General features: G+C 33.5%; 4 protein-coding genes across 6 annotated transcripts; 2 read left to right on the plus strand and 2 right to left on the minus strand.

Annotated features, from left to right (window-relative positions):
- Window positions 1–3,311: 3,311 nt before the first annotated feature.
- Window positions 3,312–4,998, minus strand: LOC123659609. Of its 2 annotated transcripts, none has more exons than XM_045594813.1 (2): window positions 4,830–4,998; window positions 3,312–4,732 (listed from the first exon to the last, which is right to left on the minus strand). In XM_045594813.1, the coding sequence occupies exon 2, from the start codon at window positions 4,299–4,301 to the stop codon at window positions 3,474–3,476; it is 828 nt and encodes a 275-aa protein (XP_045450769.1). In that variant the 5' UTR covers window positions 4,302–4,732; window positions 4,830–4,998; the 3' UTR covers window positions 3,312–3,473. Both variants share the same exon structure in this region, with proteins under 2 accessions (XP_045450769.1, XP_045450770.1).
- Window positions 4,999–17,179: 12,181 nt separating this feature from the next.
- Window positions 17,180–17,692, plus strand: LOC123659687 (pre-mRNA-splicing factor ATP-dependent RNA helicase PRP16-like). The gene has a single exon (XM_045594877.1). The coding sequence runs from the start codon at window positions 17,356–17,358 to the stop codon at window positions 17,689–17,691; it is 336 nt and encodes a 111-aa protein (XP_045450833.1). The 5' UTR covers window positions 17,180–17,355; the 3' UTR covers window position 17,692.
- Window positions 17,693–19,069: 1,377 nt separating this feature from the next.
- Window positions 19,070–29,491, plus strand: LOC123659816 (pre-mRNA-splicing factor ATP-dependent RNA helicase PRP16-like). Its single transcript, XM_045594987.1, has 11 exons — window positions 19,070–19,557; window positions 19,770–19,970; window positions 20,542–20,636; window positions 20,894–21,096; window positions 21,401–21,499; window positions 22,191–22,320; window positions 22,569–22,658; window positions 23,667–23,804; window positions 27,530–27,682; window positions 28,472–28,665; window positions 29,432–29,491. The coding sequence occupies exons 1-11, from the start codon at window positions 19,070–19,072 to the stop codon at window positions 29,489–29,491; spliced, it is 1,851 nt and encodes a 616-aa protein (XP_045450943.1).
- Window positions 29,492–31,269: 1,778 nt separating this feature from the next.
- Window positions 31,270–36,605, minus strand: LOC123659686. 2 transcript variants are annotated; one of them, XR_006744062.1, is made up of 5 exons: window positions 36,067–36,605; window positions 35,373–35,548; window positions 34,805–34,912; window positions 34,240–34,336; window positions 32,165–32,210 (listed from the first exon to the last, which is right to left on the minus strand). XR_006744062.1 is itself a non-coding variant. In XM_045594876.1 (4 exons), exons 1-4 carry the CDS (start codon window positions 36,401–36,403, stop codon window positions 32,118–32,120), a joined length of 714 nt encoding a protein of 237 aa, XP_045450832.1. In that variant the 5' UTR covers window positions 36,404–36,605; the 3' UTR covers window positions 31,270–32,117. The 2 variants fall into 2 exon arrangements, 1 of the variants encoding a protein (XP_045450832.1); XM_045594876.1 differs by lacking the exon at window positions 34,240–34,336 and having other exon boundaries at window positions 31,270–32,210.
- Window positions 36,606–72,089: the final 35,484 nt, after the last annotated feature.

Raw genomic sequence — 72,089 nt, forward strand, 5'->3', positions numbered from 1 at the left:
TAGATATAAGATACATTGCAAAACCGTTGGCTGGAAAATTTCTGGCCAGGCTATATTATATTCGACAACCATCATTCAAACCAAATTTTTAGCAAACAACCCTATGTCATCATATTCACAATGAAACCCTATACCATTGGCACAGTTTGTAGTGGCCCTGCTTTTTGCTTCGTGGGTTGCGGGTTCGAGTCCCACCTAAGTATGGATATAATATTTGTATTTATATATTAATAATTATATTAATGTGTCTTTTTATCAAAAAAAAAGTAGCTATAACAGTCGGTTATTGCCTATAACACAAGCATTAAGTTGCTTACTATAGGAACAGACGAACGTGTTTGTATGTTCGATTCGTTTCGATTCAGCCTGTAATATTCCACTACTGGGCATAGGCCACTTTCTCCATTTAGGACAAAGATCAAATCTTAATCCACCACCCTGCTCCACTGCGGGTTGGTGGTTATGTTCCCTACTATGAGTAACGATCGCTATCAAATATTTATGATACCGGAACCGACGCCTTAACGTTCTCTCCGGGGTACGGTGGGGAGACCCACATGAACAGACATCCTAACCGGAAAGAAATATTCAAATACAAACATCCATCAAGAGCGGGAGTCAAACCCGCAAATCGTCGGTGTTTTAGGCGACTAGACGCACTACTACATCAGAGCGGTTGTTAATATGTTTTAAGATATTTATTTAATTATAATACACATTAATATACCTTTTGATACCTTTTTTTTCGTTCGTTTGAAGTGACAGCTGACAGTCGTACTTATGTTAATTAACTTTGTAAAAATTATATATCGATTCTTTAATCATTAAAACAGTATTTAATTCTAAAATAACACTAAAACTATATGCATAAATATTATTGGAGTGATATGTGCAGTGAATAGTGTGATATTGTTCAATTAAGAAAACAGCTGACGACTACCTGTTTTGCTAATATACCCTCAATATAAAGTGTAAAGTGAACAAAGGATTTAAGTCGTTTACGTTTTGAGGACTCGTAGGGTAGAGTAACGTTAAGAACTCTGGGGTGGTAAAGTATTTCTAGAAATTGAATAAGAATAATAATAGCATTCATCACTGCTAAGTTTTAAAATATTGTTTTCTAATTTGATTCCTTAGCGCCACCTAGAAGTGGATTCTGGCAACAACATAATCATGACCGATAAGTTTTCTAGCTGCGGTAAATTCGTTGCATCACAGTACATCATAAACAATGCGTGAATGTAAGTCCGAATTCAAAGGTCGGTCCGAAATGGCATTGTAAGACTTGTAAACGCAAGCCTACTTATGCTGATAACGGCGAAACGTCTGGAGATGTCCCTCGGCTGGCAGAACCATCATCCCTTTCGGAAGAACTTCTTCAGTCAGAGATTAACTCTTTGCGCAGAGTCATAATGTCCGTAATTTCAACTACGAATACTGAACTTCAGAACAGGCTGGAAGTCATAGAAGGGAGATTGTCCAAGTTGGAGAACCAGCACCCCCTAGAAAACCCGACACAAAGCGTTGATATTAATAAAACTATAGAACGACTCCAAATACGCTTAAATGAGTCTGAGCAGGAAAATCTTCTGAACGATGTTGAAATCACCTGTGTGATGTGTGATGAACAACAGGGAGAGAATGGTACTCATACAGCTATGGCGCTAATAAAGAAAATAGGTATTACCATCGAGGAGCGTGATATTGTTAGTGCACAGCGAACTGGAGTACAGCAACAACATCCTGGTAGTCGCGAAAGTGAGGGTGGGACCAGTTACTCCCGTCCACGTCCATTGGTGGTACGGTTGACTCGCAGGCATCTTCGGGACGAAATAATAAGCGCGGCGCGCGTACGCCGTGGCGCGGACACGGATGGCGTGACCACTAAGCCGTCTCGTTTTTATGTTAATGAGCGTTCATCACGGGAAAACCGACAAATTTTCTATCTGTCACGGCAAATGGGTAGCAATGAAAATTGGCGTTACATATGGACACGAGGAGCACAGGTGTACGTGCGGCGTGAACAGGGTTCAAGAGCCCATGCTATTCGCACTGAAAGTGATCTACCGAAGATTTTTGGGAACGATCATGTTTGAACTGCAGCAAATTATGTATTAAGCTGACCCCGACAACGACCCAAGATTCGTCTTTCAAGTTTCACATGGTTGTTGCTTACCTACTTACGAAGTGTCTGTATAAAGTGTTATTTAAACATATAGGCTATATAATCGGCAAGAGAGACAAGTATGTGAATATAATATTTAAGTTAACTCTTTATTACCTACCGTCTCGTTCTTATAATATAATATATTATATTTTATTTGTAATTTTAGTATTAAGTTATGTAACGCATTTCACAGAGAGGTGTGCGTACTCCTTGTATATAGTATTTTTGCGCAGAAATTGTTACGCAACCGAATGTCAGGATTACTGTGACTCAATTACCTTAGTTATTTCTGGTACTTTAATTTATGTAATAATTACTAAAAGTCACACTACAACTCAGAAATCCTTGTTTGTATTTCAGTTAGTATTACTCTTAAAATTCGTAATAAGGATATTATTATATTTTTGTTATGTTGTGAAACGGTGTCATAATAACCTACTATCATGCTGTGAAAATTTGACAAATAGTATTAATTATTTTATGAAGATATGTATTGGTTTTGAACATTGTGTATTATATTTTATGAAGCATTCGAATAACAATATATCAATAGGATTTTACTGTAAATTACTTTATAAACTGGCCAAAAATAACACATTATATAGATTTTGCTATTGTGTTTTTTTGTGGTGTAACTATTCATTTTCAAATGTTTTGTCTCAATGTATCTAATCGAATGAATGCTCGGGTCTATCGAAAGACTCAGAATAATATTATTTTATATCATACCGACATAATACTCTGTTAGAGTTCGTCTAAGCCGAAATGACGCGCCCCACTACTTATTTATTTGATTTAAATGTGTGAGTGCAAATATTAATGATAAACACTTCTATGTATGGCGGCGTCAACCGTTCCGTAAACTTTGATTTTTACGCCGATAAATCGGTGGACTGGTCGAGTGATAAATCCGAAAATGGACTATGTATGGAGCCGCACTAGCACGTTGTATGAAACTAGACGTCCGCTCTCTCGCATGATTAGACAATTTATGATTAGTTGAACAACAAATTGTACAACTTACACTTTTAGCAAGTACGGTCTACAAAAAAATTAATTTGAAATATTTAATTTTGGTATTTTTAATTAATAATTTAGTAGTTTTTTTTTTAATCTAGGCTATTAAACTATTAAGTGGTTTATGTTTTAAGTAGGTATATCTATAGAAAGAACTGACATTTTTTTTTAATATGTATTTATTTTACAGTTAAATATATTTTATATTACAATTAAAAATAGTATATTTAGTATATGATCGTACTCAAAAATTAAGTGGGATTGAATTATGTAAATAATCACTATTCACTCATTTCGATATAGTCGCTTTCATCTGTATGCGAGTCGTATGAATAATGAATTCATTATCCGTGTCAAAATATTGTAAATATTGTTTTTCTGTTTCTTCAACATGCCGACATGTATTTGCCCACATGGTACGATCAATTGTTTCGAGTCGTTCATTTATGGACGCCATAATCGAGGTTAAATTTTGTGTCACGTTTTTACTAGCCACGTAATTTTTTAATATCCCCCATATCTTTTCAATCGGATTAAGTTCAGGATGGTAAGGTGGGAGTCTCAGAATTTCAAATCCTTTTGATCGAATCAGTTCGTCGATAACGAACCTTTTGTGTATATCTTTATGTCTTAAAATTAGATCGTAAAGTTCTATTTTTTTCATAGTCTCGGCAAACGGAATATTTTTTCCAGCAAGCCATGTTTGCATAGCATGTTTATTGGAGTTGGAGTTAGGAGCTTTTTCCAATAAAGCATTGTGGTAAGAAGCGTTATTCATAATTATGACAGCGTTTTCCGGTAGATTTGGCAGTAATTGTGTGGAGAGCCATTTTTTATAATTATCGAGATTCATATTGTCATGATAATCTCCACTTGTTGAATTTGCTTTGAATGTTAAATTAGCATTTGGGACAAATCCTTCACATCCACCGGCATGAATAACTATGATCCGCATACCCTTAGATAATTTTTTTTGCAATGGCGATACTCCTGGCACTTGTTTCCAGCACATGTTTTGAACATGTGTTGTATGAATATAAGTTTCATCAGTGAATACAATATGTCGACCCTCGTCGCGATATTTTTTTAACTGTTTCAAATATTGAAAGCGCAACATTTGTATATCGTGTTTTTCGACTAAAGCCTTACGGTAATATAACCCGATTCCTTCAAAATGGTTCGCAGAGTTTCTATACAGCCATTAAAACCAATTTTATCATTCAATACTTGTTTTAATTTTCTTAATGTTGGTAATTCATTATGTTCTGTATGAAACGTCGCTATCGTTCTTCGAAGTACACCCATATCAAAATCATCCAGCCTTGACTTAGTACGAACCCTTTTTGGTTTAGATGGCGATTTAAAAAGTTTCTGTGACGTATTCCTTGATATGCTTGCTTGTTTTGCTTCTCGTAAAATTCGCGTTATCGTGGATTCACTAACACCAACAGCTTGGGCAGTTCGCCATCTAGCATCAGTTAATTTTTCTACTCCATGTTCCGCTTCATATTTCATTCGGTGGTAAACTTTTGCAATAATTTCTTTTTCCTGTTAAATAAAGAAAATAAAATAATATAAATTAAATCATCAGAAATAACACAGTGATAAAGGTTTATTTTGGAATATTAAATAATATTTTATTTACCTTACTCCGAAGATGCTTTTTAGTTGACATGCTAACGGTACTTTTGCGATCTAATGATGCGTGCTCCTACGTTTGTGACTAATTAGCGACTGAATGACCAATAACAGTTGCATTTTTGTATGTATTGCGTACATATTTTACATTTTCTAGTGTGTGTAAATACGGTAGTAGGGCGCGTCATTTCAGTTTAGACGATCTATACACTCATTTATTTCTCTGTGTGGGTGTATGTTATTTGCTGGCCTATTATAGTATTATATACTTATTGGTTATTCAGGTTGTTGTATATATCTGTGATATAATATATAATTTAAAAACAAGAAAAACAAGTTAAAAGTTGGTCTTTTAAACCCGGGATCGTTAGGTACTACTAGACATGACGAGTTTCTGGTTGCCATGGATAGACATAGGGTCGATATAATGGCGATTAATGAAACGTGGCTTCGGGATGGAGAAGAAGGCAGGGCACCCCACGTACCCGGATACCACTTACGGCACATACCGCGTCCACTTGCGGTTCGTTCAAGGGGAGGTGGTGTTGGTTTCTATATAAGGGACGGTCTTACTGTTCGGGCACTTGCGCATCCAGAAAATGAGTTAGTAGAACAAATGTGGGTTAATATTATGACACGAGGAAAAACTATTGTGATAGGTACAGCTTATCGACCACCTTGGCTTACAGTAGATCTATTTTTCGGTGCTCTTACGGAATCGGTAACATCTTTCTTATGGAGTGACAATATATTTTTGACGGGCGATTTTAATATTGATTTTCTTAATAAAAGCCACACTAATTATAGGAAGTTGTGTGATTTCTTAACCACCACCAATTTAAGTCAGCTGGTTGTCACACCTACACATTTCACAGATACCAGTGAGACCCTACTTGACCTTGTATGTACGAACACTACCGTGTTAAACGTTAACGTGGACTACATATCCACCCTGAGTACCCACGCGTTTGTGTCATGTGTACTAGATATCGGAAAGGACAAGCCAACGCCTAAATGTATTGTTTACAGACCACTGAAGGATATAAATATTCAAGATTTTAATGAGTCTTTCACTTTGTTAGATTGGGATATTATTTTTTCTTTGCAAAACGTAGATGAGATTGTGGCTGTCTTTTCTAGTTATGTCCTGGCACTCTTTGATAAACACGCTTCTAAAAAAGTTATTCACATAAAGAGCAAACAGCCACCGTGGATAACATACAATATCAAATTAATGATGAGGCGTCGTGACGAGGCACAAAGAAGATCTAGAAAGACAAAGCAACCCGGGCATATAATTTTCTACACAGATTTGAAAAAATATGTTAACTCGGCTTTAACTCGCGAAAACAAGCATTTTTTGAGACTTTCATTAATTCTAATATTAAAAACCCTCGTACACTATGGAGGCATGTAAAGGAATTGGTGAAGGTTAAGTCATACAAAAATTGCATAATTCCTTCTCATCTCTGTGATGTAAACCAATTAAATGCACACTTCCTTGATGTGCCAGGACAAGAAATAGCACCACTTTCAAATCTCACATTTTATGAATTCCATAGGCTTGGTGATGTAACCTTTGAGCTTGAGACTGTTGCCATTGGGGAGGTCGCGAACGTTTTAAATAGTCTGAAGTCGCAAGCGTTGGGTGTTGATGACATCTCACTGGATATGCTTAAAATGGTTGCGTCAGAAGCATTACCCCATCTCACTCATATTATTAACAGGTCTATTGAGACAAATACCTTTCCTGTGATCTGGCAACAGGCTTTGGTAAAGCCTATCCCGATAAACGGGAATCCTCTAGAAGTCAAGGATCTCCGGCCTATATGTATACTTCCATGTATGTCAAAAATCCTTGAAAAAATCGTTCATATGCAAGTATTAAAGTATCTGGAGGTTAACAAGATTCTACCTGAAATGCAATCGGGTTTTAGAAGACACAGGTCTACTGTTGGTGGATTGATTGATGTAGTCGACAACATCATAACTTCACAGGATAGGGGGATGGGTACAGTACTTGCATTGCTCGACTATTCACGTGCATTTGATTCCATCAATATCCCCCTATTGCTCTCAAAATTGTCCTATTATGGTTTTAGTAGATCAATAATTTCATGGTTCGACAGCTACTTAAAAAATAGATCTCAAATAGTAGTAGTTACAAAAGAGGATGGTTCTCAGTGTTTCTCTGCTGTTGGCCGAGGTGTTCCTCAAGGTTCTATTGTGGGACCTTTTCTTTTTATCCTGTATAGCGCCGATGTCGTCGACTGCATTAATTACAGCAATTATCACCTATATGCTGATGATATTCAAGTTTATATATCTTTTCGCCCTTCTGAGACACAGCAAGCAATTGCGAAACTCAACAGTGACTTGGAATGCGTTTCTTCTTGGTCTGATAAGAACACACTGGTCTTGAATCCTTCCAAATCAAAGTATATGATACTTGGGTCCACTAGTCAGGTCAAAAGAATAGAACATAATATTCCTTTAGTACGTATAAAGGACAAACCTATCGAACGCGTTACAGAGGCACGTAATCTAGGGGTCATTTTCGATGAAAGCCTTCGTTTCGAAAAACATGTTAACACTACTATCGCTAATTGCTTTTACCGTTTAAGGCTGCTCTATCGTATCCGTCCATACCTTAGTACACAGTTGCGTGTTAGGTTATGCGAATTATTGGTGCTGTCTAAATTAAATTACGCGGATGTAGTTTATGGCCCTAGGTTGTTAAAGCGTTCCAAATTGGCTGTTCAACGAGTACAAAATGCCTGTGTTAGATATTGCTGGGACGTACCACCTCGTAGTCATATCACACCATATCTTGTTAAGGAGCGCATACTAAATATGGAAAATCGTAGGCGTCTGCACCTTACTTGCTTATTATTCGATGTGATCAAGTATAAGTATCCGTTATAACTCTTCAACAAACTATCGTGGATGGGAGAGGGAAACACATAACATAGAACCAGGTCACACCTACGTAAGCTCTGTCTGCCTAGATTTCACACCGCTGCTTTTAGGGGGAGTTTCAAGTACAGCGCAAGTAAGTGCTGGAATAACCTACCTCCTCCATTACTAGAAGCGTTAACGGTCACTAGTTTTAAGATGAAATATATTTTACTGTTAGTAACAGAGTTTTGCAGCCAGTCTTAGATCTTTAGATAATAATAATAATAATAATAAATACTCTTTATTGTACACTACAAAGAAATGTTACAAAAAGGGATACATACGAAGAAAGATGTACAAAGGCGGTCTTATCGCTAAGAGCGATTTCTTCCAGACAACCTTAGGGTATAGGACAGGGCATATAAAATGAGAAGCGGTAGGGAAGTGTACAAATAGTTGATAAAGAATTGGCAAGGAGTTTACAAGCTATATAATATAAAAATAAGTAAATATACTACATATAATACATATATATACACATATAATACACATATATATATATATATATATATATATATATATACACATAATTATACATTTATATAAACACTACATATACATAACTTCATACATACACCATATATACTACATACACAAATACTACATAATATATTGCGAAGATGATATTTAACAATTATTTAGGGACAAAAAATGAGCCTTTAGATCTTTGGTTTTAGTTAAATTTTAATTTGTCTTGTTTATTCTTCTCCATCCTCGCCGCGGAATATAGCAATATGATAAATACTGTAATAATATGATAGATTCTGTCAAATTATTCGTTAAGTGTATGTATATGCATATGTGTGTGTATGTGTATATGTGTGTGTGTATATGTATGTGTATATGTATGTGTATGCTATGTATATATATTGTCAGTGTGAATGTGCTGCTCTCTTTTTGTGGGTGTAGGTGGTGTGTGGCCGTTGCGGATGTTTATGTTTTTCTGATATGTGCAGTGTACTTGTGGTGTATGTTGGTGTCGGTTAAGTGGGTGGTTTAAGGGAGCTATAATTGTGTGAGTGTGTTATTTGTTGAGTGCTGTCAGTGATGTCGCTCCAAGCGAGTGACAATGAGGAGTCACTGTAAATCAGCGTCTCACCATTGTTTGCAATGGTGTGACAAATGCTGAGTGGCTGCCTGTATTGTTCGTAATAATTATCTATGAAACTGTATTTGTATTTTTTTTTTTTTGATCTTTTTATTGTGAACAATAAAATATTTTTCTTTCTTTCTTAATACCCTTTTTTAACGTTGGAAAATGCCATCACGCACGTGTGGGGTATCCGCCGCAGTCAGAACAGAACGCGCCAGAATACCCACAAAAAACAGCGGTGCCCTCTTCGTCGTAGTGGGACACATCGTGATGCCCTGACGAATGACCGCATGTGTTGTGCGGCCGCCTTCACTTCTAGAGCGTTCACGGGCACCGAGAGCGCTCTATAGCATAGGGAAGTTGGAGATGAGGATACGATAATATCACAGCAGTCTCCTCCGCAGCTTTACGACTTTGCTAGAGACACACCCCACCGTCCACTGGACCTTAGGGGGATGACCATCCCGCCCACTCATTGTGTATGACGCCGGTTTTCCAGCGCTAGTGCACACGGGGCAGCAAGGAGCCTCGGTGCAGCTGCGGTCAATGTGCCCCTTCTTAGCTCACCGATAACACAGACCGCTCTTATCCACCGCTAAGGGATAGGTCGGCTGAATGTGCTTAATGCCCATACATTTGTAGCAGCGCACACTGCGCTGTATGGGCATTTGTATGTATGACTATCTGGTGGAGTGGAGCTACCAGAACTCCTGCCCGCACTGACCGACGGCGGGGTGAGTGTACGCTGGACCCATCCATCCCCCGTGGTGACAGACAAGGTGACGGAAAATTCGCCCTTGTCGACAATTTACAATCAGAGCGCGAGAGCGCATTCCCCACGAGTCGGTCGTTAGCCGCGACGTGCTCGTCCGCAACTATGATACTGCTGCCCGTCCCGTTACCCGCGATTCACCACGAGGAGGTCACCGACAATTGGTACCCTATACCCGTTAATACCTGCCAACCTAACATTTCTGCCGAGAAAATAACAGGCAACCCAACGTTTGCATTTTGTACAGGTATCATTCTGTCGATGAGTATTAAATTTATTATTTAAGCTTATAGGTGTATTTTTAAATAAAAATTATTATTTTTTAATTTTCAAATTAAATATAGCCAACCCAAACAATTTTTCAGCCAATCCTTTCGTGATTGTTGACTGAAATCAATTTTAAATAATTTTCATCCATTAAACTGATGGGTGAATTCGTCTCTAGTTCGGTTCTCCCACTAGTAGAAAAACTTTAAAGGCATATAACAGTTTTCAGACACGATATAAAATAGAAGTTACTACACGAAACTTAAAAAAATATTATAATTGTCAAATGAAAAGTATGATAAAAATATATGCGCTATTAAATTATTATTTTTTATTCATCAGTGTGGTCTGAACTTGATTTCGCTGCTCAAGCGGTATCGTTTCATGCAGACGGTTATAACACGGTAGTCACTGCGCTATCGTTTGCACTGCACGAACTCGCGCTTCAACCACAAATTCAGGATAGACTGGCGCAGGAGATCAAGTTTCATCATCAAAGAAATAGGGGCAATGTGACGTTCCAATCTATTAAAAACATGAAGTACATGGATATGGTCGTATCTGGTAAGAGAGAAATGATAAACTTTTAAATAAGATAAAAACAGGACTTAGGTACGTCTTATACAAAAAAAAAAGAAATTTATACACGGATTATTTATAAACTTAGTCTTACGGTCTGTTGCCACCGGGTAATGCTACAAATATTGAGACAATATATTGAGTGCATTGCATAAATGATTTAAAGATAGGTGGATTTAGTGACTCAGTGTTTCATGCAAGATAGGATCACCAAATTTTCATTAAAACAAAAACAAACTGTGTTTTTTTTAAAGAGTAACTATGGAGTTTCTTGTCAGTTCTTTTCTGCGGAATCTACATTCCGAATCGGCGGTAGCTTCACTAAATATCAATAAAATTTTAAGTTGTAAGATGTCGATTGGAAGGTGTTTTAAAAGCCTATTTATATTAATATATTTTGATTTTGATTAAACTAAACTAATAACAGTCGAAAGGTATTAAAATTTTACAATTAAAGCCTAGATAAACACCCGAGCACTTCATACTTTAAAATGTTTAAATATATGTGGCATTGATAATTTTGTATTTACAGAAACGCTTCGCCTGTGGCCACCGATTACAAATCTAGAAAGAGTCTGCGTTAAGGATTGGTTAATGGGAAAACCTAATCCTAGGGCACCTAAAGAGTTCATGGTATGTATTTTTTATTTCTCTAAATACGAACTAAAATGGTCATTCGCTTAATAATCTTTTTCTTTGAATCATGTGAAAACATTGTAAAGTTGGTTTACACTTTTTTTACTATTTTATAATAGATAAAATGTGGTACGCGCGTTTGGATCCCCATTTGGGCTATTCATCGCGATCCTGATTTTTTCCCAAATCCTGATATCTTCGACCCTGAACGTTTCTCCGAACAGAACATAGCTAATATTAATCCTATGGCTTATATGCCCTTCGGTAGTGGCCCTAGAAACTGTATAGGTAAGATTGTCATTAGACAAATAAATTTCAAATTACTATTTAATATTTTCTTAAACGTCAAAATGCCGTCTCTTTTACACAAATGGATCGGCAAAAAAACGTACGGGACACCTGACGGTAGGCGGTTACCGTATCCTTTAGACGCCCGCAACACCAGAAACATTACAAGCTCGTTGCCAACCCTACACGCAATCTTCCCCAGCTCCTGGTCACCTTACTCACCACAGAAACACAACATTACGTGAGAGCAGTATTATTTAGCCGTGATCTTCTTTAAGGTTGAGATACTTCCTCAGTCGGACTGCTCCAGATTTTGAGGTGGATATTTCCTGCTGTGCCTCAATAAAGTACTATTATTAACATATCATATCAAAGTATTATTATAGGCGATCATATTTAGATATGTGTTAATACTAAGCTTTTCTCTTTAATATTATTTATTTTAATGGCAATTATTTAAAATAACTGACTTTTGTCCTCGTAACAATCAAATGCTTTTTTCCAGGTTCGAAATTTGCTCTTTGCGAGCTGAAGATTTGTCTATACTATATCATATTACGTACCGAAGTATATCCATCAAAGAATACTTGTATTCCATCAAAATTGTGTCCGAAAGTGTGCGACATTAGACTTAAAGACGGCCATATGTTAAATTTTAAAGCTCGTTCTATTATTTGAGGATGAACTTTCTTAAGATATATTTAACATACGTTTACGACAATTACTTTTATTTTGTATTTGACTCGCTTCTTTTTTATAAATATGTATGACTGTTTTTTATTTTTATAGTTAGAGAAATTATACTTTTTACATTTAAAAACCAGTGATTTGTAAATTGTTAAGCGCAACAAAAAATATTTCATCCAAAATGTAGGCGCAGTTTATATGTATGTGTTACGCTCAAAGATCGAAAACGCTCATTGAGCGGAAAAATAGCTCACAACGCGATGTGGTCACAGTAAAACATCCACATAGCGAAATTCGTGTTATGGCTCTAATGAAAACGCGCACGACGCGTTGTGGCAATCAAAGAAAGACCAAATAGCGAAATTCGTGTCGTGGCTTATATGCTATTCGATCTCAACGCGTTGTGGCAATGAAGAAAAGCCATGACGCGTATGGAATACTATTTGATTACAACGCACACTACTTTACGATATAGATCCTACTAGGCCTAGGCTGGAAACGTTTTGGTAGATGTCCTTAAGAAATATTTTTCATTTTATAAAATCACGGCATAACGTGTTTCTCATTATCAAATATATTAAGTATATAATTATATAAATTAAAATGAAACGATATTTATTATTTATTGAGATTACTTTATATTTAAAAAATAAATGTATTAAGTAATAAATCACTGAACACAAAATATTCATATCATTTGTAAATTACTCATAATTCACATAAAATAATAAGGGTTTTAATTTTTTCATGACAATTAAAATTCTTTCAAGAAATAAAAATATTTAACACAAATGTTTATTGATCACCAATAAACAACAACAATGTACCTATATTAGAAATAACTATAATTGTGAAAAATAAGTATTTGATTGCTATTTATTTTTACATGAACGATTACTGTGGCATTTTGAGTTGCATTTTATATTCTTGGAGCGACACTTGCACTTTTTATCAATACAGTATCTTTTGCAGTGGCACATTATAAACCCTTGCTTACTTCCAGACGATAACATAGATGCCGAGCGAAGTGTTAACGATGAAGTTGAGGGCACATCACAAATGTTAATAAAGTTGGTTTCAGAAAGTGTAAATTCATTACGTGCATAAAGTCTATCGAGTGTACCTTCCTTGTTTCCTAACTGGTAGAGACCTGATGGATTAATGCTCATAACAACACACATAACATTCCTGGGTGCTGCACGTCCTCTATCACTTCAGGAACTCTAACTAAAACGTTAGTACCAATTTCAACACAGGGAAATTTCAAATTAGACAATGAAACCATTTTGTTTGCCTGTTCCTGTAGACCTAATTTAGCACATTCTCTTTCAACGTTTATGCTATTCTTTCTGAAACAGAGCTTACAAGTTACATTTACTCTCTTTACTTTTTCTGTAGTCATAATAAAACTGCGATCAGTGCTTGTTTCCACAAACTCACGTGATTTATCGTAAAACAATTCTTTTTTATTCGTCATAATTAACGCTGACATTAAAATTCACTCTCATAAACAGAAAATAAATGAATAAAACTGATGTTTCAATGCGTCTTTGCACCCGAGCCGACACCGACAAGTTACAACCTGTCCGTCGTGATATGGTTAACACAATGAATGCTCAGAACGCGTCATGGCTTTTCTTCATTGCCACAACGCGTTGAGATCGAATAGCATGTAAACCACGACACGAATTTCGCTATTTGGTCTTTCTTTGATTGCCACAACGCGTCGTGCACGTTTTCATTAGAGCCATAACACGAATTTCGCTATGTGGATGTTTTACTGTGACCACATCGCGTTTTGAGCTATTTTTCCGCTCAATAAGCGTTTTCGATCTTTGAGCGTAACATATGTATATATCAGCGCTCGATGCTTTCGAATTCGCAAATTCTCATTTCAACATATTGACGTAGTGTTACAGTGTTATTAATTCTAGAATAACGAGGAACCAAAACTATCAAGATGATATGTTTAACCTTGGTTGAAGTTTGTGTCTCATTCCTAAATTTAAGAACAGGACTATTTAGTGTTCTTTTAATCATTTGACATATTTTAATCATTTTGTTTATAAAGTTAGCATGTATTTTATGAAATTATGTAATACAAAGATATAAATCTAATAATATTATATTCTTATACGATCTTAACTAACATGCGATTGGCATGTAGTTGCAAATCATTTTCAATCAAAATGTAAGTGACATTCTTTAGTCTGGCGCACAAACTACTTAAATTTTAGCATACTTAGGTCAGTACGATGACAAAATATCGTCATTGTGCTAAAGTATTGCCTAGACTATGGCTTTAAACTATCACGATATAGTACCTATCTATATTGAACCCAAGACTATAAGAATGTCACTGATTGAAAATTGAGACTAATTTCAAGATTTTGTTTTACGATTTTAATATAGTTTTTTTTTATCTGACCACGTTTTAATTACGATTAAAACAGTAATTATTTTTGTTGGTTAACTTATAATTTTTACTACACAAATAAGTGTGTTTTCTTATATACCTACTGAAATAAACTTAAAATAATTTTCATCCATTAAGCTGATAAACCAGTGATTTGTAAATTGTTAAGCGCAACAAAAAATATTTCATCCAAAATGTAGGTGCAGTTTATATGTATGTATATATCAGCGCTCGATGCTTTCGAATTCGCAAATTCTCATTTCAACATATTGACGTAGTATTACAGTGTTATTAATTCTAGAATAACGAGGAACCAAAACTATCAAGATGATATGTTTAACCTTGATTGAAGTTTGTGTCTCATTCCTAAATTTAAGAACAGGACTTTTTAGTGTTCTTTTAATCATTTGACATATTTTAATCATTTTGTATATAAAGTTAGCATGTATTTTATGAAATTATGTAATACAAAGATATAAATCTAATAATATTATATTTTTATACGATCTTAACTAACATGCGATTGACATATAGTTGCTTATCATTTTCAATTAAAATGTAAGTGACATTCTTTAGTCTGGCGCACAAACTATTTAAATTTTAGCATACTTAGGTCAGTACGATGACAACATATCGTCATAGTGCTAAAGTACTGGCTGGGCTATGGCTTTAAACTATCACGATATAGTATCTATATTGAACCCAGGACTATAAGAATGTCAGTGATTGAAAATTGAGACTAATTTCAAGATTTTGTTTTACGATTTTAATATAGTTTTTTTTTTTTATCTGACCACGTTTTAATTACGATTAAAACAGTAATTATTTTTTGTTGGTTAACATATAATTTTTACTACACAAATAAGTGTTAGGTACCCTGTGATATAGGTATTTTACTGAAATAATGTATCGATCAATACTCAAATCAATATAATAGTGTTTTAACTACTTTTTGTAAATGAAAATTATTTAAGTTTGTTAATTATGTATATTTTTTATGACAAATTTAGTTTGAGTTTTACAAAACGGCGCGCATATACGCAAGTAAATAGATGACAATGCAGTACCTATTTATAATGTTATACTTATCTGACGATGAAAGAAGAACAGAAGGTGGATAGCCTTGGCCTATAAACTACAAAATGATAAATTATAATGTATTTGATTTTATTTTAAAAATAAATTTGTCAAATTGAAATCGCCGCCATTATTAAATTTTACTTAAAAATTCAATACACATCTTTTTAAGTATTTTTATAATGAATGAATTAGTTTTTCAAGATAACTCATCATTTATTTGCGTTGTTTAGTTTCATAAATTTAATATAAAAGAGTCACACACTAAAACGCACGAAATTTAGGACGCTCCTCACTGTTGTGAACTTCTATTGAGGTAGACACAGCCAGGGGCGAATATCTATTCTCTCTACATCTCTTCTATTGAATATAAATTATAATTATATTGTTATTTTTTTAAGGTCTCTAATGCCACAATACCTAATAAAGATTATGGATGCAAACGTCCTGTGTTTTGTTGCAAATACAAATATAAACTGTATGCAAGAAGTAATAAATAAATAAATAAATAAATAAATAAACTGATAACGAATGCAACAAATTTGACTTGAAAATTTGTACAAAAAAGTTGTATAAATATAATTAAAGACGTCTTTTAATTTATTTAATTAAAAGAGCTTAATTACATCAAAGTCTGGCCTAAATACTGAAACAATCAGCAAAGAAAGAGCTGCTGAGTGCTATGGACTGCGTTTCGATGGCATTAACTATGGGCATTAAATAAAACTTACCATATAAAACTTAAACAACATACACGTCATTAGTGTTACCAAGCCTCCAATATTCTTTTGAAATATGGATCCTATATTTTTCTATTACGACGACCGGAACGTTCTAAGTCCATTGAGAACCTTCTGAAAACGGTTTCACGATCCAAGGTGAATGTCATCAGAACTTGATGAACTTTCCGAGCCATTATCTCTCATTAAATTCACGGGAATACATGTTGAATTTAATTTTTCTCCAATTTACGAGAAATATTTACTCACAAACCCCACAGCTGCATGTTTTCACTTATCATGCTGCCATATTGCGAGCACATAGCGCTCAAATATACGTTCCAACTATAAAATTTGCCTACAACGCCCGCGCCGTTTTGAAACGGCAATTTCAGTGCTCGTGGCTTTATGTGGAATGTAGCCATTGTCATAGTAAACGAAAGCCGCGTTTCACTAAGAATCCGCAACGCCCCGCTGCGCAAATTCTACCGTTCTACCTAAGGCCCGCGGTCGTCGTGAGCGATCGCTCGACGTCATATATAATGTCACTGTTCGCGACCACATCGCACCTAAATCACCCATAAAATATATGTAGGTCAAAGTTTCTGCACAAACGCAACGATAAACTGCCGGTAATTCATGTTGAATTAAGGTTTACTCCAATCCATTCGTAATATTCACTCACAGCCCTCATAGGTGCATGTTTTCACTATGCTAACGCTTGACAGTGCCGAAATATTCGTTCCACTTATAAAATTCGTCCACAACGCCCGCGGCGTTTTTTACGTCAGTGGAACGGCAATTTCAGCGTTCGTGGTCGAGAGTACGTTCTGGGCCTTAGGTGGAACGCACCTCAGATGTTCCTTACTAATTGTGCCAATGTCAGTCAAACTCCAGAATTGTCACTTCTGTCACATGTATTGTTTTGCAACTTGGTTTTTGTGTTTATTTAAAATTTATTTCAAAAGTTGCCTATTAAACTAATTTGGGATAATTTATTTATTTTATTGCATCAACCACCGTTATTTTAAACTTAATGTGATGTCGGATAACGAAGAAAATGTACATCGTTTGGAGGGAACCTCATCAGATGCTCCTTGTGGTTTAATCATAAAAAAGAAGGATAAGCCGCCTGATTTTCAATTCGCTAAACCTTCTTTACTAGGTTTAGATAAGTTAGCTGCTGCAAAGCGTAAACAAAATCGTCTTATCTCGTTTCAAAACGATGAAAACGATAGTGATGATTCAGAGGATAAGGATGAAGCCTCAGGTCCTAAAGATCGCAAATACAGACGACATAATGAGGAAACTCCAACGTATACTGGTGGCCTATCTGAGCAGGCCAGGGAACGGATGCTAGAACGGTTGCAAAAGTAAGTTTAAATTAATATTATTTGTACTTTTACCTATATTGTAGCACTTTTGATTTAAGATTTATAATTAATGACTTCCATATATTATATGTTATTATTAACGACAAAATCAAAAGCAAATATTTAAATTGATATATTACATTCAATTATGAAAAGATTGTAACTGTTAATTTACTTTCTAACCTAAAGATGCTCTTAATTTTGCCTTTATTTTTATGTTTCTAGTTTCTTACATTCTTCGCTGATAATCTGATTGATAAATATTTTTTTATTTGGCAGGATATACTTTTTGTTTGTACACCAATATTAATAGATATACTAATACTATCCTTTAGAGTGAAAAAGTAGGCTTTTATATGTAATATATATAATTAATAATAAGGTGTTACATAATAAACAATACATATATTTCACAGAAAAGAAAAAGAAACAAAAGAGAAAGGTGTACATAATTCAACACAAGAAGAAAAGAAATCTCATTCCAAAGATGAAGAAGATGACAGGCTGTACCGTCGTTATGATAGACGCGACAGAGATAGGAAATACAACTATGACAAGAGAGACAGGGATAGACATAGTAGTAGGAGTGATCGGGATAAAGATAGACATAGAGATTCTGAGAGGAGAGACAAGGATAGGCGGGACAGAGACACGGACAGAGATAGTTCTAGACGAAGTTACTATGAACCAAGATTTAAAGATGAACCTCGCACTCCTAGGTAAGAAGATTGCAATGTACCAAAAATATTCCTAACCTCTAATCGATATCAACAATTTGATTATATCTCTTTCTGCAAATTGAAATGATTCCAAGTTAATATTTGTATTACTAAAGCCTATTAAGTTAAAAAATTGAGTAGCATGCTTGCGCAGATTGTAGTGGCCCTGCTTTCTGCTCCGTGGTTTATAGGTTCGATTCCCAATGGTTAAATATTTGTATTTATTTCCATGTCATCATTACAGCCTATACAGTCCACTGCTGGACATAGGCCTCCACAAGTTTATGCCAAAAATAACGTGAACTCATGTGTTTTGCCCATAGTCACCACGTATGGCAGGCGGGTTGGTGACCGCAATACATGTATATTTATAAAAAAAATATTTAGCTATATCAGCTGGCTGTTACCTATAGGTAAGCTTTAAGTTGTTTACCATAGGAACAGACGACTGTATAAGAAAAATGTAAATGTTTATAAGATAAATAAGTAAAAAAACTTAAATTCATATATATTTTTTGATGTTGTACTTGGTACACCAGCACTATTGCAATTGTTATTCATAGAAGGGAAATTACCATCAACCACAAAATCAGAGTAATTGTGATTGTGATTTGCTTTGAAAAGCACCTATAATCCTAGCAAACAAATCAGTATTTTCTAAAGATGCCATCAATCTGCGGATCACCGCTACTTAGGGTGACCAGCTTTAAGTACTTGGGTCATTGGGTAACCGAAAACTTAGGCGATAATAAGGATATAGACAGGGAGCGAAGGTCACTGTCAGCTCGCTGCAACATGCTGGCTCGCAGATTTGCACGTTGTACAGAAGATGTCAAAATAACTCTTTTTAAAGCCTTCTGCCAATCATTTTATACGTCGTACAGTCTGTGGACCAGCTATAGCTTGCGTGCTTACAGTGACCTCCGCGTACAATACAATAATGCGTTCAGGATACTGTTGGGGCTGCCGTGGCGTTGTAGTGCCTCACTGATGTTCGCGGAAAGGCGCGTCGATAACTTTAAAGCCATCATGCGCAAGAGGTGCGCGTCATTACTTAAGCGTTTCCGCGGCAGCCACAATAGTATTCTGAAAGTGTTTGTAGATCGATGGGAGAGTCCTATGCTGCGACATTGGATAAAGCTCCATGTAATGTGAATAATGTAATAGAATGTAAATATAAAAATGTTCTAAAATTTCAATCTTAAATTTTCTGTACTAACACTAGGTTATAAGAAATATTGTTACTAACACTATATGGGCAAGTCCTGAAATAAATGTTATTATTATTATTATTATTATTATATGACTGATTTTACGTAATAATTTATATTCTAATTAATAACTGAAATATTTATCTTTTCAGTCTCAAAGTCCTAAAACCACCAGATAAAACTGCATGGGACGATGATGATGATGACCTAAAAGCAGTCCGTAAATCCAGTTGGGACTTTCCAACACCGTTACCTAAGGATGGACCTGACAGATATGGAAGAAGTGAACGACGTCCTACAAGGGATTATAAGGGAAGGCCATATGAGGATTCAGTTAGGGCTACACCGCATAAGTAAGTTTGATGATAAGCACTGATAGTTTAAAATTGAGAATGAAATTTTCAATATAGGTTAAGTAACGCCTTTGTGGTACTCCTTGTGTTGCCAGTGACCTTAGATTGAATTGTATCATATCATACAAACAAATGTACGATTTAAAATATATGTCTACAACTATGTCTATTTGTAACGTTATTTATTATAATTAACATGTTCACAGTTGTGTGCATTTTCGTTTTCTTCAGTGTGCAATAAAACTTAAAAACTTTAACATATCTACGTATGAAAAAAACTATCTACGTTTTTAAGTTGGCTTATTATTTATAATCTTGTACAATGTTTGATTTTTATTTTTTTTTAAATGTTTTTACATATATCCCATTAGTGATCTTTCAGTTAAAATCCTTAAAAATTATAATATATCATCACATATAATGTAATATCATTAATTACTTTTTGACTAATCATTTATATGCCACATCTATAGCTTAATACATTATAAAAAAATATTCTATAATGAGTTACAGATTATTTATCGCCTTAGTTTAGTTATTAAATAATTTATTTAAATTAAAATACTTTCAGATGGGTTAGTTCACGTCGTGGTTTAGATGTCGACGATCCAGAATGGCAAGAAGCTGAAAAGAAACTGGACAGAGCTTGGTACAATATGGGCGAAGGTAATTTAATAGCATAATATATAATAAAAAAAACTCTCATTTATTAATTTTTAAACTCTTATAAGGAATATGAATTTATTGAATTATTGTTTTAGCATTTCAAAAGTAGAGTAACAAAATCACATAAATCATTATTTTTTATATATATATTTTGATTGTATTTTAAATATTTGGCTGGTTATGGTACCGCTCTGAACAGCCCCGTAAGGAACTTCGTTCCAAAAACTAGCTTCATTATATTTTATATACTTTTTCAGGTGAAACAGACGAATCCGATCCATTCGCTGGAACTAGCGCTGAATACATTGCTCGTAAGGAAGAACAAATAGAAAAGCGACGTAACCGCAAAGTATCTGCAGCAAGACAACAGATAGATAAGGACAATGAGCTGTGGGAAAGAAACAGAATGTTGACAAGTGGTGTCGTACACGCTATCAACGTTAATAATGATTTAGATGAGGTATTTGATTATAATTTATTTAAAAAATATTACCACAGAATACATGTTTCTATGTAGAATAAACATCAACAACAAAGTTTAATCTGAAAAATTGTCCAACACTGAGAGTCGTATACATCGGAAAGATAAAAGCTGTGCAAATATATTGTCTTCAAACAATCAACTTTTTACCCAAATAAACACATTTTATGTAACTAATCGAAAAGCGTCCTGAAAGTCTCCATAAGTATGTTTGTAAAATTACAAATATGTAATATTTATATATTTAGTTGCTTTATAATATGATTTTACTTATTTTTTACAGGAAAGTGTCGATCGAGTACATCTTCTTGTGCATAACATTGTACCGCCATTTTTGGACGGTAGGATTGTATTTACCAAGCAACCAGAGCCTGTTATACCGGTAAATTTTATTAACTAAGTAGTTTATGTGTATCTAAATCTACTAATTTTTTTTTTTTTTGAGCTATTGCTCTCATAAGATCCCTATAAGGGAACATGCTACGTGATCCCTTTTTACATTTTTTAACACCCCCATTCCCGTATTTTACGTAGTAATTCGTAAGTCATCACTAATCATCATCACTGCAGCCTATCGCAGTCCACTGCTGGACATAGGTTTCCACAAGCTCGCGCCAAAAATGACGTGAACTCATGTGTGTTGCCCATAGTCACCACGCTGGGCAGGCGGGTTGGTGACCGCAGCGCTGGCTTTGTCGTACCGAAGACGCTGCTGCCCGTCTTCAGCCTGTGTATTTCAAAGCCAGCAGTTGGATGGTTATCCCGCCATCGATCGGCTTTATAAGTTCCAAGGTGGTAGCGGAACTGTATTATCCCTTAGTCGCCTCTTAGGACACCCACGGGAAGAGAGGGGGTGGCTATATTTCTTACTGCCGTAGCCACACAGCTTTATTATTGACTATATGACAAAAACTCAGGACCACCCCTGTGACCAATTGTGGTATTTTTAAAGACCTGAACGGATCACTCAGTATGGGCACGTTCCCTAATCTATTTCTCCTGAATATCTCTCACGTACAGACATTGGTAATTTGCAGTTCTATTATACATGTAGAATGTAACTTTTATTACAGGTAAAAGATCCAACATGTGACATGGCAATAAACGCGCGGAAGGGTTCAGCGTTAGTGAAGGCTTTCAGAGAGCAAAAAGAACGAAGGAAGGCGCAGAAGAAACATTGGAAATTAGAAGGAACTAAAATTGGTATGTGTTGTGGTATTGGCAAGTGCTAACTAAATTGAGTTTAATTTTACATTTAAATAAAGAGAGTGTGCTTTTGACGACGCGTCTGAAGTTAAACTTCTTTAGCAACAGACCTGCACAATAGTCAATCACGGGGATAATAATCGAGCATGGGGAAAGAGGCCTATGCCCAGTAGATTACAGGCTGAAGCGTATTGTCTGAAATTATTATATACAGGAAAAATGCATCTTTTTATACTTTTTTACAGGTAACATAATGGGTATTCAGAAGCAGGAAGAGGAAATCGAAGACGGTCCAACTAAACAGGCTTACAAGTATGCTGAACATATGGATAAAGGTTAGTTTTACTTAATATTTTATTGTATTACCATTCATAAAAAATACAATTTTTTTTAACACACTCTTCTAAAAACCGTTTTGTTTCCTAAAGAAATTCTTCTTCTCAGTCGTTCACTCTTGACAGAGTGGTCGTGGTTGACGACGATTCATTAGCTAAAGCAGCCCCCGCTATACGTCTCCACTTGATGCGGTTTTCAGCGTCTCGAGAACTCTGGACTATGGAGGTCTGTGTCGCAGCTTTGATGAGGTCTGTCCAACGCGTAGGTGATCGACCGCGTGACCGCTTGCCCTCTACCTGCCCTTGGACAACGAGTCGCTCTATGGATTGTTCATTTCGAGCAACGTGTCCGAAATATTTCAGGATACGAGTTTGCACAGTCGACGACAATCTCTGCTTGATTTTTAATTCCTCTAGGATGGAAATATTGGTCCTAAACGCTGTCCAAGGGATCCGCAGCAGTCGCCGCCAGCACCACATCTCGAGTGCGTCGATTTTGCGTCGGTCTTTAAGTATAACCGTCCACGTTTCTGCGCCATAAAGAAATATCGGGAAGATTAAGCTTCTCATTAGGCGGACTTTCGTGGCTTTGGTGATATTACGGTTGCACCAGACTCTTTTTAACTAAAGAAATTGTTGATATGTAAAATATTTCTATTATATAGATTTTAATTTCCACAAAAAAATAAAAATAAAATAAAATAAATAAATAAATAAAATCAAATTCAATAATTCATATTTTTTTCTTATTTTTTCTTTTCTTTTTATGTTACTTATTATTCCTGACAAAAGTTTGATTTTTAGTCCGACAAGATTTGTATAAAAAAATGCAAATAAAAAATAAAAAAGGCGGTACAATGTTTGCCGGTTCAGAAATAAAAATGGACAGCTAAATTGTTATTATTAAATGTAACCCAGACGTGTGAAACGTTTTCTTAACCTTGTGAAATGTTAAAACAATTTTCTAAAACAACTATATAAAGAATTAAGCTCATTTTGATGTTCCAGAGGGTCAAGAACCAGAATCGAAGTCAGATTTCGTGAGAAAGAAGACGATATCAGAACAGCGTCGTTTCCTACCAGTGTTTGCTGTTCGAGAGGAACTCATGCAAGTCATACGAGAGAATAACGTTATCATTATTGTTGGTGAGTGGTTTTTTTGATTCATGCGAAACGATACAACACGATTCAGTCTGTAACATCCCACAGCTGGGTATGGGCTTATTTGGCCATATAGGAGAATGTTAACTGAGGCACTACTCAGAGACATAGCAGGAAATATCTTGCTCAAAATCTGGAGCAGCCCGACTGAGGAAGTACCTCGACCGCAGATCGCAGCTAAATATTACTGCTTTTCGTTTATTACCATTTTTCGTGATTTGACAAAGACCTTTCAGTGTGCTTCCCATTCTACTACAAGTGTAAATTTAAAACAAACTATTCGGGGTAGAATGTTTGACTTAATTATATCTATCTAGGAAATAAAAAGTAGAGATAATATTTAGATCTGATTACAAAATAGATCAAAGTACATATGCTCTAAAATTCTTATGCTGTACCACAAGGCAGTGTCCTATGTTATTTTTTGTTCCTTGTTTATAAATTTGTATTTACTAATATCTTAACGCATAATTCATGAGAACGCTTTTTGTCAACGATATAAAATTATTAAGAAACATAAATAGAGTTAATGCTAAGTCAAGATCAGAATGTGAACGGAAAAACATAATTTATTATTAGGAAAGAACAAAATTTTAGTAACTATTCAACGATCTTAACAAAGTGGAATATTCAGTTTTGAGGAGCAAAATTATAATATAGCCTTATAGACAATTTTTTTTTAGATTTTATATTCTCAACGTTTTCATTTCAAAGTTTAAATCGTAATGTTGACTTAGATTGTAATATGTGTAATCTAAAAATCAGCGTTCAATTTAGTTTTATTGTTTCAAGATAATTTTTACTAGCGACCCGCCCCGGCTTCGCACGGGTGCAATGCTGATACTAAATATACTACAGAATGTCTTTATAGAAGTTAGCTTATGACATAGTTATTAACATAATAACAACAACATTCAAATATGCGTCGTTAGATTACACGTTGTTACAGAATGCGTTGAGGAAATAGAGGTTCACTGCTCGTTCCCCGTAGGTGATAGCGTGATAATATGTAGCCTATATGTTGACCCTACTTCTTAACACGTTGAACGCCAGACCAAAAACCATGTTTAGTTCAGTGGGCCGCGACGGACACCATGTGACTGCCATTATATTGGGTCCAAGAGGCCGCGTCAGACACCAAGTGTCCGCATGCCCTCGATCACTTCAGAAGCCTCTAGGGAGCCGACGGACAGTGTTTCGACTGTTTTTACTAAGGCAAGTGACCCGCGCGGCCTAACAGTGCAATAAGGCCACATGGCACAAAAAAAAATCGAAAACACTTTGGATTTATAGGCTTTTTTAAAAAGTTGTTTCCAAAAATGTTATAGCTGGTGTCTGCCATTTGAGATCTTGAAAAATAATGGGTAAATCACTGTTTCCGTCAGTCGCCCATTATTTTTGAGGTTTTCGCTGACAATATTTGCAGAAAAACACCTTAACAATTTTTTGACGATTCTCGATTTATTGGTGTGGCCCCAGGCGAAAGTATGCTGTCGGACATATGGTGTCCGTCATGGCATCCAACGTGTTAATAATATTCATGCAGTTTTGACTTTACTACCATTTAATTATATGTATAGATGACTACAAAAGTAATGACGAAACGACTTGAATGATTTGAAGTTTTAATTATTCTTTTTTTTTTTGCATTAATAAATTTAAGTATTTCTAGAATTATAATCGTTGATAGCTAATTAAAAATATCGAAATTAGTAAAGCCTTTTCCTTCAGTTCACGTTCACGTACATATTTTTATTACATCTTTATTTTTAGGCAATGTAATAATTTTAGCCAGAAATAGTGTCTAACGTTCTATTTCCGCAAAGATTGGTGTATATTATTCTCTACATACATCTAGGTGTTAATGAACTTGAAAACCACAAATTAATCATTCTCGTATTCTAGAATGAACACTCTTGAAATCTTGCCAATACGTTGAATATGTAATTTCTTACAAAATATTTTACATTTTCTGAACGTATTTATAGATTTTAGTAATATGTTGTTTCAATGTTCTATTTTATCTTGATAGCAAATTACGTTCTATGATATAACTGAAATCAAAGTAAAATCAAGATAACCAAAACATTTAGAAAAGATACTCTACTCAATGACAATACTGCTCGATTTGTATATTTTACTTGTTCTTCAGGTATTATGTATTCCTTTTTGGTACTGTGACGTTGAACATTGTCATTCATAAAAAATATTGATACATGACAGAAAGCGAAAGTCCTCCAGTAGCTAGCAAGGATTGAATTGGTTTGATCATTTCTTGTACTCATAAATCAAAATTATCAGGAGCTCAAAAATTGTATTTTATGTTCATATCGATAATTTTATACATTTCTGTTCTTTTTTTTATGTGTCGCTAATAAAAAAATACTAAAATAATCGTTGATCAAAACGTTGTCGCTATCTTTTATGTTAACCACGACGGGCAATAGAAATAGCTTTTTTTCGTTACGCTTCAGCCTGTAATATGCTACTGTTGGGCATAGGTCTCATCTCCATGAAGGCAGAGTTTAATCCACCACGCCGCTACAATGCGAGTTGGGGTATATATTCCCGACTATGAGTAACGATCGTTATCAGGTGTACATGATAACAAGCGGGACCGACGGCTTAACGTGCTCTCCGAGTCACGCTGGAGAAACCCACAAAGACTGCACCATGACCCAGAACACGACAGAAACCGTCAGAGCCAGTTTTTCGAAACTAGTTTTTGAAACTATTTGCAACTTCCACGTCAGAAGTTATTTTATCATTATTGACAATAATTTCAAAGTTGGCATCGCGTGATTTACTTTTACCAGTTTCTTCGTTAACTATATTCCATGTGGTTTTTATTTTATTATCAGATTTCACAATTTTCTCTTTAATATGATTTACTTTTTCCAGTTCTTCGTTAACTATATTCCATGTGGTTTTTATTTTATTATCAGATTTCACGATTTTCTCTTTAATATGATTTACTTTTACCAGTTTCTTCGTTAACTATATTCTATGTGGTTTTTATTTTATTATCAGATTTCACGATTTTCTCTTTAATATGATTTACTTTTACCAGTTCTTCGTTAACTATATTCCATGTGGTTTTTATTTTATTATCAGATTTCACGATTTTCTCTTTAATATGATTTACTTTTACCAGTTCTTCGTTAACTATATTCCATGTGGTTTTTATTTTATTATCAGATTTCACGATTCTCTCTTTAATATGTAGCGATTTTGCGTGAATGCATACGTTTTTAAATATCTTAGAGTATGTTTTCACGTTTTCAAGAAAACTTTCAACCATAATTAATAATTTAATTTGTGAAATGATGATACGAAGGTTCCTTTGAAGCAGTCACGTAGCGAGCTTAACTCGCGCCCGGGGCACAATAACTTTTTAGCCCCCCAATTCGAAAACTACATAATATGTCCAGCGATTTTTTGTTTTACGGATCATTCGACGCCCCGTTGTGAGTAGTGCCCGGGTGCATGATGTCACCCCCTCCCCCCGCCTGCTACGCCACTGCTTTGAAGCCTATTTGAATTAAGTTAATTTGTCAGCAATTTTTTGTTTTACGGACTATTCGGCGCCCCTTTGTGACTAATGCCCGGGTAAATGACGTCCCCCCTTGCCCCCCCCCCTTCCGCTACGCTACTGCTTTGAAGCCTATTTGAATGAAGTTAATTTGGATTTTGACCGTATCCGGTGGTAGGTGAGACGGGCAGCGGTAAGACGACCCAGCTGACGCAGTACCTGCACGAGGAGGGCTACAGCCGGCGCGGCCTGATCGGCTGCACGCAGCCTCGCCGCGTGGCCGCCATGTCCGTCGCCAAGCGCGTGTCCGACGAGATGGGGGTCCGGCTCGGTGAGTGGGGGCAGTGTCTCACTGACTGTGTAGTGACGAAGTACCGCGGTTTTGCAGCGCTTCAGGAATGTTCGCGGATGCACGGGTCGATGGATTTCACGCGATTATGCGTAAAAAAGCATCGTCTCTGCTGCGGCGCATGAGGGCCAGCAACGACAGCATTCTGAGGACAATCATAGCTCGCCCTGATTGTTCTATTCAAAAATACTGGATAGAAACAATGACGGGCCAACTAAAATGATTATTTTATTTTATTTTATTATCATCTTACAATAACTAACATAGATTAATAGATTATAAGTAAATATTGTTACTAACACACTAATACACTATGGATGTACACGTCTGAAATAAACGCTTATTATTATTATTATTATTAGTACCTGCACGAGGAGGGCTTAGGGTCAACTTGGACGTCCGCTTCATGTACATAGACATCCTAACTGGATACAAACATTTTTACGAATACAAATATCCATCCCGAGCGGATTTCAAGTTCGTGACTGCTGTTGTTTAGTTGCCTACTCTTACTCATTGACTAAAATAACATTCTATTTGACACGCCATATGCTCGCGTTACATTCCATTGTAAAATAAAATCCTGAGCAAATGTTATAAGCACGACAAACTTCTAAATGGCCTAATATTAAACATTGTGTCGAGAATTGATCGGGTTTTCTACCGCTAGAACGACATGTATCTCTGCCCATATAATCAAATTACTCGCTGTTACTGTTAATGATTTCGTGCCAAATCCAGAACCTATCACTAAAAAAAAATCCATTTCAGGCGAAGAAGTCGGCTACGCCATTCGCTTCGAAGACTGCACGTCACCGAACACAGTCATCAAGTATATGACGGACGGCATCCTGCTGCGGGAAGGGCTCCGGGAGCCAGATCTGGACCAGTACTGTGCGGTTATCATGGATGAGGCTCACGAGCGCTCTCTGTCTACTGATATGCTGTTCGGGCTGCTTCGGGAGGTAAGTGGAAATAGGCTATTTTTTTCTATTACAAGAAACAGTTCTGCTATTGAATGGATTTAGGCTGATTTAAATTAGAGCAATTCTACCATCTTAACTATGTTTATGTGTGTGTGTGTGTGCGATTTATAATGAATTCCTATTCTTTTTATTATTACTTTATCATATCAATCCTCTAAAGGTAATAAAGCTCGAGTAATTTAATATTTTTTAGTAATTATTATTTAAAACTTTTTAGTAATTATTATTTTGGTATACAAGACAACGAAGCTATTACGGATTTTAACAGACTTGTGCTGAATTGCTAACATTATGATATTGCTAGCAATGTTGCCTCAATATTGTGCAATCTAACAAATCCTTTTCAGTAAATACATTCTTCGTGTAAATTTTTATTACTACTTCAGTTTAAGATAAGCTGTGCCTTCGTATCTTTATTTTTGTTACAATAAAAACAAAGAATTAATTTATAAGGAATTATAAATTTATGTAAATCTATACAAATAAATAAAATTGGAGTGTCTGTTTGTAATATTAAAATAACCGCTTTTTACGAATTGCCGCTGTTTAATAATTGTTTACACGATACATATGCCAAAATAAAAAACAAATAAATTGTGTCTGTCTGTCTGTCTGTTTGATCTGGCTAATATCTGAAAGCGCTGGACCGATTTTGACGAGACTTTCACTGGCAGATAGCTTATGTAATAAGGAGTAACTTAAGCTACTTTTATTTTTTAAATTTATTTTCTAACTTTGCGAACAGAACAATTACTTTTTTGTTAAATTCCACGCGGACAAAGTCGCGTGTACAGCTTGTAGTTAATAAAGTAATTAATATCTATATACTATAGTAAAATATTTTTAGTAATACAATAGACGTCTTCGGTGCGACAACGCCAGCCCTGCGGACACCAAGCCCCAGCGTGGTGTGTGACTATGGCTAACATACATGAGTTCACGCCATTTTTGGCGCGAACTTGGGAGGCCTATTTTCAGCGATGGACTGCGATAGGCTGAAGTGAAGTGTGTGTGAATACAATAAACAAATAAGAACAAAAAAAATTTTTTATGTAAAAAAATCTATTGAGTATTAATTTTTGTATGAAGTCTTTCACGTGAATAAGCAACACAGATAGAGAACACACATTTGCATTTTATCCACAAGTACACACTTGACGTAACATATTTTTTTACTGTCAACGCAAATATATAAGTCTCCTTCTGTAGTGTACCTGGTAGTACCTAGTCTCGAAAAATATTACGAAATTTGTTTTATTACTCACAGATAATTTAAAGTCACAAAAAGCCCAATTCTTATAATTACCAAGCCTATGTTTAAATTTTATCGAGTTTTTCTTTAGTAAATGTGTCTGTTATGCCTCATAAATTGTCTAATAATATTTAATAAATTAAAAATTTATTAACTATAGTGATACTATGATTAATAACTATAGTGAAGGATCTTGATTTTAACGTTACCATGACCACACATATGTAGATACCTATTTTAATTGTAGCTCATAAAGTAATAATTGTGTTGTCAGTTATAAAATATTTTACTTCCAAAATATAAAGTGAAAATATTCACGAGTTTTGTTTGTGTTCAACTTTCTTAGTATATTTTTGATAATATAGCATTGGTGATTTTATCTGAGTTTTTTTTGCACGAGTATAGTTCGCGTCATGTAAAAAGAACGCTGGCCTTGAAGCTGCGCAGAAGCGATTTATCGGTCTATTTGGTGGTAAGGGGTAGGGGACGGGAGTGTTTATCACGTGTCGCATGCTTGCCGGTGTGCTATTGGTTGACAGTTCGACGTCGACTCAAAATATTATCGCGCACAAAAGTTTTAAATTACGAAATAGTTTTACATAGAGAAGTGAGAAAAATTATTTATAATATATAATTCGCGTCATGTAAAAAGAACGCTGGTTGTCAAAATGCGCAAAAGGCGATTTACAGTGTTGCCAACTCTTGAAAAAACTTTTTCGTACTGTTCATTTTTTGGAACAGTCTTATTTGGTAAACAAACCACTGTCAATCGTAATTCACGTTTTTTCCGCATTTATCACTTACTTTCACAACACATTAGCATACGGACACTTGTAAAACTCCATTTACTATTTATTTAACTAAAAAAAAATACCAATTAATCATTTAAAATACATAAAAACTATTAAGATACGAATATCGAGAGTACAGATAATTAATATTTTTGAATACGATATTTCAATAACTAAAAAATTTGTTATTGATTTGTTTGAAAAAAAAAATTGTAATTTTGTAAAGTGATAATTATTATACTTATTTAGTCCGAAGTATTCGCACTGGTATTTCTAGTATTTTTTGATGTACCTACCAATAACCATTATACGAAGCCGCGAGTGAAAGCCTAATTAAAAAATAAAACAGTAGTACTTTTGTGCGCGAGTATACCCATGCGCAAACGCACCCCCTCCAGTTTCTTTCAGCGTTCTTTTTACATGACGCGAACTATACTAAATTCTTCGTAAAACTACTAAATAATTAAAAAATAAAACATGTTAAAAAACAGTAAAACAATAGTAGGTCAAAGGAGGTCGAAAGTAAAATTAAAAAAAAAGTTTTATTTTGAACTATTTATTTATAAAAATGCCTCGTATAAATAGAACATTAATTCGTAACTCTCAAAACAGTCGTACACGAATTACAAATATTTATTTCAACATTAGATCGTTAATTTATAAATATGAATACTTAACAATACTCATCAATTTTAAACTACGAAAAACTAGATACTGTCCAAATTACATTTATAATATTTATATTTTTTCAATTACCTTGAATTTGTGTTATTAAGTTATTTCACTTCAAAGATCTGACACGTGTTTTTCGTAGTTTTATTACCTTTTTTTTCATCAGAACAGTCTTATAAAATCGAATTCCCTAACAACATTAGTGAACGCATGTACATTTATATCTTAGGTATAACAATACTTCCCGACGCGTCGGGTAGTAACTAACTCGTGGATAATACGATAAGTTAACATAATTATATCATATTTACATTCAAAGCCGCGGGGCGTCTTTTGTTTGTATCAGGAATGTAGGTATCAAATCAATTTCTACAAAAAAATTAAAGCTTCTTAATCCCTCACATTATTTAAAAAAAAACGTTAAATTTTTTTCAACAACGATAACTAATCAAACTTTGTTTTAACGTCTAACTACCACGTGACGACAATCGTAATGAACTTTTCAATTCAAATATCCATAATTAATCGGTCCCTCAATCTTAGAACAATGCGAGAGATTCCATAACAAGATATCCGAGCGGGAAATACGTAAAAATTTTAAATCAAATTCAAAAAATGGAATGATCTTTAATCGAAATTCAAACGAAGTCTATATTCCCGGTCGAAGGTTGCCAGAAGCAAGCGTAGCAAGCGCCGGCGTTGCCGGCGTGCGACACTCAGACTGATTTCGCTTTGCCGCGGGCGTTCTGGCTGACGAGCATCACACCCATATTCATGCCGATGTTACCCCACTTGAGCGACTCGCTTATCTGTAACAAAAATGAAAAATAAATTATTTTATTGTCCAACAGCTGACTCGACAGACGTTGTCCTGTAATTAGAACTGTCAAATAAAAGTGAACTAAAATTTTATTAATCGTTGCTTTTATTTTCTACGTAATTTTTCTTTCCTTCCAAACGTTCTTTATAGTATTAAAATCTTTCAAAATAGTTGATACGGTACAGTTTATCTTGAGTTTTGCTCTTAGCAACACATATAGCGATTCATTTCTATATCTATAGAAATATGTATTTAAAATCCTACAATTTGAAATCGTGCTGGTATAAATAGCGATATTTACAACAGTCATAAATTGACTTGATAGTCTATTTATGACTGTACTAAATTGAAGACGATTGTTAAAAATTGCTCAATGTTATCACTAAGTGAAATTATTATTTCGTATGCGTTTCAGTCTTTTATTTCCATACATATTATTATTTTTTTTGTGATAAATTCTTAAAAAATGTATGTTCATTGCGACAGAAGGTCCTTCATAAGCCGATTAATATGCGTTCATTTGAATAGCAAAATATTGATTGTTAAAATTGAGACAATTTGACCTCAGTCTGACACAAGAGTTAATTAACCTAAATTAATAATTGGCAATGTCACACGGGGTTAGTTGAAACAACATTTTATTGTTCAAGTGACAGCGATAAGATATATAAAAATTACGATCGTTACCATGGAAATAGTACAAGTTATGTTTATCTTAAGTAACATATTATATAAAAATTAAGACCATGTTACGTTACCATGGAGATAATAAGTTATGTTTATCTTACATGATATGTGGAAAAGTAAACAAATCTTTAAAAAGCTGTATCAAGTTTTCAATATTTAAATAAAACGGTTTTATACTAGCAACAAAGCAGTATGACATCATTATCGAGACATGTGTCATTTTAACATCATTATAACTAATTAAAAATACATTTTTACAATCATGTATTTCGCAAATTATGTGAGGTCTTTAACCTATATTTTAGGTTCTTTATTTAGTCTGTATGTTGTATTTATCAATTTCACTCCTTACAATGAAACAACTTTTTCGGATTTTATCGCGGTTAATTAGGTTTTTTACATGCCCGACGTTTCGGATACTTTACAGCAACCATGGTCACGGAAGGACTCAATCAATTTATTTATTTTTTTATTTTTATAATTTGATAAGAAGTTTCTCTTAAAAGTATTTAAGCTGAATAATGGAACTCTTTAGAGGACATTCGATTAAAGAAAACGTTTTACATTGAAATTTTGTTTGACGTCATTTAGATAAAAGAATATTACTTATTTTTATACAATTGTATTTAATGTAAATTGCGCGAAACTCTGGTAAATGAAAATAACCTTTTGTTAGTTTAATGAAAAGAATTTACTAGAAGATTTGCATTGTTCTGTGTAATTTATTCATAATAACTGGTTTATTTTAAGTTAATCCCCGATTACATTTCTTATGATTATGTAAATTAAATTAATTTTATGTACTTTTTTTATTTAATAATACTTGTGGTTAAACAATGTCATTAGACAAAAAAAGTATATAGCTTAGACTAAGTTAAAAGTTTACGCTTATGGTATTTACAAAATCTAAGAAAGATTTTTTTTATGGGCTCGTATCTGCTTGATGAATTATATTTATTTTTTTCTGCTAAATATTTCTTTAACATAATTGGTTCCAATTTTGTTTAATTACTAACAGTCTTATTACAAATTTGTTTTTGATCAAGTGTAATGAAATAACCAGTTTTACAGGTTATCGTACACCAAACGCCATTGAATTTAATATATGTAAAACTATACATTTTTACCATATGCAACAATACCAAAACCATATCTGAATTGTGGTTCTCCTTGCTTTTGCTGACAAACAGATTAATAAGGAAAGGAAATAGTTTCAAACACTCTAGAACTTGAAGATAGGCAAATGAATAGTAACACAGCATTCGTTACACAAAAAAGAAATAGCACATTGATTTCCGGTACATTATCGTCTTTTAATATAAAAACCTCACCGGTATTAACATAGTTGCCAGCCGTTTGTCCAAAGCGCCTGCACGATTATCATCAAAATATGATAATCATGGGTGTTTTCGATGTCGTTAAGCTGATCTGCAACAAAATGTCTACTTTGTGCGTTTCTTTTTTTTTTACTCTTTACCCGTTGTTCCATACATTTAGTCGAGCCCAGTATCAATGTACGCGGATGTATGAAAGCACAGCGTCCACAGTAAAACGACACACAAGCTTCGAAATAAAGCAATCAAATGTGAATGATAGTTTGAGAATCTGTCTTTACGTTATTTCAATACGAGTACAACGTACGTTATTTTAAACGAATTCCTGTTCGTGAATAGATTTTTCACAATGACGCATTGTTGTTATATTAAAGAAACAAAAAAACATAACATTGTATCTTTGTAAGGACAGTTTCCTTTTATATCATGCAAAAAAAAAACAGAAATTCTAGAACCGATGTAATGAAGCGAGGAAATAAGAAAAAGTATGGAATTTTTTGTACGTGGGTTCTAGATTTTTGCAGGTAAATCCAGCTATAGTAAAATTAGTTTCTTTAATTACCTGTCTCATTCGAGCCTCCTGCGGAGTCTCCCCATATCGGCACCAGTGGACGAAATGCAGGGTATTGTGCCAGTTTCTTTCGAATCTGGATTTTGTTGCCATGTCAAGCTGCAATCAGTAGAAGCCTCTTAGATCCACTGTTCAGTTTCCGAAAAACGAAAGCCCCGATGAGGCTATCTGAAATGAGAGGTTTCCAATTCTGACGTCTATAGAGGAAGCCTAGAGAGGAAGAATTTGAAGGATTGAAACCTTTAAAGGTCGACGGAGACGTAACCAAGAAACGACTTGAGCGTCTTAAAAGAAATCTTTAAAACTTTTTCATATAACCGTTTGAGTTAAAAAAGTAAAAATAGAAAATTAATGATTTTACGAACAATTGCCTAATTAAATTTTAATGTTGCATGTCAAAAGATTGGTGTGAAGGTGTGTTATGACATTTACTATTAAAACGTTTGATTGGCGGGTTTACGATTATTTTTAACAAGATTAAATGTCAGGAATTTATTCGATAACTATAAACTGTTAGTGCGAATTGGAAACTTTTACCGCAGTGTGTGCACATACATACCTTTGCCCTGATGTCTTTTTCACAGTTGGGCGTCTCTTGCTTGTCGTCAACGTTGTTGATTCTTATAACAGAATCTTTCTTCCAGAAGGCACTCAAGGTTGTCTTAATTATACGTTTACGGACACCCTTTTGTTGCACTGTGTAAATCTCTATCTGTTCCGGGTTCTTTGTTTTTTCTACAACGAATACAATAGTATTAAATTACTGCTAAAATACAGAAAGAAAATGCGATGTGCAGCACGTTTAAGTTATTTAAATTTAATTTAAATTTCGTTTATAAATATGTATATGGTTATAACAGGTTACTTCAGTGGTATGCTAGCATAATAACATAATTGCATATTAATAAAAATTATTATTCTTTAAAAAATAATCGTTAAACAGTTATAGCTTGTTGTAACCGGTTTTGCAAATTCCACGTTTTAGTTAAGCCATCGATAAAACCAGATAGGTGACCGGATATCGCATTGATTCACTAGTATTTAACACCCAGCGTCATTAAGAAACGGAGGAGCGTGTTGCAGCGTGCGACATGAATTATTTACAAATCTTATTATGAACTCATTAGAACGGTACGCGCTACGCAACGCCGGCGGTTATTCAGTCTCGCATCACGCCCCCACAGCGTATCTTATCGTCTTGTTAAAGCTTACAATAAATCAATGTATTTTTATAAACAGCAAGTTTAACGAACCTTTACCCTTCTTCCACATGGCAACGGCGTACATGTGGTAGTCCGATGACAGTACAGAGTCAGGCGGCAGAGGGTCCTCGGCCCGGACCTCCAAAATGAATCCGGATTCGAGAACCGCACAGAGGATGTTCTGTTCCTCATGTTTGAACCACTTCGATTCACGCAACTTATGAATCGCAACCGATGAACCGAATCGCGGCTTCTTAGGCGCGAATAAAGCTTGAGCTTGGCTCCCGAAGCGAGACAGCAGCCCCTTCACCGTAGGCGGAGGTGCTAAACTCTTTTCAGGCGGCTTGATCTGCTGGAAACTCCGGCAGCTCACGAACCTGGCTTCCATTGAATTCTCTCTTATGGTTCACAAGAAAATGTCACACACGTTAAACTTATACGATAGCGTCGCGAGTGCACTCGGTTTACTCTCACTGACGAGAAATCGTTGTAATAACACTTTCACAATGACCGCGTGGCTTAGCGAATAAACGAGCACAGAGCTATACGGTGGCTTCTGAGCGTAAGACGCGGCGCGCGGGACGCACTGGCGTTATATACGAGAGCGGGGAAGGGAAGACGAAGCGGGAAGGGCCGGGTTCCCCGCCACTCTGTGACGCGTCTAGTGAGGCTTGCTGTTAAATATTTGTTATCGATAACGCGTTGTCATTGATAAGACAAACGTGACAACATTTTATAAATACATTAATGTTAGTTTAATATTTATGTAACTAAACTGTTTGTAAATATGTTTAAATGCTGTAAAACTTGTAAAGGAAAACCAATAATTCGACATTTTATTTTTAAGTCATTGTATCATGTAATGTTTAAATATATATTATTAGGTATAAATTTGTTATTATTTCGTATAAATTTGTTATTATTTCGTATTTTCTTACCTAGCCTTAAATGGTAAATTACCTTCTTCAAATTATATACCTATATTGCTATCTAATAAATGGTAATACACATAGTTCAAAAGCTTATATATAAAGTTACCTAGCTACACAGCTGCTATTGATAATAAATATTAATTTATATCAACGTAATTTATCTTAATTACTTAAAATTACCTTGTTATTTATTGATATTACTTTCACTATTTTGATATATAATTCAATTTTTGCAGGAAAGAAAGAAAATACGCAAATCAGAGTGATAAGATAAATAGTTAAATATTTTAAGAAGGGCTACCGGTCTGTTTGGGGCTCGTAAAGCAGTTTAGCGCGTTCTGTATGCGTGACCTTCTGTAGCCTGTTTAAAAAAATAAACAGTAATATATTTTAAAAATAATAAAAAACTTAAGTGATTCATGTTTTCGTTTGTCTAACAAAAACTAATTTCGAAATTTATTATTTAAATTTCAATTTTAAAATTATATTCTTAATACAATTATGGACGATGCTTTAATTTTATGACACTGCTTATGTATTTCACTATTTATCTTAATAACACACTGAAATCGTATAAAAGTTGTCTAATTATAACGCCGCCAAGATAAGCTACAGTATGTTAAAATAATATTAATATTTAATTGAACATACGCTCAAAACTGTACTTAATACTTTAAAATAACTACAAAAAGCAAACACAAGGGATCGTCCATAAATTTTACATTGTCTTTTTTGGGTACACGTCCATGTGCAAACAAAGGATCAAAAAGTTAACTTTGTTTTAACACAATAAAAAAATAAAAGAAAGCAACAAATCAAGCAAAAACTGCTCATTATTAGCTTTCTTTTATAATAATGTCTTTATTTCAGGTAACAATTGAACCATAAAACAATTCTACTAAAACAAAAAAATATACAATGAAAAAAAATAAGCAATGCTAAATCGTTCAACAACAAAGAATAATTTATATTCGAAATTTCTAGAAACTAAAGTTACTAGAAGCTAGTAATCGATCAGCACTTTTAAAAATATGTTTATTGATAACAAGCGATATTGGTTTTTAGTTTTCTTCAATATATAATACATTATCTACGAAGATTCTAGAAATAATATTACTAGAATACTGTTTTTTGACTTCCTTTCGACCACCGTCGTATATTTTCGTGACTGTGTTAAAAATTATGTACAATATTAGTTTATTTTCAAAACTATTTCGAAATATTTTAAAATATCAAGATTTGTTGTATGTCAACCAAAAATAATAGTTTGGTTAATTAGAATCATTACACGCGTAAAAGAGTTAAGCTCTTAATGATAAACTAGCTGACTCGATGAACGTCGCACTGCCATTTTTAAAATATATATATATAATCAAGAACGTTGCTGGGACAATAACGAACAAAAAAATCACTGGTCTATTCGTTTGTAAGTTACGTACGTACATACATTTCAACGCTTTACGTTACTATTATTTATTCATTCTCCTATAATATAATCATATTATAAACCACTTTATTTCATGTAATATTTCTATCGATATCGATAAAATCAATAACCTAAAACAATGCACCGAGTGACCTCAGTCAGACTCCCCTCCTACCGCATGCCGGCGCCAACCGGCGGGCAGGTATGTTGGCCTCTCGGGCGGGCGAGAACGGTAACACGTAATTAACGCTGGACGCACGCTGCACAACAGTATCGTATGACATGGCACGCTCGACGTAAACAATACTAGACGACCTACGCGGTTTTGATACTATTCTAGTTGTACAGCCTTATAGCTTTCTCGGTAAAAAGGCTTTCTACACTGACCGAAAAATCAAAATTAAAAATCACTTTATTCAGATAGGCTTCAAAGCAATTTTTTGAATCGTTATTTTACAAATTAGAATTAAACTTATAATTAATTAATTAATTATAGTTAAGTGAAGCTACCGCCGATTCAGAATGTAGATTCTGTAGAGAATAATAAGAAAAAACTACGCAGTTCCTTAGCATATATTTTTTTTTTATATATATACACAGTGCCTTATGACAGGACTTGGTCAACGTAAACAACCCACGCGGTTTTTATACTATTCTATTTGTAAAGCTTTATAGCTTTTAAGCTTTCCCTTTAAACGGGCTTTGTAATCTAGTAACTTAACTAGTTATGGAAATAGTGACAGCAAAAATATAATAACATTTTATAAATACATTTATTTACTGATCTACCAATGTTTGTTTACATAATCAGATTTTAAAAAAACATATAATAAGAAAATTAATTAAATAAACAGAAAAGAAATTAAAGAAACAGAAAAGAAAACTTCTGAGCAACGAGATGAAACAAGTAAAAAAAATGTTAAGAACCTAATTACGCTTCTAAGTTGACTTAAGTTTGGTTCTAACAATATTCAAATGTTTTTGGTTAAATTAAATATTTATAATACTATTTAAATTAAGCCCAGTCCAGTCCATTTCAGTCCTCCCGTAACCATGGTTGCTGTAAGGTATCCGAAACATCGGACATCTAAAAAACTTAATAAACCGCTATAAAAACCGAAAAAATAGTTTCATTATAATAAGTGACATTCGCGTAAACATTAAAAACAATATTAACACAATAATAGAACTAATTACTCTGCAACCAAACATTGAATTGTAATTATTAAGCCGAAGTATAGACCACTAAAGATAGACGAACACATCTGTGTCGCACATTGTCGTGATGATTCGTAGCTTTATGGACACTTTTAACCGACTTTAAAAAGCAGGAGGTTATCAATTCGACTGTATATTTTATGTGTGTTATCTTATAACTTTCAAGCGATTTTTATGATTCTTTAATCTTTTTTTATTTAAGGCTGGTGCTTGTCATGTAGTCCTGTTTAAATTTGATCGTGATCAATTAGATTTTGAGTTACATATTTGTAATACTTCATATTTGACTCCTCATTTTATAACTTGTCGAAGTAATTTGGAGTCTAATTTTTCTTGTTTTTTAACAAACACAAATTGTCTTTCGCGTGCACAGCATGCGCATAACGTAATATTAGTTTTATTTACACGACCTTTAAACCGTAAAACAATGTAAGTTCCACATGCTCGGCTCAATTGCACATGCTCGGACGTGCTTAATGACTTGTGACGTCACATCGCACTTCTTTCGAAACCGATGCGATAACATTCCATGTTTAAATTCTTAACGACTTAATTAAGGAAATAGTTTATTAAATCTATTTATCTTTACTGATTTACTAACATTAGAAATATTTGTTTTATTTTTTTGTATATAACGAGATATACCAAAAAATATTATTGGACCGATTTTGTAAAAACAAAACAGCCAATACTTGTATTACATGCGGAAGAAGTCGCGACCGAAAGCTTACATTTAAAGTAAATAAGTGTACGATCATTCGTAAAAGTTAGTGTCAATGTCTATAAATAACTTATCTGTGGAATTCCTAATTAAATTATTATTTACATACGTATTTACGTTAAATGAAATGTTGTTACAAATTGATCTAAAAATGTTTAAAATTTCCATTCAATGTTATTGTTGATGTAAATATTTTTTCCGTCATTTAGATTATGTTTTTATACTAAGGGCCTATTTCACAAGTTGTGAATAACGCTATTTGACAGATGACAGTATCCAATAGTAAAATTTCTTTGATTCATTATTCTTTTTAACCGACTTCAACAAGGAGGAGATTACTCAATTCGATATATATATATATATATATATATATATATATATATATATATATATATATAATGTATGTTCGGGGGAAAGGTATATCTTAGGTGTGGTACCATGATAAGGAAACCGGGATCTGATGATGGGATCCCAGAGAAATCGAGGGAAACCATCGAAAATCCGCATAACTTTTTACTGAGTGTACAGATTTTGATGATTTTTAATTTAATCAAAAGCCAATGTTTGTCATGTGGTCACATTTAAATTTCAGCGAGATCTGATTACAACTTTTAGAGTAATCTTTGATAATGCGTATTTACTTGACTATTTTTTCGTCTACCTACGTTGTATTATTGGCGCGAACTTGGGGAGGCCTATGTCCAGCAGTGGACTGCGATAGGCTGAGCTGACTGACGTTGTATTACTTGTCGATGTAATTGAAGTCGGTTTTTTTTTTCGTTTACCAGTAAATACAATTATTTACCATCGAATTCTACTATATTTATTATATTTATTTTGAGATGAATACAAATAGACTTTGACATCGGGAGGTAAAATAAAGCCAGTACTGTTTCTCCTCAATTAATAAATTACAGCTTGAAGATTAACATTTATTAATAGAAATATCTCTCAATATAGTAGAATTCGACGGTAAAATAGAAGAAGAAATAATAAATTAAAAAAATTACTGTCGGGTAAGTGTCATCCATGGGCTGGATGAGGATTGCGGAAAACCGGGATCTCTGGCGCGAACTTAGGGAGGCCTATGTCCAGCAGTGGATTGCAGTAAGCTGAACTGATTGACTGACTGACTGACTGTCATCCATCAAATAGCGTTATTCAACATGTGAAACAGGCCCTAAGAAAAATTGTAGTCACTAACACCATACAGTTACTATATTTAGATTTATAATCTAAGATAAAGTGTTCACAAGTTTACTTTTTATGAATTACTACGTTTTAAACAATTATTATTACTATATAATGTAACCTGAGTTTCTATTATATAATATATATATTCAAAAGTTCGCTGAACCCGTCTTAGAGATAAACGTTGGGTGACTCCTTTATGTAACACCTAGCAAAGCACGTTTAACTCGATTATAAGGCTTTCTTTTTATTTAATAGAAAAATAATGTAAATTTATAAGGACCCTAAATGACGTGCATCATATAACCTCTACAAGTTTATTTGCCTATCCAGCAGTATAAACCCATTTTCTTTAGCTAATAATAATAACAAACAAACTGGTAACAGATCCTTAATAGTTATTGTTAGACTCCGCTGAATTACTACCTATATTTTTTATATACTGTATAATACAGAGGTCGTTGGTTGGATTCCTGCTCGGAATGAAAATCCATATTTGTACAAATATTTATTTCCGGTCTGAATGTCTGTCCTTGTAGGTCTCCCCACCGTACCTCGGAGAGCACGTTAGGTAAACTGTCTATCCCGGTTGTTATCATAGACACCCAATAGCGATCGTTACTCAAAGTAGGGATATATTATCCACAAACCCGCATTAGAACAGCGTGGTTAAGTTCGGACCTTACTCCTATACGGAAAAAGCGTATGTACAGCAGTGAGATATTACAGGCTGAATCAAAAATAAACAGAACTCTTAAATTACTAAGTTCGCCTCTTAGAGTTCATTTTATTATGTAACAGCGTATGTAATGATAGACGTAAAACAATTATTTCCTCAGTCGTAATTAAAAATTATAAAAAATATATACTTATTGTTTTACAAGGTCAACTAGTTTCCTTTTAAATATTACTTTTTTATACCCTATGTATATAATTTTTTAAAAGAGTATAAAGAATCTATTGTATTGTATATCTATACATAGGTATACACATAACACGTGCATAACTTTCGAACGACTGTACTAATGTTTAACTGAGGTAGGGCACAGCAGGTATTTCCTGCTCAAAATATGAAGCAGCCCGACGGGTAGTACCTCAACCTTACAGAAGATCACAGCTAAATAAAAGTGGAAAATTCTCTTTATTGGCGTGTTCAACATAGTCATGGCAAGGTTTTTACAGAAGAATGTTTAAGACATTCACAAAACCAATATTGGTACTAAGTTCGCCAGGTCAGCTACTACTTATATAATTCTTATTACCTTGAGTTTTATGCCGGTTCTTCGCATTAGAATCTACATCTCGTAACGGTAGTAACATCACGTTACCATAGTAATTACATATATCGTTCTTGAATTTCGATATCCCTATTGATAAGATTGTATCTCGTAACAAATTTTCATTTATTTACTACTTTGCTCCTATACATTGTAATACTAAAGACCTGAGTGTATGTGGTGGCCGTTTATTAATTAGTTAATTTAGTGTGAGGGATTTATTTATTTCGTTTTAATCTACACACTTCATTCAATTCAAAACAAATATTTCAAATCGAACTGTTAGTATTTCACTAGTTCACTTCAGCCTAATACTGCCCACTATTGGACATATGCCTCCACAAGTTCGTTTCTAAACTAGAGTGATCTCGTTCTTTGCCCATAGTCACCACGCTGGGCAGGCGAGTTGGTGACCGCATGGCTGGCTTTGTCGCACCGAAGACGCTGCTGTCCGTCTTCGGCCTGTGTATTTCAAAACCAGCAGTTATGCATGCAGCAGCAGCAGCAGCAGCATAGTTATCGCACCATCTGTCGGCCATTTATGTTCCAAGATGGTAGTGAAACTGTGTTATCCCTTAGTCGCCTCTTACGACACCCACGTGAAGAGAGGGGGTGGCTATATTCTTAATGCCGTAACCACACAGCAATTATCACAACAGTATTTCACTAAGTGGCTTTTAAAGTAGATAACGTATCAATACATTTTTACTAAGCCTGTCTCATGGTTTTGGCTCATCAGATCAATTCGAAGGTCTGTCGAAGTTGTAGTATTACGTACATTCAATGGCATATTATTGACCTTCCTCAATAATTAAGTTATCCAATGTTTAAAAAAAATCTCATCGCTCTAATAGATCATGAATAGAAAAAAAAATCGCCTTTTTATTGTATTTATCGAAATAACATTGACTATATCAAAGATATTTGTATTGCAAAGTCTACTATAATATTATCAACATTTTTTACTCGAGTTTGACCTAGATAATTGGAATGCAGTTATTTTAAAGAGAATGGTTAGGAATTTTCTTAAAATAATTCTTATTGTTTCATTATTTTATCATACGTCGGTAATTTAATTGAAGGTTTAGAAAAAGTGGTGTTATTAAATAGTAAAATTTCAATTGGTTTATTAAAATTATTTAAAAAAAATAATTAATTTAATTCCTTTTTAAGTGTATTTATACTTATATCCATAGAAACCTTATAAAAGACTGATTTTTATCATAAAGGTTTTTTCAGAATTTACAAATTCTAAGATTGTTAATATTGCAAAGATTCCCATTCTTATCGGATAGAAATATTTCTTTCACTAGCTATATCCCATTACTAAAAAAATAAAATAATTCCACAACACACACAGTCGATACGTAAACCTTATTAGCTTATATCTTTTTAAACATTACACCAATCTTTAAGTTTAAATCTCTTCGATAATCTGTCATATAGGTACATATTCTTGTACAAACAAGTTCTTGCAAGATAATCCTATCTTTTATGTAATTAATAACTATGATAAATAATATGTATATACGTAAATGGTTGGATTTAATCAGGATATTATTAAAAACAAAAAGAAAATTGTTTTTCCTGTTTTCTCTTAATTCTTCATGTACAGGTTAGAGAAAGACAAATACATATTTCATAATATTAATTAATGTGTTGTAAATAAGATGTAACAAAATAGAGTATTTTAACGTTTATATTTGTACTCTAAATTTGTAATACCTATATTATTTTCGGAAAAAGAATTGAATTGAACGAATCACTCAATTGAAAAAAAAGAACGAAATTTTCGTCAAGTTTTTATATGAATAAAAAGCTATGTATTAATAATAATTAAAAGCTATGCATTAATAATAATTAATATATTATTTTAGTTCAGTTTTTTTAAGTAATTTACCGAAGATAGAAGCGTAATTAGATACGAAATATTCATATCGTGCGATTAGCAAAGAGATTAAAATCGGTATCTACTTATCTACATAAATGTAAGATAGACTTAATTAAGACTTATTATAATGAATACCTTAAACCTCACACGTGTTAAAATACAGCGAGTGACATACACATAAGCATATTCACAGTTTGCACGCACACACATACACACATAAAGTATACGTGACCTAATAAGAAAGTTGCTATGTCAATATGATAATAACTATTGCATGATTGATATAAATTTTATATTTTATTACGAATTACGATGGTAACAGCGTACCATCTTCAAAATTTCTATAAAGCTTGTTATTTCGATCGCATCCAATCTCTTGTCTTCTCCATTCTACAGAATATTAGAGAAATCATTCTTGCAGTTTTAGCTATAATCCTTCAATCCAAATGACTCAATATTTCATTGATTTGATTTTGACTCAATGTCTGTGATGAAAATAAGGACCGACGACTTGATTTGTTCTATTAGGCAAGGGATACAAACACATACATGCAAACAATAAACAAATATTTGTTCAAAAACAAATATTCATGGATCCACGACCGAAACTGTCTGTGTTGAGATAATTGTTCGCACCAGTAAAGTTGTCAGTAACATAATAATAAAAAAGTACATAAAACGAGACAAATTCATTTTGTCTCCTTCGTCAGTAATCTTGTCAAATATTTTTATTTTATTTAAACGTAATCTCTTCCGATTTTAGCGGAAGTAAAGATTGACCTCCGACACGACCTTCTACGTATAGGTACCCTACGACTTACATGGTTAAGTGAGTAAAGTGAGAAGTCTAATAGTCATTATTAGGGAAAATTCAAAGAGTACTCATCAGGTCGGTAGGCACCACCTTTCGAATTAAAAAAGAATGATCAAAATCTGTACCCAAAATAAAAAGCAATGAGCTAACACACAAAAAAACAGTCGAATTGAGAACATCCTCTTTTTTTGAAATCTCATCTGTATTAAACCTGTAAATTACAACAATATTATCATAATAATATTCACTGGACGGTGGTCATTACTACAATTGCCATCTTCATAAAGAAATTCACATTTCTACACTACACCGTGACATTTGTAATGATTTTAATTACACTCAATTGTTATTCATAACACGTATTTATATCTTAGATAAAAATAAATGATATGCTAGTAAAATGGAAGTCACAAGCTTGACACCCATTGGCTTTCTATTTGCACGTATTACGTAAGTTCACAATGTCGTCCTAAACTGCTGTTCAAATAAGATTACTCGTATTATTTGCATTTACTATTTATAAATTATTTTGTTTGGTTTACGTGTGTCCACACCTTTTTATTCTACTTATAATATTATACATACAATAATTAACTCAGTAATTTATATGTACAGTATTATACGCTTAGTTTATCACTTATATTGGTATGTCTCATATTATACTAACAATAAACGTTTTATTTAACAGAAGATATTTCTTTCAAATAAATACAAAAATTAGAAGTTCGTCTTGATATATATATTTTTTATTTCGATAAACGTAATTAAATAGTTATTATTTTTATGAAATTATATACTACTGACATTTATGTATAAAATATAAATGTGTGGCTACGGCATTAAAGAATATAGCTACCTCCTGTATTCCCGTGGGTGTCGTAAGAGGCGACTAACTTTTTACTATCGTTAAAGTGATGGTAAAACCTGCAATAAACTCATATTTTTGACCTATCATCGTTTTCAGCTTTAATTGTTTTTACTTATGATGGTCTATATGATAATATTGATTAAACAAATTTGTAAATTTTTCAAACGAAATAATTAGCATTAAACGTGTAGTCACAAAAAGGCGAACGTGACGATTTTCACTTACCATTATAACGTTAAGTAAAACATCAAATCAATTGACGCCAACTCCTTTAATCAAGGTTCCAATATATGTCTATTGTTTGTCAATATGTGTATTGTTTTTGATTTTATTTATTTAATAAAATAGCCTTCGATAATCTTAACACAATTTGTAAGTATATTCATTTCAAAAGTTATTTTTAATAGTACTTACCTTATTCGAAAAAAAAAAATTTATTTTTGATACAAAAAAATTATTTTTAATATTGTAACAAAAATAACAAATTCTTCACCGTAAATGAAAATAATATAAGAAAATGTAGTCATAATGTTGCATGCCTATATGAATATTTAATGTATTCGTATATTCATTTAACTTATTCCCGGTCTCTATTCGCGCTGTGGAAACGGCTCCTGAATATAAAAAAAACGCGTCACGTCTTGAAATTTATTTAAATAACCTAATAGGTATGTTGCACCGAAGACGCCGCTGCCCGTCTTTGGCCTGCGTGTTTCAAAGCCAGCAGTCGGATGGTTATCCCGCCATCGATCGGCTTTTTAAGTACCAAGGTGGTAGTAGAACTGTGTTATCCCTTAGTCGCCTCTTACGACACCCACGGGAAGAGAGGAGGTGACTATATTCTTAATGCCGTAACCACACAAAAGGATCAGCATTCGAACAAAGAAAAGAAACATTAAAACGGTAGACCCTGTTATAAGATCGATTTCAAAAATAAAAAATTAAAGTATCTTTTATCTTTGCTATCATTTCTCATACTCGATAAATGAACAATTTTAATCCTTTATCTTTAGTGGAATGTAAACTATGATTTATTAGGCAGTTTCCAGGTGATATTTAATAGTAATAAAGACGTTATCGATTAAAAACCATTTAATACACGAAAAACCCAGAGTTGTTATCATTTTGACACAAATTAATTAGTTATTTCCTTAAATCCATCACACGTACTTGTTTTTAAACTAGTATAATCTAAAATGGAGTTCAAGGTTAAAATTAATGTCGTATTTGAAAAGCAGTACATGGCTCACTGGAGCCACACCGTACATGTCCTACATTCAGACAATAGATCTGCTACATTTTATATTATTTTCAAAAGAGTAGGTAACTGCGAAGAATCTACATTACAAATCGGTGGTAGCTTTACTTATACAAAAATTATAAACACAAAAATAAAAGAATCGTCGTCATTTTATAAAAATTCTTTTATTTTTGATTTTTTGTTTTTTTTTTTAATGAAAAGTGAAATGTACTGGATGCAGAATTCCCTATTATAAAAAAAAAATGAGTAGAATATGGCAATATTTTAAGTAAATAAAATAAAATTAATTAAAATGAATCGCAGAAATCGTCAGAACAAGTTTGTTTATAAAAAAATAAAAAAAATTAGTGGTGTTACGAAGTTTGCAGGGTCGGATACTTATTTTATTTATTTATTTTTATTTATTTCATACTTTATTTTACACCACAAATATATAACAAACAAAGCATAAATATAGTTACAGACAGTGAAGTACAATGGGCGGACTTATGGCTAATTAGCCATTACTTCCAGACAACCCAAAACATAAAAAGGAAACTTATTATTATCTAAATTGGGTAGGTGGTGTAGATGTATACTAACTACAAATATCTACATTCTAATACTTATAAAAATACAGATAGATTTTTCGAGTTTTTGTGAACTTGTGCAGATTTCAAATACAATAAAGCCTAATTACGATCAATCGACCCAATCGTTACGGCTTGATTGTATTACACTGGCCACAGAAACTCAATATCTTGAAGTGACCAATATAATTGCGTTACTCTGCGGACTGTGAGAGCCGAAAGCTATATTCCCCTACTATCCACAATTTTCCTTTTCTTATTTAATTCTTTATATTTCCTCTAAGAAAGAAAGGCAGCGTTGCTGTTGTGTGACCCACTTTCTCATTTAATTTATATAAAAATGAATCCCCTTTTCCTTGGTCTCGCCATAACGTGAGAACGACTTTACCGATTTCATCTACATTTTTCTTTTAGGTTTTCCGATTTCTTTGTAAAAAGTTCATTAGGAAAAATTGAGGAAATTCTAAGCTTTAAAATATTATTATATTATATTCAATTACAGGAAGGAAAGTTATAAAAAAAATAATGATAAATACCTGTATTTGTCATATTTTATCAATGTAATGTCAACGCATGTGTAATCTATTGATGAATTGTTCATATTTTCCAATAACAACATTCTGATGCACCAGAATTATAAGTAAAAAGATTATGATACTATTTTATACAATATACGTATTTTTCCTTTAGAAATTATTAGGGAAATTATGAAACCATCCAACTTGTTACTAATTAATGAAACGATATATATAAAAATTATTTCACTATAAGGTTATGAAGTTGTTATAAACGCTTAGTACATGCCAAAAATGATATAAAATTCACTAAATCAATCAGAGAATGTGGCGCGAACTCAGTTGGCAAGGCCTATCTCCAGCTGTGGACTGCTATAAGCTTGAAGCTAGCAAAGCTGAGGTAGCAAAATAAACATACAATTTAGAAATGACTAAATTTTATTATTATTTGTATATTATATATTAAGAAAATGTGCACTAATATTGTTCAGCTACCATAAGTATAGTTACTTACATGTCTCTAATGTGAAATGAATGTGTGAAGTCAAACTTATATTTTTTTTTGCTGCGACAAACAAATGTTTAAATTTATTTTATTATGCTCGTAAATTACTAAAGGTTATTCACTTCGAACATTATGACATTTGTCATTTCATGTCACCTTGATAATCCTCTCCGATATGTCAATATTACGAGATAAGATTAGCCTAATGTTACATTATATAACATGTATATAAAAATATAAAAGAAAAAAAAATACTAAACAGTTTGTTCGACTACTATCTGCGTTCTATAGGGGGTTCTGTAGGTGTTATGGATCAAGTTCCGCGTAAAAAAAATCCTATCCCATTCTAAAATTTGACTTCGTTTAGCTTCTTTGATAGCCTCGTTCCACATGATACATACCTTTCGTGAGCGCATAAGTAGTTAAGTACGGCTATAATTTAGAATGAAATACTATGAATATATTTCCCAGTAAAAAATTTTTTTTTTTTTAATAATACACTAAGAGAAAAATAATTGGTTTACATAATCGGTTATTTAGTTGTATGCGGAAGTTAGTATTAATATTTCACTTTATCGATGTTTTTAAAGCTAAGAAAAATTGTATAGACGGTTATGAAGAAGTATGTAACCTGTTGTGTATAAAGACGAAAAAAAAAATGTTCATTACATTTGACTAACCCGTTGGCGCAGTTTGTAGTGGCCCTGCTTTCTGTTCCGCTGGTTGCGGGTTCGATTCCCGCTTGAGTCTAGGTGTAACATTTGTATTTATATATTTATATATGTATTATTTCTATGTATATTTATCAGAAAATAATAGAGTTATAACAGTCGGCTGTTACCTGTAACACAAGCATAAGGTTGCTTACCATAAGAACAGACGACCGTGTGTGTATGTTATAAGATATTTGTGTATTTATTTATTACATACGTTGTATTTATTACTTGTTGATGTGAATTAAGGTCGTTTTTTTGTCGTTTGCGAGCAAACACAATTATGTAATAGACATTTATATATTCACCTTGAATTATAATGAAAACATACATCTTTATCACTTTACACGTGACAACTTGATCGCGCTAGTTGCATTTCAATGTTAATTATGGTAATGTAGTCTTCAGCCGTGAAGTACTAGGATATCAGGATATAACAAGAGATGCGGGCTTACGATACTTACTCGATGTATGACAGTATGATTAACGTTGCCTGTATTTGTCTACATAGGATTAGCAGGTATGCGTATCTCTTTATACTTTCGGACACATGCAGGTTTTCTCATAATATTTCAGCGTCGTCTGGATTAATGTATAAATATATCTATAATAATGTAATACTGAGTTGTGAATTTTCGGAGAGTGACTAATCTGCAGATGAATTCTCTGTTAATGCTCTGTTAAGTCGTTTGTTCTCTGTTATCTCTGTTATTGCTCCTGGGTAATATGCTATAGCTCTTTTATTTATTGGTCTTGTTGGAACTGTGGAACATCTCCTGAACAGTCTGTGAATTTTACACGGCTGAGCAATAAATTGAGTTCCAACCGACTACCGCCTACCGCCTTCTGATGGTAAGATCAGAAGAATATTGTCCACGAGCCTACCGATATAAAAAAAAGGTAGCACTTGTACAATTAGCAGTTCCATCCTGCAAAAATAGTTTAGATATTCTTGCTTTGATATCTTTAGACCATCTTACCACAGAATTTTTTCATATAGCAATATTTATAAGCCTCGTATTAATACTTCATCGTACTTATATTTTTAAACAATATAACATTACCAAGATTCAATATTATATCGAAGATAGCGAAAATGTTTTTTTTACCATTTGCTTAAGCAATATGCAGCGAGTCCGTGTAATTTTTTGTTATCTTTTCATTCTTTATCGTCATTTACAGAATTACATTCGAGGAATTAAAAAAATACTTTTGAAGGACGACTTTATAGATAAAAAAGTAATCTAAATAATTTTTTATTTGTACGTTTCGCGAAAAAAATTTAAAGACATTTTATGCGAAATTCATTATTTTCGAATTAAATAAACACGTAACTATGATGTATTTTAATAACAAACATAAAGAAAAATGATTATATGTGCTAATCACAAATATATAATATTTCCTATATGTAGGTAGGTTACAGCTCGAAGAAATTTTGCAAAAAATTATGAAATGAAATACTTACTGCTGCTTATCATTACCTATAAACGAAATTAATCATAATGACATACTTTTAATTCTAAACACCGCTGATAAAAGATGAAGATATGTTGATTTATATCAAATCAACAATAACTGAGTTAATAAAATTCTTAAATAAACGGATTAAAAAATATAATCCTAGGAATTATATTGAAGATTAACCATTAGATAAACTACAGATGAAATCCGGAAAAACTGATTTAGACTTTAATAAAACTATTTCATCATTTCATTCATAACTGCAGTAATCATTTAGAACACTTGTGTGTAACTTTAGGAATAATGTTGCTATATGCCAATGGGTCTAAAAATTCAGTGACTTTAGCATCATCTTTTGACCGTCTACCAATTATCCAAAATCAATGTAATACGCATAATTTTAGTTCAAAAGTTGAGAATTTTGAGCATAAAAACATTAGCTGCAAAATTTCACACACACATGCATGTAACTGACAAGGCAAGTTTAATAAAAGCTTATAAAATCAACTGTTAATGATGCCTGAATGTATGTAAGCGTATAAGCGTGTGTGCGTGTGTGTGGGTGTGTGCATGTGTGCGTGTGTGCAAGTGTGCGCGCTTGCAAGTTTACGTGCCTGCTTAATTATGTGTGCGTGTACCGTAATTCTGTATGTACGCTCAGTATTATTCACAAACGTAATCAAAACAAATTGTAAAAGTTCAACGTGTAACCTTGATTTTTTTAAGAGGTACCGTACTACAGCTATGAGTAATACTCTGACTAAAACTAAGGTGTCTTCTTAAAATATCACGAGAAAAACGTTCTTATCGTAAATATGTGTATTTACCTTGTAGTTTGTATCATATAACACTTCAATCACGTAAAAAAATCTTATGTACACAAGAATTTGTCCACTGTGCTCTTAACATATTTTAACAAATATATTATTGTCCGGTCGCCCTCTAAAAATATTAGTCAACATTATTGCTTGTTACATATTTGTTTTATAGTTATATACCTATAAATCCATAAAACTTAATGCTTTGACCGATAAGGAAGTGGATATTATATTTAGAAATAAGCTAACGCGCAATAGAGCAGCGTGGGGGATTCCTTATCCTGCATGGAAAATATATATCGCCTATGCCCAGCAGTAGAATGTTATAAGCTTAATCAATAAATCTGCTGTGTGATTACGGTAATCTACTGTGTGGTTACGGCAGTAAAGAATGCAGCCATCCCCTCTCTTCCCGTGGGTGTCGTAAGAGGCGACTAAGAGATAACACAGTTCCACTACCACCTTGGAACTTAAAAAGCCGACCGATAGTGTGATAACCAATCTTGGCTTTGAAATACGCAGGCCGAAGACGGGCAGCAGCGTCTTCGGTGCGACAAAGCCAGCCCTGCGGTCACCAACCCGCCTGCCCAGCATGGTGACTATGGGCAACACACATGAGTTCACACCATTTTTTGGCGCGAACTTGTGGAGGCCTATGTCCAGCAGTGGACTGCGATTGGCTAAAGTGAATCAATAAATCAAGCTAACAATACTAATTTTACTACTTGAAAAAGTCTACATCAGATATTACATTTTAAATGTTTCAAGATCTAAATTCCATTCCAAAATTCCCACCAATAAGCTCAAGGTCTCTCTAAGTAGTTTCGAAAACCTTGTGCATGACAGTTTTTTATATTTTTAATGTCTTCCGTGTTATTTAATATCAAAGGTGAGAAAATTGAAACCGAACGTATAAAAATATTAGAATTAAAACTCTGGTATTCGGAATGAGATGGATGCGTCTCTATATTTTAAGCCAGAAATTTTCTTGCGGATTGTCACGTAAGCTATCTCTTGTCCCTTATATAAAAACGGTATGCGAAAATGAATCTTATTCGTATGGTACTACCGACAAAATCGTTTGAAAGGGGTGTATCGTTATCTTAAAGTACAAGTGCAAAAGGATCGTGCTTATTTTTCATTTATATTTTTTGTAAATGACTATGTATATATAATTGTATTGATTGATTTCTGTATGAAATTGATGGTAAAGTTACGAATAAGTTTTGTAGCGATCAACACCCTTGACGAGTTAGTTTCTAAATAACTTTAAAATATTTTTGTTTATTATACAGACACCATACAGATAATCTATTTTACGTTATATTACGAGTATTATATGAATTAATAAATTAATTTAGATGAAAATTTATACAGACTTGTTTGAACGCATCGAAGGCTTAAATTCAATATAAATACTTCATATGACTCTGTAGGGTATCAAAGTAATTTTTTCACTATGTTTTAAGTCACTCTATTATAATTGTACTAGTTAAAAATTATCTGCTACAATACTTAAATAGGATTTGCTCACCACGGTTTTGTAAATAGTACGTGTTAAAATGCATGGAAACAACATTAACGTTTTACCTTGTCATCATTATACTTGTAGGTCAATTCCGAGCATTGAAACGTGTCAACATTTGAGTTCGTCTTAGTATGACTCATGTTCTTTTATACACTGAGTTTTTGTACCTCTAAGGTCAACTCGCGTACGGGTCACCTGATGGTAAGTGGTTACCGTACTCTATGGGCGCCTGCAAGGCCAGGAGCTTCACAAGTGCGTTACCGACCTTACCCCAGCTGTCAACACTATCCGCCAGGAGCTCTGACTAACTTACGCACCAAAGAAACGCAAGAATACTATTTTTCATAGCTGTGATCTTCTGCAAGTTTGCAGTATTTTACATTAAGAGCAAAATATTTTCTACTATACTCCACACAATATATGTATTAGATTTTGTAGTCTTTTTGTAAAAAAAAAACACACGATATACCTATTTTGCTGTCGGATCGGGAATAATAATAAATATTTCACTTATTAACGCTTTTTAAAGGGTCATTAGTCTCTTTAACATTGATGTATTCAACCGTTTGATATCTATAATGTCATATTTTTCGCATCTTTAATTATAGATTGACCTTTCTGTAACATCAGGTGCGACTAGCTGTTTGATTGGATGGGATTCTCCTTGAAAAGAATGAAATTAATTTTAATTTAATATTTCAATATCGAATTTAACGAATATAAATATGGAAAATACTTAAAAATATAAATATAAACGAAAGGCTTATTACAATGATTTTTGATTAAGATAAGATATAATAAGTCGGTAAAAAATTTATAAACGCAAAACTGTGATCTTTAATACATTCTTTCTACCTTTTAACTAAAGTAGGGCACAGCGGGTTTCCAACTTAAAATATGCAGCAGTGCGACTGGGGTAGTCTCGACCTTACAGAAGTTCACAACTTAATAATACTGTTTTTAAGCAGTCTGTTAGTGAGTAACGTGGTCAGCCCCTCGGGGGAATCAGATATAGGGTTGCAAACGCGCTTGCGATGCTTCTGGTGTTTTTTTTTATTTTTTAATTAAAAATTTACATCCACGAGCTCAAAATGCCCATTCATTTTGTTAAACATGCATTATAATTATATTAATAACACAGGCGATTTGTCATACAAACTACAGATTGACAGTCCTGTGACTGCCTAGTAAAACTAGGATGTGATCCGAGGCTGACGATTTTTTTTTCCTTACAAATACTCTTTGATCCCTCATTATTCATTCATTTATAATTTCTGAACATTTTATTCATTTTCTTATCTATGTCGGTCACCAACCCGCACAGCGTGGTGACTATGGGCAAAACACATGAGTTCGCGCTATTTTTTGGCGTGAACTTGTGGAGGCCTATGTCCAGCAGTGGACTGTATAGGCTGTAATGATGATTATCTATCTCTATACTTATTTGCTAATTATCATATATGTACACTTATTTCCTAGTTACCATATATTTATACTTATGTTCTACTTACAATATGTTACGGTTAGTGAGGGTTTTATGCTGCTGGTTTTGCAGACGTTGGAATCGACGTACGGTAATAGCTTACCATCAGATGAGCTGTACGTGTTTGCCGACCTAGTTATTAAAAAAATGTTCGACAATACATACCTACGCTATTAAAAGTACAACCATATATCTAACATGCAATACAAAACATCGCGTTAATCGAGGGACATAACCCGTTACAAATTTCAAGTATCGTAGTTAAGTCCTAGTGAAATCACGCGTATCGACTAATAAGGCGTGTCCATTAAAACCAGTTTAAGAATTCATTCTATCGACACTCTCACACGTAACTGACCTTTTCGTATGTATTTCTATAGTGTATACACATACATAAATACGCAACATGCGCGTATATTTGTATACACACATGTATACTATGTGTTCGCGTCTCACTACGTTTATTACGTGACAGAACCCGCGTGCCTCGTTATTTTTATCTGCGACGTATCAAAGACTTGTATATTGGAGAGGGTACGAGAGAAGATATATCGCTGTTGACATACAAATAAATTAACACTTCGCCAAATTTTTCACCTATAAGTATGTTTGTTAAATGTTGTACGATGGTACAAAATTACAAGCCATATTGTATGTGTGAAATACGCAATATTATTCTTATAATTATTCTTTATTTGTACACCAAAAAAAAAATACAAAAGAAAAGAAAAAATACGCACTTGGTTTTTATTTTTTATTCGTGAAATACTTCACCGTAACTATCAACTTAAATAAGATTGATTTCCGTTTTCAGTTTTGTTACTTCGTTTAATACACTAAAAGAGTAATGTGTAGCCGTATCAATTTATTTATTTTGAATTATACCTATATTTACGACATTTAATAATTGATTATTTATTTATTTATTTATACATTAAAAAACTGAGAACTAACATTACAGTAACCCAATGCGTTAGTTAAGAGTCGCTGCTTTTACTTGTTTTATTTTATAACTTGTACGTTTGTTTGATAGGGTACTGACGTATAGGACATACGATCAATTTCTTTCATGGAAAAAGTATGTATGCCATACGGATGCTTTGATTGTTTTTGTTATATAATTTGTGAATGTGTTGTGTGTGTTCCTAAACCCTGACACAAAATAAAAACCGTTGAGTGTGGCTATTTATTTATTTAGTACTAGGAAAAGAAATTGTTCCTATAATATAGACGGGTTGGAGATGTTTCCGCTACGCGTTACTGAATTTTTATGGTAAAAAACTTTTAGCGCAACCCAAATTTTATTTAAGAATGCCTTTAAACACAGAAATCGCTTTAAAATTAATTTAGTAAAACTACACAATTAATACATGATTAATTAATTAAATGTCTTGAAGCATATTTCACAGTCATTAATCACAGTCTTCATACCAAAGTAAACAGATGCTTGGAACGTAATTATAAATTAATTCGCTGAGGTTAATAGCGTTCTCTGATTAAATATTCTCTAAGGACCTCCGTAAATGAGGATCACGCAATGTTAGGTAATTGTGAACTGTGACGTCACAGCCTTGATTTTGTTTACCTCTTGCTACACAATTTTTGCACGCCTCCAGCTGTACTTTACTATCACATAACGAATAATTGTGTTTGCTCGCAAACGAAAAAAAAACCGACTTCAATTACATCGACAAGTAACACAACGTAGATCGACGAAAAAATAGTCAAGCAACTACGCGTTATCAAAGATTACTCAAAAATTAGTTATCAGATCTCGATAAAATTTATATGTGACCACATGATAAACATCAGCTTTCGATTAAATTAAAAATTATTAAAATCGGTACACCCGGTCAAAAGTTCTGATGTAACATACATAAAAAAAAACAGTCGAATTGAGAACCTCCTCCTTTTTTGGAAGTCGGCTAAAAATATGGGAAGCGCTTCCTCTTAAACCTACTTACTATACTTTTATAACAATGCATTAATATGCTACAAAATGTACACTTTTATACAAAATACACATCAAACTAGAAATTAAATATCATTTGAAATATTTTTTTAATACCATTACAATAAAAAGAATCTGTTAAAAAAATATTATGTTGGACGTCAACGGTTTGGATGTCCGGTACGATGTGTATGATCTTACAAAAAACTTTTACGCTTTCATTTACAGTTTTATATTAGTTGATATAGATAAATTTTAAACTTTACTTAATATTTAATGGTTTTGATATAATAACAATTTTAGTAAACTACTGTTTAGAAAACAAGACAAAGCATCTTATGCACAAGCCCAGTTTAAAAAATCTTTTTTTTTCCAATGAACATGAGTAAATGTCAATTAAGATTTCGTAAAATTAAAATGCTGTAAATGCTGTAAATGCTGTACGCTGTTGCTTAGTCAGTAAATATGAGATACCTATAAATACTGAATAATGTCTAGCCGACTCGGCCTACTTAACAGAGGACCTCATTTAATATTGGAGTGTCAGCTTATCAGCATTGCTAAGTTTTCAATCACCTAATTCTTCGAAATTAATTTCGATTTCAGCGACGAAAATTTCGTCTGGAAACCTGTATATTTCGGAATATGTCTGTATACATTAGGCGGTAAGGATTGTTTTTTATTTGCCAAACAAGTGTATATGAAAACAATATTTTTTTTTACTGTTAAATTAAATTATATAAAATACAAAAGAGAGAGAAAATTCTGGTTCCGCCTCATGGTAACATCCTAAATTTTGTTGATAACGAGAAAATTAGCCCTTAGTGTCACAAAACTGGCCATCGCTGTTTTTACAGACTACGACAATTTTGTTTTTTTTTTTATCCGGACAGTTACGGTTACTCTTTCTGCAATTTCTCACACTTAGAACAGAATTTAGTCATAATCTTTGCACTTTTATTCAAATATAACAGACAGAATATAAAAGTAACAAACCTCTGTCAAATCAGCTGATGATGTAAGGTTGGGAAAATAGGATGTATTTCAATGACGTAATGAATGTACTTGCCCGTATAGTTTCACGTAAATCTATTTCTAGTTTTGACTTTGAACATTTTTATGTTACGCCACAAAATTGTATATAAATACGCCACAATATTGTAGTATTAACTCACCTAAGCTATTAATAAGCAGATTCGAATTTCAAAGCTGTTTGTTCTACATCGCCCTCTGTTCTTGAAGTGAGTTGTTTCAGAGCACAAGCGGTCACCGGCGGGCCCGCACATGGTATACGCAATACAAACAATTTTCTGTATGGCCAATACATTTGTATCGATAGATTTATGGTTAGATGTTTGTCGTGGTCTGGGCGTATGCGCTTATGTAACCTAAGAAATTATGAAATTATGAATTTTATTAGTCGTTTCGAATGTTCTTTACTGACTTGTAAAAACGAAAATTTCCTACTAATGTACTTATCGGTCGTTTTTACAAAGAGCTAGAATACAATTTTATATTTATAAAACATATGTTGTTTTTCATGTCATCATCGTAATCTCATATCTTTTTACGGTGTTTATTATGTGCATATTGTTTTTGTGATTGACATTATATTTATAACCGACTAGGTATCCCTAATAGGCCTTAAAATTTAACGATCTTACTAATTTACGTGTGAGGAATACATACAACTGTTTACACCCCTTAAACTCGGATAGTAATCTTAGTGATTAATCTTCGGGTCTTCATCTTTCGTAAGATTGGTAGTATCTTTATTTTACACAACTAGGTCGGCAAACAAGCGTACGGCTCAACTGCTGGTAAGCGATTACCGTAGCTTATAAACGTCTGCAACACCAGAAGCACCGCAAGCGCGTTGTCGACCCTACCCCCAATCCCGCAGGAGCTCTGGTCACCGTACCACTCGTACCACTTTTATCAATCTTACCACGGAAACACAACACTGCTTTAGAGATTTTTTTTTAAATATTATATTATAGGTGTTATGACACTTAAAAACCAATAATTAATCAAAACGATGACGTAACTACGTAAGATTGCCGGAGCAGGCTGGATGAGGATTGCGGAAAACTGGAATATCTGATGCGAACTTGGGAAGGCCTATATCCAGCAGTGGACTACAACAGGCTGAACTAACTGACTGACTGACTGAATCCAAACGAACCTGTTTTTACACATTAGAATACAAAAGTAACTAAAAACCCACCTTATGGTATAAACCACGACTTATATTTGGCTGTTTTTTTTTTTTGTACAAAGATTTAAAAAGGTGTGTAATGTATGTAGTTAAATCGAATGCGTCTCGATTTATCCAACCTATATCATAAACAGTCATATATTAAACATACGTAGGTATACATTAGATATTTAATATGTTAAAAAATGTTCTAATTACACTCATAGCCTTGTGCTAGATATTATATTGATTAGGGAAGGCCATTGCCTAAATAAGGTAACACGACACCCGATATCTTCAATATCCATTGTGAAGGCTGACCGAGATTCGTGTATTTCAAGAAACAATGCCTTTTATATTCTTTCTTTACTTTCAATGAATATCGAACAGCACTATAGATAAATCTATAAATATTAACAATGACAGGTTTTTTTTTTTGGAATGTTCTAGATTTCTAATTTTTACTTTTTTGCTTTTATGTGTCAGATCGGAGACGATTATGGGCAATAAATACCGAGCACAATATCTTATTTATTTAGCTATGATGATCTTCTGTAAAGTCGAGTACTTCAACAATCCCTTTTTTTTTTCTTTTTTTTTTTTGATATCGCAGGGTAACCCATTTACGGGCGACCAAAACCCCTGCGGGAGCCTTCAGCCGCTTTAATTGGAGGGTCCCGGATCTGCAGGCAACAGGATCCCTCCAGCGACAGGCTGGCCTCGGCGAAAAGACCAGACTTCTCCTCCATGGGACTGTCCGGCTCACCTCTGAACAATCCCGACGACGCCATGTCTAGCAGGACCGGGTTCCCATCCCGGCCCGACATGGGCACAGGGGCGTTACTGGAAACGCATTAAGTAGCGCCTCCTACGCACCCCCGTTCGTCGCCTGCGGACGGAGGCCTCGTCACTTCAACAATCCCTGCCCTACCCTAACATATCTAAGTTAAATTTAAAAAAAAAATTAGACCTGTTTATATGTTAGATTTTTATTTATTTATAAACAAACACAATTATAATAATCCGTCTCAGATTTTGCTTACCATCGATAGATATGTAGTAATTTTTTTTATGGAATTTTTGTTCAAAATCTTATATTGTCATTGATAGGTAGAGAGATAGTTATCTAATCAATTTATCTTCTGTGCAACGCAAGTATTACAAGACAATAGTAGTTGCATTATATTATATTGTAAACATCGTCATACATTTGACGCATCTATATCTTGACGTGATTTCTTTGTTCTCCACTATTAGCACTTACGACCTTTTTAGTTTGAAACACAAAGTATTTTAAGGCGCATTTTAAGTACCAGTTTTTAATTTAAAAAATCAGAATATAGATTACCGTTAGTTTTTAACAAATTAATTGTAGTTAAAGTAACGCCGATTCGAAATGTGAATTCTGCAGAGGAGAATCGTGAAGAAACAACGCAGTTACTGTTTTTATAGAAACCGGTAAATTATTATATATTCGGTCTTGTCTTGGTTGAAACACAAGTTATTATTATTTAATTAATATAGGTTATTGAACTCGTGTGTAAAATATATAATCGACTAGATTTTTTGGTCGTAACAACTTAGAAACCTTTGTGGGCTCATGCACAACAACACTTTGTTGAAGATCATGCATGATCAAATGCATAGTTTACGATTCTATAAAAGACATACTGACAGACATTCATTTTTTTATATATTAGATTGTATGGAAAGCCTTGAAATAATTAAAAATATTTATAACGAGTGTAATGTGTGTGCATCTAGCGGCCTATACGCTCTAATTTATTTAGTTTATTTCACGTTCTGTAACGTATTCTGCTCCATTCTCAAGAGTTCTACCTTGATGTTTTATAGCCTATAAACAGCCTTGTGTTACACTAGGTGATATCCGTGACTTCGTTTGCGTATATTATTATCGATGTAATTTATGTATTGACAACAAGGGTAGTTGATATTATCAACTACTCTTGTTGTTTATTTCTCATATTATGAAAAGTGAAGAAGAAAGAAGTTTCTCTTAAAGCTTTAATAACTTTATTTTGAATGAAAGTATCGTAATAATGTTTACTTACATCAGGGTCAAGGCTAAGAAGTAAAACGTAGATGTAATTGGACTCTATTCTATATTTTATTTATTTACTTAGTAGCTGAAATAAGCGTTAAGAGCAGATATATATTTTATTATTTCCGTGCACTTTTATCTTAAGTCATTGACCTTTATTATGTTAGCCTTCCCCGAGTTCACTGTAAGAGGGTTACAAATAGGTCAAAGAATAATCTGGAAATACATACGCGAAAGTAGAACCTATATGAACGCTATAGGTAACAAAATCGTGTAAACGTATTTTCCGAAGTTTTTTAGTACCAGTAAACATTCTAGAATCCCAATGTTCTAATATTAAATTTGTTGGTAATGAAAGATTAAACGAAAATGATTTCTATTTTCTTACTATAAAGATTACAATGGATTGATAATCGATAATGTTTATCCAAAACCAATATAGAAGTATGATTCATAAAATCATTAATATTTCCGTAAATCGCGGAATGTATTTTCCTGTATTTGTCTAAATATAATAAACAGTTAATAATATTTATATTCTTGTACCGTACTAAATTTGTTATCAAAGTATAATAAACACTTCAAACATGACTTATTAATACTATCTATATAGATATGTAAGACACCTTACACTCAACGCAGAGTTTGTAGGTTTTTTTCTTTTATTTTTATTTTTTAATACAACTAGGGTGACAAACAAGCTTACGGATCACCTGGTGGTAAGCGATTACCGTAGCCTATAGACACCTGCAACTCCAGAAGCATCGCAAGCGCCTTGCCGACCCCACCCCCAGTCTTTCTTAAGAGCTCTGGTCACCTTAACCACGACAGGAATAGAACGCTACTTAAAAGCAGTGTTATTTAGCTGTGATCTTCTGTAAGATACTTCCCCAGACGGGCTGCACAAGATCTTGAGCAAGATATTTCCTGCTATGCCCTACCTGAGTGTTGTTTGTTCGTTGTGTGATACGCGATTGCGGTAAAACGCATAAAATATCAGAAAAAGAACTTAACTACGACAAAGATTTCTTGTGAAAGGGATCGATCCATCCAACGCCATTCAAAATCAACATAATATTATTCAAATAGGCTTCATTCAAAAGTACCTTCGAATCGTCATATTACAAATTAACATTTTATTTATCGTTAATGATGAAGCTACCACAGATTCAGAAAGAAACTCTTTTGACTGGGGGAAAATCGTTTTGATTTTGATAATTTTTTTAATCTAAATGTGGTGCGTATCATGTGGTCCCATTTAAATTTAATTGTGATCTAACAAATACTTTTTGAGTTATTGCTAATAATGTGTATTTACTTAACTATTTTTTTTTTGCCTGTTATAATAAAAATAATAAAAAAGAACAACATAAAAACCAACAGTATTTAACAGCAACCGTAGCACAAATAAAATAAACTGAAATAAAATACAAAACGTTATAATACAAGAAAGCAAAGATTAACTAACAAACGTGTAATTAAACATTAAATTAAATAAATGTTGTAATGTCAATATTAAGCAAAGTCAATCAACAATTTAAATTAATGAACCCCTGAGAAATATTTACATTCTGATTAAGTGTGGGGAGATAGTACACGAATATACATGATACATATAAATAAATAAATATCTTATAACATACATGGTTGGTTCTTACGGTGAGCAACTTACTGCTTGTGTTATAGGTAACAGCAGACATGTACACTTATGGTTATTAATCCCCTCATATTCTCCGCAGGCTCTACCTTTCCGTGACGTTGTCGACGTTATACAACTCCATATTGATATTTCACAAATGAACTTATATGATTGATATCATCATTTACATAGCCAGAGTCAAATGTGCTGATAAGATTCTAAAGTGTGAGTGAAATATATTTGCACCTTTATTAATAGATTTGCTATCTACAACGAAATTTGAAGTACCTAAAATTGTATTGTTGATGTCGCTTTAAGGAATTGATTCATACCATAATGGTGGTAAAGAATTGTACTATCTATCCATCACCCTTTAGAAGTCCACTGCTGAACGTAGGCGTCCCTTGATGTTCGCCACTCCATCCGATCCTGTGCTTTCTGAATCCAGCGGCTTTTCGCTGTCTTCTTTAGGTCGTCCACCTGGTTGTTGGGGTAAATTATCGTCAAAGCTTACAGACCCATGTAACACTAGGAGAATCACATAAAACTATTTGAGAGCAATTGTTATATTTAGTTGTATTCTTCTATACAATTTTGATACTTTCTTAGTCGGTCGGGTTATGTCAAATTTCTTTTAATCCAGCACCGATTATAGATGGCCTCAAAAAGTAGTACTTTTAAATACCTCTAGTGTAGTGTGTAGTTTTAGTATACACTTTAAAAGAGAAAACTTTAGGGTCTAAGATATCTGAAAACCATATGGCACGCACACATATAAACAATTAAAATCATCACGCGATGTAAAGCACAATTTTTATGCTCCAGTCGTGCATTTGTAACTTTATGTCAAACTTGATAAGTCGTCGCTTAATGTTTTATAGCCTCATACATACACACATACATCAGCCTGTCGAAATCCACTGCTGGACATAGACCTCCACAAGTTCGCGCCAAAAATAGCGTGAACTCATGTATTTTGCCCATAGTCTACACGCTGGGCAAGCGAATTGGTACCCGTCTTCGGTCTGTATTCGAAAGCCAGCAGTTTGATGGTTATTCCGTCATCGCTCGGCTTTTCAAATTCCAAGGTGTTAGAGGAACTGTGTTATCCCCTATTCGCCTCTTACGACACCCACGGAAAGAGAGGCGGTGACTATATGCTTATATGCCGTAACTACACAGCTGTTAACCTGTCTGAAATTTTAAATTTATATATCTTTGGTATAGTGGAAGTATTTCTATATCTTTTTTATCGAAAGAGAAATAACTGTTAAATATCTTAAATTTAAATCAAAATTTTGATAAAATAAATATATCTATCTTCTATAATATAAAAATGAGTCGCTGAATGTGTTGCTAAGCGCAAAACTCGAGAACGGTTGGACCGATTTCGCTAATTCTTTTTTTAAAATATTCCTTGAAGTACGAGGATGGTTCATACGGAGAGAAAAATTCTAAAAAAAAAAAATTTAAATTTCCTGAAAAAGTCTAAAAACAACACTTTTCTATACTCCCATACAAAAGATTTGTGATAATACTTAAAAGTCAATTTGAACTTTAATACCATACGATAAAGTTTGTGTTAGGCGATACGAAGTTCGCCGGGTCAGCTAGTTTACAATAAATAAAAATCTTTATCATTCTATAACGCTAGCCTCTATTGTACAATGTTATTTGTAACTCAATAATGTGTCAATGGCAAGGTTCACGGGCGCAGGAGTTTTTTCATTACCGTACCTATTATTCAATAAACAAATTGTCCTGTGGGATACTATAGTCTCTTCTACATAAGTCTTGAAGTTTCTAATGTATAATACTTATAGTAAAATCTGCTTCAAATTCAATTTTCTCCATTGATAACGTTTTAGAAAAATATTTGAAAGGCATTCTATAATCTGTACTGTTTATGTAACTGGGTCGTTTATTTGGCCGTAAATTTGGCACGTTTGAGCTCATACCTACTATGAACTAACAACTGCATAGACTATACTCTGAATTTGGTGCTAATTTTTGACGTGATAATGTCTTATAAATGGTGAACGCCGGCTGCACGCACGAAAAAGTGTCACGTTCCGCCTGAGCCTGAGCGTGCAAGCGAGAGCGCGGAACAAGCGATAGGGAGACACGATCGGCCCAAGCGCTGACTTGTGACACATTTATCTCTTCTCGCGTGACGTCAGAGCTAGCAGAGTTAGATAATTCAGTGATGATAATTCAATTCAAGTCATGAAAGTATGCAATTTTTCATTAATGTTACTTTATGACGTTATCACGTAAAACTAACCGACTTTACAGACAATCAATTTTTATTTAGGACATTTTATATAACTCATTATATGTACATTATCGCTAACGAAGTCACTGATACGACTTGTGTTAATATAAAAGTTATAGGAATTTCATGGTCCTCGTCAAAGCCAGCCCTGCGGTCACCAACCCGTCTGCCCAGCGTAGTGACCATGGGCAACACACATGAGTTCACGCCATTTTTGACGCGAACTTGTGGAAGCCTTTGTCCAGCTGTGGACTGCGATAGGCTGAAGTGATGAAGTGATGGTCCTCGTGACCTTAAAAGTATATCGAACGGCATTTTATAATTGCTGGTTTCTTCGGTGCAGGATTACATAGTTGATAAAGATGTGTGGACTAAGTGACGCTATATTTCAAGCAAGATATTACTAATTTTGTACTAAAACACAGTTTATATATTATTTTCAAAAGAGTAACTGCGGAGTTTCTTGCCGATTCTTCTTTGTAGAATCTACATTCCAAATCAGTAGTAGCTTCACTTTTAAAAATAATAATCACTATAAAATTTTAATTTGTAAAATGACGATTCGAAAGTGCTTTTGAAGCCTATTTGAATAAACTTATTTAAGATTTGATTGATTAGATTTAATTTGATTAAGCGTACTTTTTAAATTCTTGAGGCTGATTTTAATAAAAATCAAATCATCAATAAAATAATCCTACTGAAATATGTTATTTTTATTAGTTTAACATCTGTGAATCACACAGTGTGACATTACTTTTATTAATCTGATACTTGTTAAAATGTTAATACGTACAAATATCATCAAGATGCGTAATAGCGAGAAAAGTCGTGGATACAGCTAGTAATATAGATAAATTCTTCAAACTGCCAATCGCAATAAGTCGTCATTAAGCAAAAGTGCTAAAATAAATATTTTGAAATAATTTTATACTTTATATCTAGAATTATGAAAGTCGAGAATCTTCTAAACAAAGGAGCAATCTTATCAACACTCAAAGTAATTTTCCGATTGACTGAATTATGGACGCGAATGTCGTGTTTAATTAATTAATACAAATCTTCTTCTTATATATAAAAAAGACAAGTCCTGAATCAGTCATCAACGCGCAGCCCAAACCCTTGGACCTAAAAAACTGAAATTTTGCACAGAGTTTCCCTTTATGATATGTACAATGAATAAGGAATGATGTTTCGAAATTTAACCCCTAAAGGGTAAAATGGTGGTTCGAAATTTGTATGGCGAAACAATATTAAATAGACATTTCGATTCGAAACTTCGTAGGAGTACTCCCAAAAATAAATAAACATATATGTCTTTCGTGATTTTAATCTAAGAGCGCGGACATGACATAAAATCAATTAAATTGTTTCCCAATACAAACTCTTAACTGCCGTTTCACCACTATGGGGTGACTATCCAATTCGAACCTTCGTAGGTGTAGTCCAATAAAAAATAAGTAATTTTAATTTTTCAAACTTCAAACACATCATTATAATATTAAATAAAAATAAATAGTCTTAACCCTTAGGCACCTAATTCCTTAGGTAGGTTTCCTGCGCGAGCGAAGCCGCGGGCAAAAGCTAGTATGTCAATAAATAGACAGGTCTTGATCTTAGTCTTTTAGTGTGTTATTCATAACAAGTATTTTAGGTCAGAATGTTGTTGGCCTCTAAAAGATATAAAAGACATTTAAATGTTGTTTAATATAGTAAGATATGTGACTGAATTGAGATCTGGAAATACATAACAAACCCAAACGCTCAGACCACGAGATAAGCTGCTATGTAACACGCGATAGCTATAACCCAGTAAACCTCTTACTACGCTATACACTTGATTATAGTGGTACTAAATAAACAACTCATACTTTTAACGATGCCTTGATAAAAATAGTTGTGTTTGCTCGCTAACGAGAAAAAACACTACGCACTTACATCGACTACTAATAAATAAATAAAGGCTTCACACTCAACGGCCTCCAGTCGGATTTTCTACTGTTAGGTTACTTTTAGCAGTATATAATCGTGTTTACCCGCAAACCAATTACATCGACATGTAATGTGTATAGTTTGTCGTAGATAGACGAAAAAATGTCAAGTAAATACACATTATTAACACCCACCTTTCGAATAGAAACAAATCATCGACATCGCTATACACCCAGTAAAAAAAAACAACCGATTTGAGATGTTCCTCCCGTTTTTGAAGTCGGCTAAAACAGTTAAATTTGAATGAATTAAATACTGTTACTGTATTCAAAAACGACTCGTTTACACAATAAACGATGTTTAATTAGTTGCAATCCTAATAATTTCGCAACATTAGAAATGAATCTTGAACTATCTTAAGTCTTATAGCGAATGATACACTATCGATTGCTAATAAGATATATCAAAGCACGTGAGGTGATAAAAAAGATTAAGATAGCTTCCACACTCATGTTTATGTTATATTTCTCTTGTCTATTGTTTTGATAATGAAATTGAAGTGACTAAAACTCCTTCGAATTCGTATTCCTAATTTAATTTTATGTTAGACAAATTTACTTATAATCTAATTGGTTAAGAATGAGTTACAATTACATTTTTTTTTTCGTGTGTGTTTTATCAATAGTATTAATATAAATTTAGGCTTTTTAAGCTATCCAACTGCTGGCTTTGAAATACATAGACCGAAGACGGGCAGCAGTGTCTTCGGTGAGACAAAACCTGCTCTGCGGTCACCAACCCGCCTGCCCAGCGTGGTGATTATGGGCAAAACACATGAGTTCACGCCATTTTTGGCGCGAAATCGTAGAGGCCGATGTCCAGCAGCGGACTGCAACAGGCTGAAATGATGATGATGATGATGAAGATATGGCTGGTTTTGTTCACGTCCACGTCCCACGCTGCGTTTGCCAGGACGCGATCTCCACTCATAAGTAGTATAACTATTAATTAAATTTTTTTAAATGTATATTAAGCACTTTTAAAAGAAATTTGACTTACAGGCCTCGAAAACTCAGATACTTCCCAAAAAACGATTCTATACCATAAATAAACTTAAATGTTATATACATAATTTCAAATAAAATTTATATTACGTACCAGATAACCCGGTGAACTTTGTATCACCTACATATATTTGGGAAAAATATGCGCAATAGATTTTCTGAACGCACCTATAAATATTTAACAACCAAGTGATAACTTTTTGACAAAACACAACAAATGTAGCTACGCAACATTTTGTGTTGGAAAATTAAATTATCGTTTGTAGTATTTCCCGTTACTTATTATTTATGTTTCTCAACGTTTAAGCTTTCCCTGAACTTCCACAAATGTTTCAAGATCAAAATTAGCCAAATCGTTCCGACCATTCTCGAGTTTTTGCGAAACAAATGAACAGCAAATGATTTTCATGTTCTGATCATGTTCGATCATTCGAATCATTCGAAATCATTCGATCATTCGAAAATCGAACTTTTTCTAATTTAGTTATTAAGACTGACTTCAAAAGTGATCATCTACGTCAAAAAGGACACGTCGTACCTGTAGTTTATAGAATGATCCAAATTATCATTAATCTTAAATCAACTAATAAAGGTTTCATTGATTAGACAACATTTCTTTATCGAGAATAGGTAATAAGGAAAGTTAGTAGGTCAGTCGAACCACCTGCATATGATGGCGGTGTAATAAAATTAACAAGTTTATATAAGTGCACTGTACACTGTTTGAAAGAAATTAAACTTTATACATAAGATTATTCACTGCAAGAAATAATTTAAAATACGTATGACTTGTTGGCTCAATTAGTAGTAACCTGATTTCAGATTCGGGTTGTAGATTTGATTCTCAAATCTGGATATCGTAGGTATAAGTAAAATTTATATGTACATTTATAAGGTCAAAGTTTGTGTACTTATATCAATCGAATTTACCCAAAACACATCAAATTGCGTACCTTAATAAAAGGCGACATTGTGTGTATGTAAAACATATGTCATACATATAGGTATCTTTATCCGTGTAGAAAAAGGATCAGAGCTTAATCCACCACGCTGCTCCACTGAGGGTTGGTGGATAAACATAAATATGGACATGAAAGTTGTTTTGTAGAACTTAGACCAACCAATTGGTACTAAATTGTTTAGCATTTTGTTTGTAAACACAATCAATATTCTCTTGGCATCGGTTCTTGGCAATGGATATCTAATTTGTACGATCCAGACACAAACATTTTGTCAATTTATATATATATATGTGTTTGTGTGTGTAGTTTAGTCTCAGTATACTTTATAGACGCGTATAATTTTATTGTTTTTAAATATCAAAATAGGTTAATTATTGGTACTTATAATAAGCCTGATCGTTATTCTCAACACAAATTTAAGTTTACACAAGTTTAAGTTTAAGCCATTTCGTTCCAAATATATATTTTTTATTATCTGTCATTATAACTCTTACAAAAAATATTCTTAGGCACTCATTTTTTTTTCGAAGGGTGTAAACGTACAGTTTTTTCGTACCTCCTGTTATTATGTCTTCATTTTTTCATGTATCTTATCATATCAATCCGAATAAGGAAATATCGTCAGAAATTATATAAAAAATATCAACATTATCAACAAAATAAATAAGATAAAAAGTACTTAAGATTAGGCTTTTAAACACAAGATTTATACAAAAACTGTAGTCAGCTAGAATAAGTACAGCCAATCAGGGTAACTGACAGATCATTACTATATTATTTTTTTTTGCTAACTATGACAATGTTGAATATGAGACACGAGAGTTAATTTAATATGTGCTCTCAGGTTGGTTTTCATACTCCCAAGTTATTTAACGTCTATAAAAATCATAATATGTATCAAAAACTGGCAATTTTGTTGTGTGTCAAAGTTATAACCCCTTTATGGGTAACTTTGACACAGATGAGATTTTAAGAGAGACATATTAAAGGTTGTATTATGTTTTTACATATCTTGATAGTAGCAAAATTTTCGAGTTAAGTATCTAAAAAGTTTATCACTGAAAAAAATACAAAAATGTCAAAAACTTTGCTAAAAGTTCCGCGCGCAACTTTTAGCAGTTTTTGACATTCACTTCGTTTGACAGCTTCTTTATTTTCAGAGAGTTCATTTACGAAGTTCGTTAAGTAAACATATTTTATAAATTTAATTTTACGCACTAAATTTGGACCACGTAGAAAATAAAAAATAATTTTGCGATTTGACTGTCGAAGTTACCCTTGTCAATCAAAGTTACCCCGAGTGACCGTAATGTTATTAAAAAAAACTTGGTATTAAGATTCAGAGAGAACCAGAAATGAAACCTAAAAACAAAAAGTGTTAATTAAGTAAATTGTATTTTTTAAAGCTCAGCAGAGTATTTTTCCTACTACACGTTATTTATGTTTTTGCATAAAATTTTATATACCTAACATAATTATCAAGATAAAATTCATTCTTATTTTATTATGTGCACGTTTTGTCGACAACACGAAATATATAAAAACATCTTTTATAATAATTATCATTTTTTCTTGCATTATTTTAATGCACGATAAAAATTATCAGACTCTTTTAATAAATCGTCGAACGAAAAAAAAATCATTTTCAAGGACATTCTCTTTATAATTAAAGAATTGGTCTATTTTTTTCGTAGTGATCCATATAAAATAAAATATTAATAAGATCATGAAAAATAATACATTCTTGTGAATATACATAATATTTCTATATATATATATATATATTGCGACGCAATTGTTAATATGTCTACCTCTACCTTATGAAAAACATCCCGCAGATACATACACTCGAGCTCCAAGATCGTAAATGCCGCGAATAGCCCTTTTTTGCAAAATAAACATAGTAAACATTCCTTAACAAGAGAAATAATAAATTACATAAGAGTAATTTATTCAAGAGCATTTCTGTTTACTCGTATAATGCGGTCTGTTTCTATTTTTACAACATCTCGTGGGGTCGGATATAAACACCGATAACGAATAATAAAACAACGTTCATGACATCTAATAAACATTTGTTATTAAGTATATTTCAAAAGATATACACATTTATGACAAAAGAATAAGTATCACTTTCGCTTGGGACGAAATAAGTCGCATCGTAAATGTTATGCATATTTTATATGCTGTGTAGTCGGTCTTATATTATTCTTAAGTAAAAAACATGCCGAATCCAAAGAGTAGTGCGTAAATCATAATTTGTATTAATAATTTAAATAACAACTATCATTTTATTATTATAATTATTACGACGCGAAAAAAATATTAAAGCCACGTTTATTAAAATTTACAACTGATAAAATTTCAACATTCGTAATTTGACGTAAAACCTGGACCATTTAAAGAATGTATTATTAACATTATAACAACTTTGATTAACATTGGAATTTCAAATATACATATAATTAAAGTAATATAAAAGTTTCGCTTGTAAGAATCCAATATTATCTTTACTGCCATTGCTTACCATATTCTTATAGTTCAGCTTTGAGACTAACCAGGGTGGCAAACAAACGTACGAGTCACCTGATGGTAAGCAATTACCGTAGCTTATAGACGTCTACAACTCCAGAAGCATCGCAAACGCATTGCCAACCCTATCACCAATTCCCCCCAGAAGGTCTGATCACCTTAGCCACCAACAGAAACACATCACTGCTTGAAAACAGTATTATTTAGCCGTGATCTTCTGTAAGGTCGAGGTACTACCCCAGTCGGGCTGTTCCAGATTTTGAGCAGGA

Source organism: Melitaea cinxia, chromosome 14, assembly GCF_905220565.1.
Source record: "Melitaea cinxia chromosome 14, ilMelCinx1.1, whole genome shotgun sequence".
Lineage (NCBI taxonomy): Eukaryota > Metazoa > Arthropoda > Insecta > Lepidoptera > Nymphalidae > Melitaea > Melitaea cinxia.

Coding starts and splice junctions, on each gene's coding strand:
- LOC123659816 (XM_045594987.1), top strand. CDS start 19,070: ATGCCATCAATCTGCGGATCACCGCTACTTAGGGTGACCAGCTTTAAG. Junction 20,637..20,893: donor TTGGTACAATATGGGCGAAG/GTAATTTAATAG, acceptor ATACTTTTTCAG/GTGAAACAGACGAATCCGAT. Junction 21,500..22,190: donor AACCAGAGCCTGTTATACCG/GTAAATTTTATT, acceptor CTTTTATTACAG/GTAAAAGATCCAACATGTGA.
- LOC123659609 (XM_045594813.1), bottom strand. CDS start 4,301: ATGTTGCGCTTTCAATATTTGAAACAGTTAAAAAAATATCGCGACGAG.
- LOC123659686 (XM_045594876.1), bottom strand. CDS start 36,403: ATGGAAGCCAGGTTCGTGAGCTGCCGGAGTTTCCAGCAGATCAAGCCG. Junction 35,549..36,066: donor CATGTGGAAGAAGGGTAAAG/GTTCGTTAAACT, acceptor TATTCGTTGTAG/AAAAAACAAAGAACCCGGAA. Junction 34,913..35,372: donor AAAAAGACATCAGGGCAAAG/GTATGTATGTGC, acceptor TACTGATTGCAG/CTTGACATGGCAACAAAATC.
- LOC123659687 (XM_045594877.1), top strand. CDS start 17,356: ATGTCGGATAACGAAGAAAATGTACATCGTTTGGAGGGAACCTCATCA.